The sequence below is a fragment of the Cupressus sempervirens genome, chromosome 4, assembly GCF_028749045.1.
Source record: "Cupressus sempervirens isolate cs-2001-9-10 chromosome 4, ASM2874904v1, whole genome shotgun sequence".
NCBI lineage: Eukaryota > Viridiplantae > Streptophyta > Pinopsida > Cupressales > Cupressaceae > Cupressus > Cupressus sempervirens.
In genome coordinates, this window is record NC_143121.1 from 394,405,580 (window position 1) to 394,477,668 (window position 72,089).

The window sequence follows — 72,089 nt, forward strand, 5'->3', positions numbered from 1 at the left end:
TGAAAGTTGTAGAGTTAGAAAGAAGAAAGAGTGCCACAAGTACCATGTCATCCACCTAGGTAGAACCATTAGAACTCTCTTCTTCAAAAGATGAAGTGCAGTACTAGATGAATGTGAAAAGGGAAGGAGGTGAGGATGTTTTCTCCATGATAGATTTTGATTTCATTCTCATGGGTACAGAGTTGGTTGGAGATAATATTAGAGACACCCCTACAAGTGAACTCCAATAGGAAGATTGGATACAGATGTCGCCAGATACATAGGGTCTTGATCTTGCTCCTCCATCTCCACCACAGATTACAATGGTAGATAAGGGTTCAGTAACTCCCCCACCTCTGAGTTTAGAAGAGGAACAAGTTCAAAAGGAACCATCGCCACAAGAGCAACCAGAGCTGAGGTCTATTGATGAAGCATCAAAGGAGTGACAAATGGTAGAATATGCACAAAAACCTTCCCGAGATGCTGAGGAGCAAGCTATAGGATCTACGGAGATTGAAGTTATAGAAGGAGAGTCCTCACAACAGGAGACGACTCCAAGCAAGAGTGATAAAGGGAAGAAGGTAGTTAAACACACCCCTTTGTCATCACGAGCCAAATCCATAGGAAAACATATCCTGAGATGGTTTCAAAAGGAGATAATGAGAAGTGCTGAGCCTCAGTTCCATGCTTTAGAGGATGATATCTATGATATTGCAGAGATCTTGAAGAAACTTGAGTCTCCATTACATGATGCAATGCCATTCATGTTTGTCACTACCATACCGAACTAGGATTTATTTACACAAGTGGCTCTCCCTCTTGAAGTTACAGATGCATAAGTTGTTAGCCTTAAGGATTATGAAGTGAAGGATGTTATGGTAGGAAGGCCTACATGAGATTCAGCCTAATAGATGATGACTATGGGAGTCAAGAAGGTTCTCAGGCACATGGAACAAGATGAGATTGAACTCCAAACACTTCGAAGGCAAGTTAAGATCCTAAAGGGATATCTAGTCAAAGTTTTTAGTCCTCTTGATCTTGAGTGCCCCAAGGAGAGTCTAAATACCATTCTTAGAGAAGGGGAAAGTGTATGGCTCAATGCTTTTTTGAAAGCTTGTTAGGAGTGGAGAGAAAGCCTTGAGGATAGAGGTGTTACCACAATCACAAGGAATTTGAAGTTACTACATGCTACATAGGAGAATGTGAATAAGATCATAGCAATTTTGAGGTAGGAATTCAGTATCATGGATGAGGTACAGGTATGGAGCAAGGATTTGTAGACTCTACAAGCCATAAAATGGTAAAGGTATCGCACTTTGATTGATGTATATCTTGGAGAAGAGCCAGACATGATTGATTATTAGATAGAGAAGATAGTGGATGGAAAAAAAATGATGGAAACATTACACAAGGAAATCCATCAGCTCAAGGACAAAGCTCGAGAGTGAATTTTGGAAGTAGACAAGTTGTATAGTAATGCATGCTTGGACATTTTTGAAGATGAAGAATGAGAGAAGCTATTGCCAATTGAGGTAGTAGTAGAGAATTTCAAGAAGACATTAGAGGAAGCATCTAGTGATAAAGATATCAGACAAGCCTTCAGGACAAAGGAAGCATTGTTAGAGTTGGACACTAAACTCAAAGATTTTGCAGAGACTCAAATTGAGGTGGACAACTACAAACAGAAGGTGAAGGATAAATATGAGGCTATAGATCTTCTAGATGTGGTCCAAATTACTAAGATGGTAGAGAAATTCAAGGGCAAACATTCGAACATAGCTTTGGGATGAAGAAGAACAAAACCTAGATGCCAGAATTTCAATTTTGACACTTCGTAAAATTTTGAGATTTTGACCCTATCAAGGTCCACATGTCCATAGCTCCATAGGTCTATAGCTTCCCAGGTATGCAAGTTTGCAACTCTGCAATTCAAAGGTACACCAATAGTTAACTTTCAATTCCAAAAATAATACTTTCCATGCATCAGGAGCGCATTCTGACAGTAGTTTAACCCTGACACATGCCTAGTGAAGGACCAGCTTCTATTTTTGGCACCTCCATGCACTTCCACTTTGACTGATGGATTCCTCCTACATTCTCTCTGATTCTTTCTTTGTTTTTGACATGTAAAGGGCTCATGCATCCAATTAATGAATAAAATATGGATGGAGTCCCTCTAAGCACTAGATTAATTGTTAGTCTAATATATTTAGTTTGTTTTAATGTTTTAAAAGCATTCTATTGCATGAAGATATCTCTCACTATCAACACAAATTGAGGAGACAATTTCTTATAAATACCCCATTGTAAAATGTAACAGGGGCCATCATTATTATGCAATAAAATTATGCTTTTGGTGCTCTCATTTGGAGTGTAGTCATTCTTTCCTGAATGTGTCATTGTTTTGTGAATTTTATTCATGAGATTGTGATTGAGCCCAAGGTTTATTGTGTTTTTTCTGGTTGTGCGATCTTTTAGTTCTGGTGTTTGCTACAGATTTACAAATTTTTCTAATGTAACGATCTTGAGAAGAGATCATCAAATTGTGCCTACATAGCCTTTTGTATCGCATGAGTGCACTTTTCATGGCCTTGTGGTTTGATGAAAGGTGAAATATCATACCATTGTTAAAGTTTCTCATCGATGATTGCATCAGTGGATTCTAGGAAGCGTTGCTCCTATTTTCATTGGTTTCCTACCAATTTATTCAAAGGTTTAACTCACAACGTGTTGTTTTTTGTAGCTTATGTCCATTTAGGATTTCAATTTCAAGTTATTTCAATTTTATGTTATTTTCCTTCAGTTTCGTTATTTGCTTTGCTAACCCCTTGTTAGAATAGGAACTCATTTTAGTTGCACTGTTAGAATTGCATTCATTAAAAAATATAAAATTCAAAAATATTGTTCTTTTGTGTGATTTTGAGGTAAAAAACATATTTACTTCATTCCGAGATTATAGAAAAACCAGCAAAGGTCTCCTTGTGAACAATCACATTTATCTTCAACTGAGCGGATTTTGGTACGTCGCACGACAAATACTGAACCTTGGAGTTGATCCCAAAAGGATTAGCTTTTCAAGAGAGGAATTATGCAATGGATTCCTGCAATTGACCTCATGTAAAATGATTGCCCAATAGAAGTGGTGCTAGAAGGAGGGTCCCTTTTGACTCCTAGAAAGGAATAAAATTTGTTAAAATTTTGGAATTTTGCACTTCTACAATAATTTGCGATTCATGAAAGTTCAAAAAATTTCTTGAGTTTTTTAACAAATTCAAGTCTGTAGGTATGTAGGTCCACAGGTTTGTAGCTATGCAGGTCCATAGGTTTTCAGCTTCGTAGGTGCATAAAACTCTGTGGTGTGCAAAATTCAGAATAGTGAGAAAGTGTACTTCTATAGAGGTGTGCTTTTTCAAAAATTGTTGCAAGCTGGAGGATATTGATCCAAAATCCCCATTTTAGTGAGCATTAAGGTCTATACTAAGTGCACACAAATTTTTTGAGCTTACCCACTTTCGTAAACCACGCAGTGACAAGGGAACATCCTGAGTTCAACCACTTCCATTCAAACTTTCATCATCTTCTTCAAATCCACCTCCACTCCAACCACCTAGTGGACCACCACATACTCCAATAGCTACTCCTTATCAGCCACCATTAGGTTTGCCAAACCCTCCAATGGCCTTTTTCACAAACATTATAGATTCACCAATAAACTTGAGAGGTGCACTCCATGATCTCCCTAAGAATCTCGAGAAGTTTTGCCCCAGATTCATCTATGGTGAGACTTGAATTGTTGAAGATCATGTCAAGGTATTCAAGGAAATTTGCAATCACAAACAAGTGGCTTATGAGGATGTGGTTTTTCATTTATTCCCCTACTCTTTGGGGGAAATTGCCTTCAATTGGTACATCAATTTGCCACCTGGATGCATTGGAGATTGGGATACATTCAAAAAATTGTTCTTGGAACAATTCAAAACATTCATCAATCTAGCTATGATACATCAACAATTCATATCAATCAAAAGGGACCCAGTTGAGACAGTTTCCCGCTTCAACCATTGGTTTCATATGGCCTACCGCAAGTTAGAAATGTCATAAACCATGCTCGTTGAAGCTGCTATTTAGATTTATTTGAATGCTATGGACCCTCTTACAACAATCTTTCTGAGAAGACTTCTTGCAGAAAATATTGACAGATTGGATAAAGTCTTTGCAAAAGTGATCACATTCACAAAGCAAGCCAATCCTAATGGAGGAGGAATGATGCTTCCAGCACAAGCAGTCCCTATGATACCAATATACCCTATGGGAGCACCCACTGTGCCTAGCCAATTCATACCTCTGAACCCAGTTCCATTATAGCAAGCACTCGATCCACAAACTCAAGTGATAACATATCCGGGGTATAAGCCTCTAAAAATAGCTTTCTTTGAAGAGAAAGCAACAGTTCCTATGGAAACAAATAACAATCTTATTTTGGAAGCTGGTCAAATGAAGAAGACTATGTCACAAATGAATAATGAATTGACATGTCTTAGAATGTCACAAGGACAAAATATGAACTTCCAAAGAAATAACGTTGGCCCCTATAACAACAAGTTTAGTTAGAATTACAACAAGAACTTCAATGGGAATAACAACAATAATGCAGGAAACAATGGCGGGGGAAACAACTTCAACCCTCCTAATCACAACAATGGCTTCCAAAGGCAAAATTGACAATGGAATACTCAACTAAATAATGGAAGCATTTCTACTGATAACAACAACAACAATGTTCAATATGTTGATATCAATCAGTATGATGATAGCCAAAATGTGCCTAACAATGATGGTTCATACTACAATAGTAATCAAGAGGTGAATCAAAACTCACAAGTAAATGGCGATCCTCCACATGTTCAATTCAATGCTATGCTATTGGAATCTTATGATTCTACATAAAATCCACAAGTGGAACAATCAACAAATGAGGAGTTCTCATTCCCATTTAGCCAAGAACCAGACCTTCAACATGATGAGATGTTTGCCTTTCAAAATGACAATTGGAATACATACAATCTCATAAATAGAAAGGATGAGGTATTAAAAATTGTTAGTGGTTTGAAAATGATGTCATTCTTGGATGGTTACTCAGGATATAATCAGGTGATGGTTGACGAAGAAGATAGGCTAAAGACAACTTTCACAATGAAGTGGGGGACTTTTTCCTATAGAAGGATGCCCTTTGGACTGATTAATGCAGGAGCTACATTTCAATGAGCAATGGATGAAGCCTTCAAAGGATTGATCAATAGGTGTATAGTTATCTACATGGATGACTTGACGGTCTCTTCAAAAGATTGAAGTATCCACATTGCTGATCTAAGGCAGGTATTCAATAGATGTTGTAAATACGACATATCTCTCAATCCCAAGAAATGTTCATTTGGCGTTACTAAAGAAAAGCTCCTAGGACATGTTATTTCTGAGGCTAGAATCTCCATTGATCTAGATAGAGTTGAGTCTATTTTGAAGTTAGCACCTCCACATAGTTGGAAGGAATTAAAGTCTTTCTTCAGAAAGATAAACTTTGTGCAAAAATTCATAAGTGGATTTGCAGAGATAGTTTGTCCCCTTAATGGTTTACTAAAAAAGGGGGCTAAAACGGAATGGGTTCTTGAGATAAAGAAGTCATTTGAAGATATCAAGGTTTCCATTTCAACAGCCCCAATTTTGGTAAGTTCAGATTATGAGTTGCTTTTTAAGATCTATTTCTTTCCTTCCAAACATTCTTGTGCAAGGATCCTGACACAAAAGAGGGAAAAGGAAGATGAAAGCCCCATTGCTTCTATGGGTTGTCCTTTGAAGAATGTAGAGTTGAAATATTCAAACCTTGATAAACAATCCTTTGCATTAATCAAGGCAGTAAAGAATTTTTGTCATTACATATTGAGAAGTAAGGTGTATGCAATTATATTTGATCCAGTAGTAAAAATGCTCTTGACGCAGAATGAACTTGGTGAAAGGAGAGGAAAGTGGATGGCCATACTTCAAGAATTTGATCTCAAAATCCAATCCATGAGATTAGTTAGAGGTCAAGGGTTGTCAAAAATGATAGTTGATAACTAGGATGGAAATGAAAAGAAATTCAACTTTGATGATGAAATGAGTGAGGATGATCAAAAGAAGATGGTTGTATCACAAGTTGACATTAATCAGCGAGTGGTGATAGATGTTTGGTATCAAGACATTATTTATTATCTCCTACAAGACCAATGCCCAAAGAGGATGAATAGTTCACAACGTAGGGGACTTAAAATGAAGTGTGAATCTTATATGTTGCATGACAACAAGTTGTACAAGAGAAACTATGAAGGGATTTATCCGAAGTGTTTAGGCCGTAAGGAGGCAAAAGAAGTCTTGGAACACTTTCATGATAAGTATGGTACAAGACATGGTTCGGTAGAAGCAATAGCTCACATCATTCTAAGATCGGGTTATTTTGGCCCTCGATATTCAAAGACACTTTTGAGCATGTACACTCTTGTCATATCTGTCAAACTAGTGTCAACAGAGAAAGGAATCTGGCAATGCCCTTCAACCTATGTACGAGATACACCCCTTTGCAAAGTGGGGGCTAGATTTTATTGGTCCAGTCAATCCACCATCATCAACTAGACATGCATTTATTCTTATAGCTACGGATTATTGCACCCGATGGATAGAGGCAGAAACATTCAAAAATTGCACTACTAAGGTGGTGACAGATTTTTTAGAAGAACACATTGTTACTAGGTTTGGAATGCCATTCGCCCTTATATGCGATAACGAGTCTGCTTTTGCATCCACATTCTTGACTCAATGGGCATTTGAAAACAAAGTCATTATCAAGTTCTCTTCAAATTACTACTTGCAAGGAAATGGGGTAGTGGAATCTACAAACAAGAACTTGATCACAGTAATAAAACAATTATTGAAGGAGAATCTTAGGGATTGGCATACACAACTAAAATACGCCCTATGGATGATTGAGTGAGAGTAAAAAATGCTTTGGGGACTTCTCCATATTTGCTTATCTACAGACAAGAACCAGTATTCCTGCTTAATCTTAGAATTCCAGTTTTGAAATTCATGAGTGGGTATGTTGAAGATGCTAACAAAGTACAAATTAGATTGATGAATCTCTTACAGATGGATGAGAAATAGACAGTTGCATTGGATCACATGGCTAAACATCAAGCTCTTGTAAAAAGATGGTTAGAAAAGAGAGCCACAATCAAATAATTCAAGATTTCCAACCTTGTTATGCTCTAGTATAAGACGAAAGAAAAGCCAAGTAGTCATACCAAGTTTCAATGCTTGTGGACAGACCCTTATCAAATCACAAAAATTCTAGGAGAAGACACTTTTAGGCTCAGTTCCTTACAGGGGGGATTTCTTCCCTTGCCCATAAATGGGCAATTTTTGAAGCATTATTTCAAAGCCTAAAAGACACAAAAAAAAAATTAGTTAGATTTTCTTTCTTCATTTAGCTTAAAATTTTCATTTCTGCAAGTGTGTTTGTCTTCATGTTGTGTGTTTGCTTTCATGTTGTGTGTTTTCTTTCAAAGTTGTGTTAGTCCTGGGGGGTAAGGTGTACTTGAGATTTTCTCAAAGATTTCACTAACCACTCTTTGGTTCCAATTTTAGGAAGAGGTATTTCTTTGTCAAAACATTTAGACAATTGTGTGTATTATACCAACTGAGCAATAGATATTTCTTGTGGAAATAGGAGAAATCAAAGGCCTAGACTAACAAATTCTCAACACTTTGAAAATTTAAAGATTTGATTGTTTTAGGTGTTTTTGAATTGAAGTCAAAGATGACAAGAGATAATCCAAGGTCTGACTGGTTCAAATAGGAAGGGTCTCCTCAAAAGGTTGCTAAGATCATTTTTTGGTGTGAGAGTTTTCAGAAAGTTCTAAAAGAGGAATGTAAGAGATGTTTGCAAGAGATCAAATCCGAGAAATGACACTGATGTTCTGACTACACAGTCTAAGCATAGTTGGGATACAGAATTTTATTTTATTTTAAAAGAGAGAGAAAGAGAGAGAAAATATGGTGTTAAGTCTGAAAGATTCTAAAGATCTAAAATGGCAAAAGATATGTTCTCAAAACAAAGTATCTTGTATTGTTCCATCAAAAGTAACATTTTGAACGACATGGAGCAATTATTCAAAAGCCAAAAATTAAAAGAACGTGGCATCCCACCAAGAGCCCTCGAACTAATTCTCTCATCTGGTCAAGTAATTGATTGATAAAAAGCCTTCGTGTAGATTCTGAATGAATGAGCTGGGAGGAGTGGAAGATTGTTTTAAGTTGTCAAAAAACTTTGATCAACTACATCTTGGCACATCGAAGGGAATGAATACACAATGCACACACTAAGTTTGAAGGTTTCGAGTTCTAAGATTTTGATTGAAGAGTCATCCGAAAAATTCTCAAGATGTTCAAAGTCTGGTTGGTGTTTGACACACGTTGGAGGAATGTTTGCTGAGGAAGAAATGTCTTGGTCATTTCTTCCTTTCTTCATGGCTATTTTTTGTGGTATCCACAACACACGCCCCATTCCTAGTAAGGAATGGGGACCCCCTACTTTTTTCAACTCCCAAACTCACAGGTCGAGAGTCAAGAGAATAAAATTTGGTTAAAAGTTAGAATTTTAAAGTCAAAAAGTTGAAAAAATCACAAAATAATTAGAAATTGAAAAAATCACAAAAAAAAAATAGAAAATCACAAAATCACAAAAACTTGAGAAAATTGAAATGCAAATTTCAAAATAAAAATAAAAATGTGCACACCTAGCTCTCACGCATGCACGTCATCTTGCTTGGCATGTGAAGGAGGGAGGGTTCTTCCCCCCCCCCTCTTTCCCCCAATTTTTTTTCCAAGTCTTCAAGAGGAGGAGTGCAGTGAGCACCCCTCCCCCCTTTTGCCATGTTCTTTGTGAGTCGTAGCTCGGCGATGGACGTCGCACACCTCAGCGTTGCTCGCCCTAGCACCATGTGTCTTGGCGCCACATGTGCTGCGTGCTGCGTGCCTTGGCACCGCAGGCCAGGTGTTGCCCACCCTAGCGCCACATGCATTGGGCTCTGTGTACCTTGGTGTCACGGTCCTTGGCACCGTGAGCCAGGCACTACATGCTCTAGTGCTGCACACCTTGGCACCACGTGTGCTGGGCATAATTTGTGTTGGCACCGTAAGTCAGGCGCCACGCACCTAGGAACCGCATGCTTAGCACTACACGCCCATAGATTCCAATTTGCATTTTAAAAAATTTTTTAAAAATATTTTAAAATTAATAAAAAAAAGTATAAAATGTTTTAAAATAAAAAATAGTATAAAATGTTTTAAAATTAAAAAAAAAGTATAAAATGCTTTAAAATTAAAAAAAGTATAAAATGTTTTAAAATTAAAAAAATATAAAATGTTTTAAAATAATAAAAATCAAAATAAAAATCAAAAAATCAAAAAAGGGAGATAAAAATAAAAATAAAAACATGTCCAAACGGGACTTTTTTTTTATTCATGTTTATTTGTTTTTGCTTTACATTATTTATGACTGATAAATGCTTTTCTCACAATGTGTAGGTAACGTAACCAAATGGTTTCCATGTCTGGAGTAGCACCCAAATTCGTACTTTTCAAGTTCCAAGGCATACAACTCAAAATCAAAGCTATACGATGATTATACTGAGACCAGAGATACCGATCTTGGACACATGGATTTAAGAGATTTCCTGAGAATTTGCAACAAGCAAATAGAGAGGTCAGCCTTGGTATCTACATTGATCCATTCTAGATTAGTGAGTGCAACATCACATCCCATGTCAATATAGTCAGCTGAATTAATCATGGCCCTATCATAGCATTTTGTTCCTAATGAGAGGGTGGTCAAAAGCATCATAGGGGAAGTGGTATTGGATTTATGACTCGATAACATTGAGAAGGTTTTCCACCTACCAAGAGTAGACCAGTTCATCTGAATTTCCTATGAAGTGGTTGAGAGATGGTACAGGGAGCATCAACAAGATGCCATTGACATTATATAATCCTCATACCTCATTGAGAAGCCTCCTCGGGGAAGGATAACCAACAAAGTGGATATGACTCGAGGATACATGAAGGATGACATCAGATACTCTATCATTCTCCTAAGCAAAGTCATGGGCTTACTTGGAGCGGGTCATCTCACTACATTCATGGTTAACTTCATTGAGACCATCAAACATGCAAGGATGCCACTGGATTGGGCCACCACACTAAGTAAAAACTTGTGTGAGCAGCTAAGGATAGTGAAGGACAAGAAGAAGTTTTATATGACTTCTTATATGGTGTACCTTCTTAAAGCAAGGGCAACAAACTATCCTGGTTTGTACAAAAAGGGTAGTATGCAGGACCCCAATGCTTGGCCATACATAGTCTACCCTTAGTTGGTGAAGAAGAAGCTCTCAACGCAAAGCAAGGAGTACCAAAATTGTGAATGATGCATTTATCTTTGTGATCATTCAATTCATTGAGGGAGACTATGGGAAGAGGTTATTTTATGAAGCCAAAGCACAGATCACAACTCTTGGAGCCTACTTCATTCAGTTCAAGGCATTCACATATCTTCGGGTAGGTGGTGCATCCATCAATCCTAAGAAGCTTTAGAGATACCCAAGTGACAATTTGGTACTATTGGAGATCTCTAGGAAAATTGAGTCAACCTATGAGAAGATAAAGAGGCAATAGAGACCCTTTTGGGAATGGTCGTTGGTCATTGGGTCGTATCAAGTGAAGCAGAAATAGGATGTTCTAACCTTTGAGTGGGAATGGGAGAACTATCCTCTTGAAGAATACAACTCTCCTTGGCCATACTTTGACAATGTTGGTAAAGTGGAAAGCCTGACAGGAAAGGAATTCCATCATGAGGATGCCATTGAAGATCATTGGATGAATGCCACAAATGACTATTATGTTTGCATCACGGACTATTGTAGGATGACTTTGTATCTAGCAGAAAAGGCTCTCCATTTGAATATCCATGATGAGATAAGGCTACAAGACTCTAAAGAATTACTAGATCCCCTATTCAATGCAACTAAAGTTGGTGAAAGGCCCATTCTGAATGTAGAGGTTGACAAAGAGGAAGGAGATGACATCAATCATTGAGCAAGACATGTCATTAGAATGACAAAGGATTGGATCAAGAAACCTTTTCCACTTGATCCAATTCTTGATACGGTAATCTTCCATGCACATGCTTGCCCAAAAAGGGGTAAAGGAAGGAAAGTCATAGTTTCTATCTTTACGCTCTAGTCTCCTACCAGGCTAGAGACAGTCTACCAACTTGATCACCTAGTTGGATATTATCACCGTCTAGAAAGGAAGGGAAAGAGGAAGAGAACCTCTCCTCAGAGGATTCAGAAAAAATAGGGTGCAGAACATGTGTCTCCTCAGCAGCATGAACAAAGCTCACAAGAGCCCCAAGGTACTGAAGCTACTCAAATCTAGGATGAACCTAAGTTGCCTCCTATTGTGTCAAGCGAACCAAAAGAGGGAGAAATTCAAGAAGCCTCCATTCCTCCTGTATAAGAAGAGCCCCCTTCTCCTTCCATCCCCAAGAAACATAAGAGGATCAAGATTAAGATGAAGAAAAGGAAAAGGATCAGTAGAAGACTAGTACCTAATCCATCTGTTCAAGAAACTATTTTGGAGGAGAAAGAAGATGAGGAAGAAATAGAATTAGAAGAGGAGGAGGAACAAGTACCCCTAAAAAGAAGAACTTGGTTAGCGAAATCTGCAGAGTTAGAAAGAAGAAAGAGTGCCACGAGTACCCCACCATCCACCCAGGTAGAACCATTAGAACCCTCTTCTTCAGAAGATGAAGTGCAACACTATGTGAATGAGCAAAGGGAAGGAGGTGAGGATGTTTTCTCCATGAAAAATTTTGATTTCATGCCTATGGGTACAGAGTTGGTTGGAGATAAGATTAGAGACACCCCTACAGGTGAACTCCAATAGGAAGACTAGATGCAGATGTTGCCAGATACACAAGGTCCTGATCTTACTCCTCCATATCCACCATAGATTACAGTGGTAGATAAGGGTTTAGTAACTACCCCACCTCCAAGTTCAGAAGAGGAACAAGTTCAAAAGGAACCATCACCACAAGAGCAACCAAAGACGAGGGCTACTGATGAAGCATCAAAGGAGGGACAAATGGTAGAATATGCACAACAACCTTCCCAAGATGTTGAGGAGCAAGCTACAAGATCTATGGAGATTGAAGTTATAGAAGGAGAGTCCTCACAATAGGAGACAACTCCAAGCAAGAGCAATAAAGGGAGGAGATAGTTGAACATACCCCTTCATCATCAAGAGCCAGATCCGCAAGAAAACATATCCCAAGATGGCTCCAAAAGGAGATAATGACAAGTGCTAAGCCTCAGTTCCATGCTTCAGAGGATGATATTTGTGATATTGCAGAGATCTTGAACAAACCTGAGTCTCCATTACATGATGCAACACCATTCGCATTTGTCACTACCATACGGAACTAGGATTTATTTGCACAAGTGGCTCTCCCTCTTGAAGTTATAGGAGTAGAAGCCATTAGCCTTGAGGATTATGAAGTAAAGGATTTTATATTAGGAAGGCCTACATGGGATTCAGCCCAACAGATGATGACTATGGGAGTCAAGGAGGTTCTTAGGTACATGGAACAAGATGAGATTGAACTCCAAATGCTTTGAAGGCAAGTTGAGATCCTAAAGGGATATCTAGCCGAAGTTGTTGGTCCTCTTGATCCTCAACACCCCAAGGAGACTCTAAATACCATTCTTAGAGAAGGGGAAGGTGTATGACTCAATCCATTTTTGAAAGCTTGTTAGGAGTGGTGAGAAAGCCTTAAGGATAGAGGTGTTACCACAATCATAGGGAATTTGAAGTTATTGCATGCCCTGCAAGAGAACTTGAACAAGATCATAGCAATTTTGAGGTAGGACTTCAATATCATGGTTGAGGTACGGGTATGGAGCAAGGATTTGTAGACTCCACAAGCCATAAAAGGGAAAAGGTACCACACTTTGATCGATGTATATACTAGAGAAGAGCTAGACATGATTGATGATTGGATAGAGAAGATAGCAGATGGCAATAAAGTGATGGAAACATTACATGAGGAGATCCATCAGCTCAAGGACCAAGCCCAAGAGCAAATTTTGGAAGCAGAAAAGTTGTATAGTGATGCATGCTTGGACATTTCTGAAAATGAAGAACAAGAGAAGCTATTGCCTATTGAGGTAGTAGTAGATAATTTCAAGAATACATTAGAGGAAGCATCTAGTGATGAAGATATCAGAAAAGCCTTCAGGACAGAGGAAGCATTGTTAGAGTTGGACACCAAACTCAAAGATTTTGCAAAGACTCAAATTGAGGTGGACAACTACAAACAAAAGGTGAAGGATAAATATGAGGCTTTAGATCTTCCAGATGTGGTCAAAATTAATAAGATGGTAGAGAAATTCAAGGGAAAACATTCAAACATAGCTTTGGGATGAAGAAGAACAAAACCTAGATGCCAGAATTTCAATTTTGACACTTAGTAAAATTTTGAGATTTTGACCTTGTCGAGGTCCATAGGTCCATAGCTCTACATTTTCATGTAGGTCTGCAAGTCCGTAGGTTTGTAGCTGTGCAATTTAGAGGTGCACCAATAGTTAATTGTTAGTTCTAAAAATAGCACTTTCCATGCATCGGGAGCGCATTCTGACGGCAGTTTAACTCTGACACACACCTAGTGAAGGACCAGCTTCTATTTTTGGTGCCTCCATGCACTTCCACTTTGATTGATGGCTTCCTCCTACTTTCTCTCTCATGCTTTCTTTGTTTTTGACATGTAAAGGGCTCATGCATCCAATTAATGAATAAAATATGGATGGAGTCCCTCTAAGCACCAAATTAATTGTAAGTCTATATATATTTAGTTTGTTTTAATGTTTTAAAAGTATTTTATTGCATAAAAATATCTCTCACTCTCAACAAAAATTAAGGAGATGAATTATTATAAATACCCCATTGTAAAATGTAACAGGGGCCATCATTATTATGTGATAAAATTATGCTTTTCATGCTCGCATTTGGAGTGTAGTCGTTCTTGCCTAAATGTGTCATTATTTTGTGAATTTTATTCATGAGATTGTGATTGAGCCAAAGGTTTATTTCGTTGTTTTTGTTTGTGCAATCTTTTAGTTTTGGTGTTTACTACAGATTTACGAATTTTGCTAATGTAACGAGCTTGAGAAGAGATGATCAAATTGTGCCTACATAGCCTTTTGTCTTGCATGAGTGCACTTTTTGTGGCCTTGCAATTTGATGAAAGGTGAAATATCATACGATTGTTAAAGTTTCTCACCGACAATTTGCATCAATGGATTCTAAGAAGTGCTGCTCCTATTTTCATTGGTTTCCTACCGATTTATTCGAAGGCTTAATTTACAGCATGTTGTTTTCTATAGCTTATGTCCATTTAGGATTTCAATTTCATGTTATTTTCTTTCAGTTTCATTATTTTCTTTGCTAACCCCTTGTTAAAATATGAACTCATTTTAGTTGCACTGTTAGAATTGCATTCATTAAAAAAATAGAAAATACGAAAATATTGTTCTTTTGTGTGTGATTTTGAGATAGAAAATAGATTCACTTCATTCTGAGATCATAGTAGAACCTGCAAAGGCCTACTCATGAACAATCACATTTATCTTCAATTGAGCATATTTTGGTACGTCACAAGACAAATACTTAACCTTGGAGTTGATCCCAAAAGGATTAGCTTTTCAAGAGAGGAATTGTGCAATGAATTCATGTCGTTGACCTCATGTAAAATGACCACCCGACATGATGTTTTTGTTCGCATTTTGTCCATAAAAGGGATTTTGATCTAATATTAAGTTTTTCTTTCAAAAAAGAGCAACAGATGTAATAGTTGTCTTCAAGAGTAGCTGCTATTGTCCTCCACAAGAATCCATTAGAGTTAGAAGTCCATATTGATCATATGTAAAGGAAATGAGGAGAAATCAATATAACAATTAAGATTTACTATTTGATTTTTATGATTTTTTGTAATTTAACCATTGTAGAATTTACTTTTGTTATTTCAATCTATTTCATTTTGGTGAGGAAAAAAAAAGATATGTAAGCATTGTGGAAAATGTTTATATTAAGTAGTGTTAGCAGATTAACCATGAGAATGGTCATTTTCTTTTTGTATTTCATTATAATATTTTTAAAAAAAATCTTATTGGTCTTCTTCTACATCATAAAATTGTTAACATACTTCACACCAATTTAAATTTTGTTTCAATTTATTGATCTTTGTAGTGAATCATAGATTTTCAATGTTTTTGCTCGAAAGCATAATTTTTTCCACTATATATGATTTCTGAATTTTAGTTGGCTTTTCCTAGTTATAGTTGGGATTAATAAATTTTTGGTACAGCCTAGTTATATCATATCTCATTTAATATGATATTTTCAAAGATCATTGTCATGAGATGTGGCTTGTGCAAGACATGTTATCCATCCAAGAAATGTTCATGAATTGATGGAAAGAGTGTTAGTTTGAGTTGTTACGGATGAAGATATGCACTTTGGATGGAGATATGATACATCTAGTGTTTTAGCATTTACAAATTTTAGTATGCTTGAAGAATATTTTAAGTCTATGTTCTGCAGGTAATCCTCTCCATTGCTAAAATTATAGAGATCTTTTTATTTTTATTTTTAATCAAAGATATAGTTATTGTCAGGAATAAGAGTTATGGAGGGGTAAGATGCATTTACACGAATGTTTCAAATGGTTTCATTCAATCAATTTTTAAATTAAAAACTTCTATAAATTTCAGGCGCAACTAGCATTCTAAGGGAGACTCATTTTGAATTGAATTAGCTATTGAAGGCTCATAGTTTTCCATTCCCATTTTAGGATCATAAGAATTTCTTATGGGAGAAAACCCAAATTATTTTTTTGGAGGATTTAAAGATTAGGTTTCATTGTGGTAATGCTCTAGCATTAGTTTTGTCATAACTAAAAAAATTTGAAAATATAGCAACCTAGAAAATGGAAAAACACTCATGTGTGTATATCTAGTTCCAATGTCCTTCTGAGACCTGATTTGTCATTTTACTTCCATGATGATGGCTTTGTTAGAGATACCAAAAATATGGCAATCTAATTAAAATATGTATTTGATCAATGATGATCTTATAGGATGGCTTATTTAGGTATATTGTTTGGTGGCTAAAAATTGACTCTAGCATTTCTAGGGGAAGAAACCATTTCTTCTTTCCAATAATACTACACATTATAGGGTGATTCCATGGCCTCCTTCATGCTTGTAATCTTGGCTTTACAAAAATTGTAGCATGGGGTCATTTGAACCTCATTAATGCCTAGGCCCAGGCACAATCTTTCTTCAACTTTAACAAAATTTAATTGTAATTCATGCTCCATTTACAAGATCAAATAGTGTCCCTAAACTTTTGTATACTAGTAATACCCCTGAAAATCCTTTCATTATCTATCCATCCTATCAACTTGTGTTCAATGCAATATTATGACATATAAATATGTGTGAAATGACTATTTTATGAATTAATACAATATATGAAAGTTAAATGTGTAGGATCATGTGATACGTTTTATAAACAAATTGTGGGTGTAAATGATTACTGGTGAAAAGATGAAATATGATATTTTCAAGGGCCTAAAAAATCTGTTGGGGCTCAATAAAAATTTGTATCTACTTGGCTCCACTACCATTTCATTATAAGGTGCTCCTCATGTTGCTTTCCATGTGTTGAAGAAGGCCTACAAAGCCAAAGAGAGATTTATTAGTAAAGATTTACTTAGTGATAAAGTAAGACATCTCTAGAGCTTTGTGATGAATACTTTCCACAACACAAATAGTTTCCATAACCTGAATCCTCCTTTAAAAGAAACATCAAATTTATTTAGTAGAATAACTTTTTGGACAAAGATCACATAAAATTTTCAAAAATAGACAACTAGAACATGAATGAAAATGAATGAGTTTAAGGACTTTGAAGACTTCAAGCTTCCAACCAATAATTGCAAAAAATGCATGATAGATAATTGCAAAAAAATGCCTTTTTGGATAAAGATTGCATAAATTTTTCAAAAATAGACAACCAAAATATGAATAAAAATGAATAAGTTTAAGGACTCTGAAGACCTCAAGTTTCCATTCAATAATTGCAAAAAAATGCATGATAGAAATGGGTTAGAAACCCTTGAAATGTTTTTTGAGGAAAACATTTTCCTGCCAAGAATAAGTACACTAAAGACTTAAAATCTTTGACAAAATTGCTAAAAGATTTTTTTGGATAAGCATTGTATAAAGAGATAGGAGACACAACAAACAAGATATAGTGGGGGTGTACAGAAGACATGCATGAAAATTTTCAGCTGAGGTCTTGGGCTTCTTAGTTTGTAGCAATTGATTCCATCATGTTCATAGTAAAAGAAATTTTAATTATGGAGGTGGAGACCCAATCTAATTTTTTGGGGATTTCTATTATCAACTATGACATTCATGATAGTAAAAAGAATGGACATGGAAGGGACAATATATTTCAAGGGAAGGATCATATCATTCAAACTATTGGAAACAATTGCATCTTTGAGATCTTGAATACCCAATTCATCAGCCAATTTATATACTTCATCTGTAATGGACACCCTTGGATGTCCCAAAAAACTAAACCAAATTGCTGAAAGGAATTATGTCAAACAGTTTGCATTCAACTTCTTATTTCTCCATTTAATGTTTTAAACCCCTTATAACTCAGGAAATCAAACATTTATTGTTTGTTGTGTTTCGTGCATGGAATTGGTATCATACAACATAAACAAGAAAGAAACTACAATGATATGCAAAGTGGAAATGAACTGCTGCTAATAAAATGTTATTTTCAGAATTCATAAAACCAAATACATGGCAGATTTATCAACTCACTAATTACTTCAGCAGTATTGACATAATACTCCAGCCCATGCTTACGAACTTGCTGCTACAATACTTTGTCCTTCAATCAGTCCACTACCTTCATAATACCATTCCCTCCAAGCGGCATAAGCGTCGGACAAGTAGTGAAGAAGATATGAGCAAAATACCAAATCTGCCTGTAGCCAGAAATGCAACTAAACTACCTGATAATGAAGCCGATAACAAAGAATTCCAAATGCCAAACCCCAAGGGAATGACGTTTAGAATGTTACAAGAGAGGATAAACATCCTCAAATGCCAAGAACAGAGCTGCAACTCACACACCAATTTCTTCTCATATTCAACCTGCCTAATGAAGCCACAAATGCTTCCTTTTATTCTATTTCCAAGGGTCCGCTCAACTCATATGGGCAATGTGGGATAAAAGATGTGTAATATATAAAACATATATTAAAATACCCCTTATGTCTCCCTTAGGTACACATCACCATAAAATAAATATTAAAGTAACACTTTAATATTTTACAATTAAATTAGACGTTACTTTAATAAAACTTCAAGCATTAAAATGTATTAGCAATCGGACTCCGAATAATGTGAGTGATAGCTCATCGGAAAGCTCTCACCGAGGAGTATCGAATCCAATCACCAAAATTGACCTACACTATGTCCTGCCAACTTACTAAAAATAGTAAGTATGCCTAAAACTAAGTAAATCAACTTCGTTTTGGCCCAAACTGGAAATGACTAGGCCAAAACACTCCAGGATCCCATTAAACCCTTCATTAGCCCTTGGGATCATGTAGAACAAGGCTAACACAAACACACTTGGTCAACTGCTAAAATGGGGACATTACAGTCCGCCCCCCTTGAAATTGCTTGTCCTCAAGCAATCTCAGTCTAGCCTGCTGAATAACCTGCTCACTCTCCCATGTAGAATCTTCCTCCGGCAGGTCTTTCCATATGACCAAATACTCCTTCACTATCCTGTTTCTAAGCTTCCTCTCTCTGGTGTCTAGAATAGCCTCATGTACTAACACAAGCTTCCCCTCCTCATCCAAAGGGGGTAAATCTACAGAAGGCACTACACTTTGACCAATGGCTTTCTTAAGCCTAGACACATGAAACACATTGTGCACTCGATTGTCCTCTGGAAGCTCAAGCTCATAGGTGACTTTGCCCACTTTGTGAATCACCCTGTAGGGACCATAAAATCTAGGTTTCAACTTTTCAGCTCTGCTCTTCTTGAGCAATGACTGTCTATATGGTTGTAGCCTCAAGTAAACCATATCCCCTACCTCAAAGCTACAATCTATTCGGTGTTGATCAGCATACAATTTTTGTTGATTCTGGGCCTGTTGTATATTCTCTTTGAGCACTTTCAGGAAATCCTGACTATCCTGTAATAAGTTTTTGGCTTTGGGCACTCTACTGTCCCCCAAAACTAAATCCATGAAGCTAGGTGCTTCATAACCATAGAGTGCCATAAAAGGAGTCATCTTGATGGACATATGATAAGTGGTGTTATAACAATACTCTCCCATATGCAACCATCTGATCCAAGCCTTTTGTTGTGTAGTTACATAGTTCCTCAAATATCCTTCTGCCCATTTATTCACAATCTCTATTTGCCCATCTGTTTGCGGATGATAACTAGTGCTAGGTGTAAGATCTGTACCACACAACCTAAACAACTCTTGCCAAAAATCACTCATAAACTTACTATCCCGGTCACTGACAATGAATCTGGGCAACCCATGTAACTTGAATATCTCTCTAAAGAAAAGATCTGCCACCTGTGCTGCTGTGTAAGTGGACGGAATAGCAAAGAAGTGAGAAAACTTCGTCAAGTGGTCCACCACCACATAGATGCAATCCCTTCCCTGCACTCATGGTAAACCAGTGATGAAGTCCATCGAAATACTTTCCCATTTCCTATCAGGAATGGGCAAGGGCTGTAATAAACCTGTAGGAAATGTGTGCTCTCCTTTATTCTGTTGACAAACCACACACTCCCTGACATACCTCTGAACATCATCCTTGAGCCCTTTCCATGAAAATCACTCTCGGATCTGCCTGTAGGTCTTGAAGACCCTTGAATGTCCAACTGTGGGTGCATCATGAAATGCCTTCAGTATTGCCTCTCTCAAATGTGATGATGGAATCAAATTAACCCTGTCCTGAACTCTGATCAATCCATTTATCACCTCATAGCGATCATCCTGTATGGTACTTGAAATCAATCCAGAAGCCCAAGCATCTCCGACATACTCTGCTATAATTCGATCTCTCCAATCTCCTGAAATCTCTGCCAGAGCACATAAGTGAGGTCTCCGAGATAAGGCATCAGCCACCACATTTTTCTTACCTTTGAAAAACTCTATGTCAAAGTCATAAGCCTGCAAGTTAGTCATCCATTTTTGTTGCCGGTCATTAAGATCATGCTGGCTCATGAAGTATTTAATACTGTTGTGATCAATCTTGATCACAAAACGTCCACCTACCAAATATAATCAAAATTTGGCCAATGCATGCATCATGGCCAACATCTCCCGGTCATAGATAGAATAACTTTTCTCAACTCCCTGGAGCTTCCTACTCTCGAATGCAATGGGATGCTTCTCCTGCATCAATACTGCTCCAATCCCATCACCTGATACATCACAATGAAGCTCAAAAGGCTTCATGAAATTCGGTAGAGCTAGAACTGGACATGAAGACATTACTTGCTTGAAATGCTCAAAACACCTCTATGTTGCCCCTGTCCACATGAAGGCTCCTTTCCTGGTAAGATTTGTCAAGGGTGTAGCAATCTGTGAGAATCCCTTAACAAACCTCCTATAAAAACCACATAAACCAAAGAATCCCTTAAGTTGTGTAAGGTTTGTGGGAGTAGGCCACTCTACAATAGCTCTAATCTTTTCGGGATCAACCCGAACACCATCTGCACTAATGATATGCCCAAGGTAAAGGAGCTCAGTCATTCCAAACTCACATTTAGATTCCTTGGCATACAATGACTCTCTCTCCAGAATAGATAACACCTCCTCTAGATGATGTAAGTGCTCCTCCCAGGTCTTACTGAAGACCAAGATGTCATCAAAGAAGATCAAGACAAATCTCCTCAGCTGCTTCCTGAATACCTGGTTCATACAACTTTGAAATGTAGCAGGTGCATTAGTTAGACCAAATGGCATAACCATGAACTCAAAGTGGCCATAGTGACATCAGAAGGCTATTTTCTCAATGTCCTTTGCTCTCATCTTGATCTGATGGTATTCGGATCACAAATCAATTTTGGTGAAGAAGCATGCCCCATGCAACTCATCAATCAACTCATCAATCCTAGGAATAGGATAACTGTTTTTAATTGTTTTCTTATTCAGTGCCTTGTAATCAATGCACATGCGCATCGTCCCATCCTTCTTCTTTACCAATACTACTGCTAAAGCAAAGGGGCTCTTACTGGGCCTGATATGCCCTATCTCCAACAAATCCTTAATCGCCTTCTCTATCTCATCCTTGTGTTTCTTAGGATGATGATAGGGAGTAATCATAACTGGTTTGGATCCCTCCTCGAGCTCAATAACATGTTCCATCCCTCTGTCAGGAGGAACCCCATGAGGAATATCGCTAAATACTTTAGTGTGTCTATCAAGTATCTTCTGGATATCTGGTGGATGACTCTTTTCTTGTGGCTCTGGTGAAGTTGGCATAATGTAGCATTTTTTCGCCCACTCTATGTCATCATGATGAAAAAGTCTCTGCATTCTCCTCAAGGACACTACTCTGCAACCTCCATCTAAAAGTCCTCTAAGTGCCATAGTTCTGCCCTCATGCTAGAATCTCATCTCCAATTTTGCTAGATTGAGTGTGAACTCAACTAGTGAAGCCATCCATGTCATGCCGAGGATGACATCATAATCTCCCATGTCCACAACATAGAACTCATCCTCCAACTCGTAGCCATCTCCAAACTTGATGCGAAGATTAGATATCTTCCGAGTGCATAATAACTTATCACCATTAGCCACCATGACTCTAAACCCATCATGCTCCTCTGTCTGTAACCCTCTCCTGGCTACCAACTGTGCATCTATGAAGTTATGTGTAGCCCCAGTGTCAATAAGAGATATCACTTTCTGCCCCTGGATAGTGCCCTAACCTTAAATGCGATTGCCTTTTGGGCCCCTGTCAAGCGTGCCAACGATCTATCATCCTTAGGAATGTTTCTCTCCTTTATAGTGTTACCCTCATCTGAATCAGAGTGCTAATCCTCCCCTTTTGACTCTGACTCTTCTGCTAAAAAATACTCCATTTGATTTGCCTTAGCCTTGAGAGAACATTTATGAGATAAGTCCCAAGGCTCTCTACAATGGAAGCACAACTTCTTCTTTCGAAGTTCATTCAAGGTTTCATTGTCTAGTCCTTTTGATCCTTCTTTGGGTTTGCTATACTCTTTCTGAAATAGTTTTTTGTCTTTGTCCTTGCGGTAGGAAGAATCTGTTGAATGGTTTTTTCCTTTGTATACCGAAGGGGCTAAATCTCGTGCCTTTTTAGTTGTTTCAGCTAAGGTGAGTGGATCATGTCCCTTCACCCAACCTCGTAATGGATCAGCAAGACCATCATAAAATAACACCACCAATCTCCTAGGAGAGATATCAGTAACAAGTACAGACAAGCGCTGAAACTTAGCAATGTAAGCATCCACAGAACCTGACTATTTTAACTGTGCTAGCTCCTTCAAATGTAACTCGGGATCCTTATTGTCAAATCTCCCAATCAATGTTTCGGTGAATTCCTCATAGGATGTAATCTGATTATGCCCCAAAGTCACCATGCCATGATGCCACCATTCACATGAAATGCCATCCAAGTGCATAGCCGCATACTTGATAGCCTCCTCCTCAGGCATAAGATTTAGCTGCAAGTATGTATCTACCTTCTGCACCCAAGCTCATGCAGTCATCTTCCCTGAAGCATCATAATAAGGTAAATAAAGTTTTCCAACTTTCTTCCTCAGCTCAAAGTTTTGATTCCTCCCTCCTGCTTTAAGCATGTGTCTCATCCTCAAGTCCATATAATCTCTAAGAGAAATATCCGCCTGAAACTCCAGTCCACTAGCCTCCCAGTCCCTCCTGAACTAATCCTGTAACTTGGTAATCTGCGGTTCGTTTACTAGTTGAACCGGATCTTTGGGTGGGAAAGTGGGTAGAAGAGGTCTCGAGCTCATAGTCTGCATTGGGCGTGCAACGTGTCTAAAGTTATCAGCCTCATTCCCATTGTTGCCGTGTCCATTATTACCATTAATGTTATTCTCAGGACCATTGTTGTTGCCTTGGCCTCCATGGTTATTGTTTCCCTCATTGTTATTGTTTCTGTTGTTGGCATCATGGATTAATATTGACACCCATCTGTCTAGCCATGAGCTACAACATCATGTCCATTTGCCTATTCTTCTCCTACTGCATACGCTGCCCCTGCTCTAATGAATCCAGTAACTATCTGAACAGTACCTCCCCCTGATCTGGACCAGCATTTCCACCTTCACCTAATCCTGTATTCTTGTCATCTCGATCACCCATATTATTGCCCTGATCAAAGAATATCTCCTTTGTGTCTGTATGGTTGGATTCAATGTCCACCTGCACGGATGTACTAGATTGTTTGCTTTGCAAGTCTGAAATCCTATTTTGTCTTGCTCTGGTATCGCGAAAATTATAAGACCCCTGTCTCATGCTCAAACATAAATGCTTAGCCTGTGTTTTTTATTTATTTCTGATTTTAGTGTTTTGACATTTTGTCAAACACTTTTTCCCTCTATCCGGCTGTTCCAAATTCCCTATAAGACCTCCACAGGATGGCAAGACTTATAGCTCTGATACCACTGTAATGGACACCCCTGGATGTCCCAAAAAACTAAACCAAATTACTGAAAGGAATTATGTCAAACAGTGTGCATTCAACTTCTTATTTCTCCGTTTAATGTTTTAAACCCCTTATAACTCCAGAAATCAAATGTTTATTGTTTGTTGTGTTTCATGCATGGAATTGGTATCATACAACATAAACAAGAAAGAAACTAAAATGATATGCAAAGTGGAAATGAACTGCTACTAATAAAATGTTATTTTCAGAATTCATAAAACCAAATACATGGCAGATTTATCAACTCACTAATTACTTCAGCAGTATTGACATAATACTCCAGCCCACGCTTACAAACTTGCTGCTACAATACTTTGTCCTTCAATCAGTCCACTACCTTCATAATACCATTCCCTCCAAGCGACATAAGCGTCGGACAAGTAGTAAAGAAGATATGAGCAAAATACCAAATCTGCCTGTAGCCAAAAATGCAACTAAACTACCTGATAATGAAGCTGATAACAAAGAATTCCAAAGGCCAAACCCCAAGGGAATGATGTCTAGAATGTTACAAGAGAGGATAAATGTCCTCAAATGCCAAGAATAGAGCTGCAACTCACACACCAATTTCTTCTCATATTCAACCTGCCTAATGAAGCCACAAATGCTTCCTTTTATTCTATTTCCAAGGGTCCGCTCAACTCATATGGGCAATGTGGGATAAAAGATGTGTAATATATAAAACATATATTAAAATACCCCTTATGTCTCCCTTGGGTACACATCACCATAAAATAAATATTAAAGTAACACTTTAATATTTTACAATTAAATTAGACGTTACTTTAATAAAACTTCAGGCATTAAAATGTATTAGCAATCAGACTCCAAATAATGCGAGTGATAGCTCATTGGAAAGCTCTCACCGAGGAGTATCGAATCCAATCACCAAAATTGACCTGCACTGTGTCCTGCCAACTTACTAAAAATAGTAAGTATGCCTAAAACTAAGTAAATCAACTTCGTTTTGGCCCAAACTGGAAATGACTAGGCCAAAACACTCCAGGATCCCATTAAACCCTTCGTTAGCCCTCGAGACCATGTAGAACAAGGCTAACGCACACACACTTGGTCAACTACTAAAATGGGGACATTACATCATCAACATCATTTGAGCTATGAAAACAACATCTTCTACAATACAACTAGCTCAAAACTTCTTTGCCAATACTTGGATTGTACTGATGCAAGGCATCTAAAATGGATGAAATGGGTTTGGACTCTTCTTTTTGTAAGCTTTGTTTGCTTTTCATCTTCTCCCTGGTTATTATAGTATCTTTTGAGAGCCTCAAAATGGAACTTGATTTCAACTCCACTTAATTTGAGATTTCCCATTCCTTCATTTGAGAAATGATGAAAATTGAAAATTGTGATTGATGATATACCAAGGAATGAGAAAATCACTCCAAATATTTATATTGACTTCATTTTGGCCCTCTATTGAGTGAAATAACCTCAGTTGCCCATTTTTTATCGATGTCCAAGCTTGGGGATTTCCTTGGGATGCCATTTTGAAAATCTTTCTGATTCATTTTCTATTTGATAATTATAATAATCTTTATCCAATATTACGAATTAAATATAATTGAACACAATAAATAGATATTTGTACAAGGACACACCTCCTAGCATGTATCTATTCATCCAACTCTTGTCTTTAACTAGTCATTAAGTTTTATAATCTAGTAAAGAGACAAAAGATTTATATTGTGTGCATAGAGAATCAAAATCTTCTTCTAATTTAATCTACACGAGCATTAATAGGCAAAAGCCTACAATGCAATGGTAACTTGTGAGGCTCTCACGTGGGAGGTCTTGGGTTCGAATTTACATTCGCTTAAAATATAATAATAATTAATTCCAACAAATAATAATAATTAATCTAGCCTTTGGCTATCTACCGATAAAAAATTTTTTTTAAAAATTGCACTCATTAAATAAATGCAAGCCACTGACATATATATAAAAGAGATATTCTTATCAGACATTTGCCGATATATATATATTTACATATTTGAAGTTAAATTTTTTTATTGGTAAACATCTGAAGTCTAGATTAAATATTGTTATTTGTTTTAATTAATTTTTTGATGTGTTAAGGGAATTCAAACCCAAGACCTCCCACATGAGAGGCTCACAAGTTACCATTCTGTTATAGGCTCTTGCCTAATTTAAAGTTAAAATTAATTTTTAGTTTGAGCATGAATATTTTCTATAAGAAAAATTAATTATTTTCACAATATCTAATATTCTTACAATATCTAACTAAATTGAAATTCTATTTACAATGGCAGCAAAAGTATTGGTACACTATTCCAATTTGAAAATTGGCCTTTGAAAAACTATTAGATATTGTAGAATATTACTTTTAAAAATATATTATATTAATATGATAGTCATAACAAGAGGTGGGTATATGAAGAACCTAACATCACAATTGTTGCCAAATCATCCCACCAACTATTGTAATTGGTACATTTAATCACTTTATTAATAGAAAAATAATCGTTCATCATTCAATATGAATGGTTAAAGAGTAGTTTTTTTTGTAATAGATTTAGTTTTTTGTTATTGAATTATTTTTCCCACTTATTGACTTCATGGATTAGTCTCTAGTGCAAGATTGCAACAATTTTTGGATTTTTAGAATGATTCCATTACCAAAAGTGGTATCAATTATTGAGAAAGAATAAAAAACTACAAATAGTTTGCATTGTGGACAACAAAGCAAATTGATTCTTGAAGATGTTATTTAAAATGTTTAATTTATAAATAGATAACTTACCTTTCTTTTAGGTAGCTTGAGTTGGGAAAGTATATTGGAGAATCTATGTGTAGAATGATAATTTTTGGAACTCTTGTGGCATCTTTCTCAAAATCTTTGTAAGAAATGTAATAGGAGGCGTTGAACTATTAAAGCAAGCACCTGCTTAATTATTTTACCAGTTCTTTTAATAGATACCAAATTCAAAACTATATTGTGTAGAGACAAATATATTCTTATTTTTTCATGGGAAATGCATACTTGTTGTTTCATGGCCCCTAACTATGAAATATTAAAGATTATCAACATATTACTGTGATAAGACCAGTTTCAATAGATCACTCAACAAAAGCTACCGTGCAAACTTAAAAATCAATTTTACGCACCTGCAACATGCATTTAAACTATGGTCTTAGGAATTTCCTTTATTAAAATGACGTTTAAATTTTTTGTTTCTATATTTTAGGGGGTTTGATGACTATTTTTTTCAAAAAGTCATATGGGCCTGTCTTCTTGTATTTTTATTCGTAGCATTGTATTGAGCATTTTATGTGTGTCTAACAAGGAATCAATTATATGGATGCAAGAAAGTGTGGAAACTTGAGATTAATACATATGAGATTTGGGCTATGTTCTTCAATGGGGCTAAAACTCATACCAGTAATGGAGGACTGACTTTTGCTAGTCCCACTTTGCATGTTGAGAAAAACTAATTTTATAGCTAGATTTGAACTTGTTTGTGCAAAGGATATTGTAAAATATGATATACATATGGATCTTAAATTGTAATTTTTAGCATGCATAGTAGATGTTGATATTGTTCGTTGTAGTTGCCAGAGTTTTGTAAATATTGTATCCCTAGAGAAATCTCAATTGAGAAGACATAATAGCAGTAAAATGGTCACTGTTATAAAAGGGAACTAGTGCTAGAGTTCCAAAACATCAATACAATATAGGCTATTATAATAGTAAAATATTTTTATTGAAATACATTAACCAGTACTTCATATTAGTACCATGTGAATGATAAAGTGGTGGAATATACTTTAGGAACTAGTCACATACATTGAGTTCTTGTTGTGTTAAATAATTTGCTCTAAAACAAAAATGCTCTATTGAACTAAATCAAAACCCAATTGAAATCCTCCAATTTTTCTGGGTAGGCTTTCTTTCTCTAAATTTCATTACTGTTTTGTGCAATGCTATGCCAAATAACAACGCCATGCTACTCCACTAACCAAGGCAAGGACTCCAGCTACTCATGCAGGTCTTGTTTAATATAAATATTTGTTTTTCAAATATTATTTAATACATTAAATCTAATCTAATTCAAATATTCTCTTAATAAATAAGCATCACCTAGTGGTATGTGCTTGTTGTTATAGTTAATTGCATTTGAATTGACCTTACACTTATATACTATTAAATCTTCAAAGGAATGTATATTATAAGGATGCTTTCACAAACAAAAAATTATTATTTTTGCATAATAGCCATTATAAAGTTGAAAATAAACTAAAGTAGGGAGATATTTAAAGCACTCACTAACCTCATAAAAGATCCAATGTAGTGATGCCTTTTAATTTATAATAAAAATTATATTATCAAAAAAAATGTAGTTGATTTTTAATGTTTAACTTTTATTTTAATTTCATATAAGAATGTAATAAATAGTAAGTGTAATGAATATATTAAATTTTATTTAGCATGGAAAAAATTGTAGTTGGTTTTTAGGGTTCAATTGTCATTTTAATTATTAATTTTTAATAAGCAAAAATATGATATGGGTATGCATGCATTGAAAGTATATATGGAAATATTGTGACAATCTTATTACAATTAATCATGTAAAACCTACTATTTAATGTGCACTAATTTTTTTTGTGTACTTTTCATAATATTATTTGAATTATATTTTACTATTGACTTGCACCTCCTTTTAATATAAGTACTAGTTTTATAAGTAGGGGAGATGAACCAATAATTGAGGCAAGTCCAATAGTCGACCACCCTCTTGTGAATATATCATCCAATCTTCCAACATATTTTTACTATATATTGTAATCAATTGATCTATTTGTAAATATATAAAAATTCAAATGTTGATAAAAATAGACCAATACTTGAAGATGTGAAAATTTATAAATGTTATAGCCAAAATACATAAATGAATTCATTAAAAAGTCAAATAATTTTTTTTGCCTCAAACAAAATATCATAGCTATCTATTATATGTGTGTCACTTAAAAATAATATGTTCGCTTGATAGAAAAAGATGCTCACTTAAATAAATATTGATATCTTAGTGTACAAATATTGTTCTTATGTGTACAACTATTGGGGTAGCAATGTATATACATAAAGTAGATCATATTAATAATATGTCTCATCACAAATATAAAAGGTGAATAGAAATAAATGCCTTGTATTTTCTCATGAAATGTGTGAGATTGTGTGTTCAACTATTCATCCCTTTGTGTTGGATATAGGTTGTATTTTATATAATAATGTGTTATTTTTATTACAACAAATATATTTTTCACATTGAAGTATTTGTCCTTTTGTGTGTAATATTAAAGTTATATATAGCAAATATTTATGACTAGTAATAAATATAATGGTACCCTGCCTTGGATCTAGTGAAGGAGTTGAATAGGTTGGCTACAGTTTGGGTCAGACCCCCCCACCACCCATAGTATTGGGATGAAAGGGTCCTCAAGTTGATTGGGAACTCCTTTGGGCATTTCATTGTTGCGGATTTGGTTATTTTTCAGAAGTCTTGGCTAGTTTTGACGAGATTCAACATGAATGTGATTATTGGTGTTACACTTCTTGAGTCCATAGTGTTGAGTTTGAAGTGGGGGAAGAAGATTCAACCTATAGTTTATGAGAATGTGGGGTTGTTCTGCCAAAATTGCTTAATGTTTGGACATGTAATTGTGGATTATAAAAAGATGAGTAAGCATTTTGGAATCAAAGGCGAGAAGTTGAGGGAGAAAGAAGTAGTGGTCCCACCTAATGAGAAGGTGGAAGAGCAAGTTGGAGGTAGGGTAGAAAAGGACTCTGCTACTCCGAAAATTCTTGAGATGGGTATTGAGGAGATGAATAAGTTGCTCACTAGTTCTCATGGGGATGGGCTTTGGGTTGAGGAGTCCCATGGGCTCATTGAGAGGCCTTTGTAGGTGGGAGGGTCTTTAGGTGTGGTGGAGGAAGGAGAGATTGTTGACACTGATGGGGGTGATCATTTCCCCTTCTTGTAAGGAATATAGGATCTTCTAAAAAAACCAAGCAAAATAAGGTGATTGAGGAGGTGTGTAGGGAATTGGAGGGAATGTGCAAGGACATTAAGGAAGTCAAGGGGATTGCATTGGTTGATAAAGAGGGGGCCCATATGCTTAGTTGGAGTGAGAAATCCCCTTGAAAGCCAAGCCAGTGGAATCAACGATTGCTTCTTCTTCGGCCTCTGTCGCCTCTTTGGGAATAGATGAAGGAATATGGAAAACCTAGAGAAGACAAACCAGAGTGTCAAAGAAACTAGGGAAGGAGACAAAACTGGATGTGGGGAAGATGACAAAGCAAAAAAAAGGACCAAGCAAATGGCAAGGGAGGTGGTTAGTGGTAGACAACCAACCCTAGAGGCTATGACCAAGGGTAGAAAATGGTTGTCCTATCTTGGAATATGAGGGGGTTGAATAGCCTTGAGAAGCCATTTGTGCTTAAACATTAGTTGAATAATACTAGGATAAATATCCTATTGATTTAGGAAGTTAAAATATCCTTGGAAAATCTGGATAATTTTGCGGGTTATATTTGGTCGGGGGCTATTTATTGTCATAGTGAAGCGAAGGGAGCTTCGGGAGGAGTGACCACCTTTTTGAATCCTGGTGCAGGGAAAGGGAGATTTATTCACAATTATAAGTACTACCTTATTATTGAGCATAAGAAGGATGAGGAGATTTGGAATGTCATTAATGTGTATGCCCCAAACTCAAGACAAGGAAGATGTCAACTCTAGGAGGAGTTGTCCAACTTCCTATCTCATTCTAGGAACTCCTTTTGTATGGGTGATTTCAACTCTCCATTGTACCTCTCAGAGAAGGCTGGAGGAGTGATTGATTTTATTGATATTATGAAGGATTTGGTTGAATTTATAAAAGTAAATGACTTGATAGATTTGGATTTGAGAGTTGTGAAGCTCACATGGTCGAATAATAGGAAGGGGGAAGACCTCATTCAAGTCAAACTTGATAGACTCCTTGATTTAGCTGGTTGGAATGGGTTGACTTCTTCCACCCTAATGGGACTTGCTATGATGGTCTTGGATCATGCCCCTATCCTTTTCAATTGGAGGGAGGAGGTGCAGGGGGGTCCAAGGCCTTTTAGATATGAAATAATGTGGCAGTCCCACCCATACTTTAGAAAATGTGTTGAGGAGTGGTGGGACATAAATATTGAGGGTACTGCAATGTTTGGGCTATCAATTAAATTGGATAATGTGAGAAGGAATGTTGAGCCTTAGAATAAGAGATACTTTGGTGATATATTTAAGATAAAAAAGGAGATGGAAGGAAAGCTAGAGAATCTCCAAAAGGCGATGGGGGATGGTTCATCCTCAGAAGATATGATTATTGAAGAGGAAAATTGTAGGAGGTTGTGGAAAGACATTATGAATAGGAAGGAAATGTTCTGGAAACAAAGATCGATAATTTTGTGGTTGAAGTTGGGGGATAGGAATACAATGTTCTACAATAAACTAACTAAGATGGAGGAAATTGGTAACTAGGCAAGTAGTTACTTCCAAAATGCTTATAAGGAGAAGCAAAGGGTATATGATAGGGAGGCCAAGAAATGGCTGATTGACATCATGCCTAATGTGTTATCAACAGAGGAGAATGCTGATCTTTCTCATTAGGTCATGAAGAAGGAGGTGCCTAGTGCTATTTTCTCCATGAAGGCCTATAAATCTGTAGGTCTTGATGGTTTCCCCCAAACCTTCTTCCAACATTTATGGGATGTAATAAAAGTTGATGTGGTTAGAGTTGCGAGAGATTTCTTCAAGACTAAGAAGATGCTCAAAAGAATTAATAGAATGTTTTTAGTTTTGGCCCCAAAAATTAAGGACATGGTTGCTCTCACTAAATATAGACCTATTAGCTTATGCAGTACAATCTATAAGATCTTCTCTAAGATCTTGGTGAACCACTTGAAGTTGTTTCTTCATAAATTCATTGGTAAATCTCAGAATGGGTTTGTCTCGGGTCACCAAATCTTGGATGCTGCTATTACTACCCATGAGGTGCTTTACTTGATGGATAAGAGTGGTAATCTAGGTATGATTTTGAAGCTAGATATTTCAAAAGCATATGATAGGATCAGCTAGTCCTTCTTGTATGAAGTCATGGAGAAGTTAGGCTTCAGCCAAAAAGTTATAAAAATCATCAAGACTATGATTGAGACTGTGAACTACTCGGTGCTGGTGAATGGTTCACCATGGGGGAACTTTAATGGGGAAAGGGGCCTTAGGCAGGGGGACCCTATTTCACCTTATTTGTTTATCATGGTTGCTGAAGTGTTGGGAAGAGCATTCTTGAAGATGGTGGAAATGGGAGAGGTTAAAGATATTAAACTAGCCACCTCCCTCCTGACGGAGATTATACAACAATTTATGGATGATACTTTCCTAAGTGGAGTTTCTTTGGTTATTGAAGCTAGATCCTAGAAACATGTCTTGGAGATCTATGTAGTGAATGCTGACCAAAAAATTAATCTAGATAAAAGCAAGGTGTTATTCTTCAATACAGAGCATGATATTCAGAGGAGGGTGCTTAATATTTTGGGGTGCAATACAACCTTGGTACCTGATACTTATTTGGGGCTCCCAATAATTGTTAAGGATGTAAGTAATCAATTTTGGAATACTATTCTTAAAAAGATGTTGAAGAAGTTGATTGGGTGGAAGGGTAAACTCTCGAGTAGAGTGGGGAAGCTCCAACTTCTGACATCCTCCCTATAGGGTATACTTGTTTACTTCCTTTCCCTATTCAAAATCACTAAGGCTATGGCTGAGAAACTAGAGAGAATCCAAAAAACTTCTTATGGTTGGGTAGGGGGAAGAAAAGAATCGTCTGAACCTAGGGGAACCTGGTGGAGGAACTACTTAAAGGATACATAATTCTAGGGGTGGCTTAGGAGGATACTTTCATTTGGAAGGCAACTTTGTCAGGGGAATTCTCAGTTGATTCAACTTATAGGATGATATTTGAGAAGGATATGGTGCCTAATTGTTGGCAGAAGATATGGCTTAGTCGTCTGATCTCAAAAGTCAACATCTTATGGTGGGTCACTATGCATGGAAAGATTCTAACGATTGACAACCTTAGAAAAAGGGGCTTCCAAATACCTAATATATGCTATCTCTATAAAGAGGAGGAATAAAGTATCCCCCACATTTTCTTGGATTGTAGCTTTTTGAAAAATATTTGGGGAAGGATTCTCCAAGAGTTGGAGGTGGAGTGGGTTTTCAATATGAGGATAGAACAATTTGTTGTGAATTGGTAGAGCCTGTTCCACCATGCCCTTCTCATTGAAATGTGGAATGTGATCCCCCCCATTTTTTTTGGGGCATTTGGAAGGAGATAAATAATAGGGTCTTTAGAAATGAAGAAAGAAATGAAGAGATTGTATCTAGATTGATTGTCAAGATGATAGTGGATAACATGCAAAATTACAAGTGGCAGAGACTGTCATCTCTCCCTACACTGGGTGAACAAATGATTGCAGGGAAATGGAATCTTGAGGACGGATTCATGGAGGTAGATAATTCAAAGTAGCAAGCAAGAGCAAGGACAAGAGGATGCCCTCCAAAGGATAGTTGGGTAAAACTAAACTTTGATGGAGCTGTGAGAAGGGATGGGTCGGCTAGAGGGGGTATAATAAAAGATAGCATAGGCAGAATGTTGTTGGCTTATGTGGGTAATTTAGGAAAGGCTACAAATAATGTCACAGAGGATATGACTTTCCTTTAGGGCTTGAACTTGACAATTAGACTAGGATGGGAGAACGTGATGATTGAAGGAGACTCGAAGGTTATCATAAACACGGTGAAGGGTAATATGAAAGTGGTTTGGGTGATTAGAAGGATGATTGGAGAAGTGTAGCATTTATTAATGATCCTTAAGCATTATGACCTACAACATATTTATCAGGAGGGGAATGCAATGGTAGATGCAATGGCAATGACAGGCCTGAGGATGCATGGCTTATGTTGTTAGAGAGAGATGGGGGTGTTACCAATTTTGGTAATACCTTTAATGAATAAAGACAACCACCCATGATTGGGTCTACATGGAATGGTTATATTGACAATGGTGACAACTTAGTGCTAAGTCGATTGATGGGGTTGGGTCACTGTAGATAGATGGTGAGAAGTTATGGAAAGGGTACTCCCCATTATAAAGATGCAAAGTTCAAGAGGAAAAGAAAATCAAAGTATGATTTGAGTGTATTTTTTAATGATTTTCCTTATTATGAATTTGTATTGGACGGTAAGTAATAATTCAAATTTCAAATGGCATCTGTTTCTTGTTGATGATGAGATAGAGTGGAAAAGGGGTAGTGGCAACTGGCATGTGGTAACTAGATCGAGAAAAGACATGGGTATTCATGAGATTAAAGGCATATATGGGATTTATTTTGTGCAACTTCTTTTTTGCATAAATGTGACTGTGATTTCAAAATTCATTCTTGGCCTAGACTTCTGAAGGGTGCGAGTAGTGTTGAGAAGAGTACTGAAATGGGGGAGACCTATTGCATATTGAACCATCGATGATTGAGGATAGTGCTTGAAAATCCCTTACCTAGTACATGTTATGGAGGGGGGGGTCTAGTCCCATTCATGGAGGTGATGAATGGTTATGACGAGAGTTGTTCACTTCAATTTGTGAATTCTTGGGAGGACAGAAGGGTAATGGTAAATGGTATCACATTCCAGGTGTTTGAGGAAGTCATTGCTTTTGCGACAGGCCTTGCATTGAAGGGTAGGAAATTGTAGAAAGTGACAAGGGCCGCGAATGAGGCTAGCCTGAGTCACTTCTTTTAGGAGGGAGAGGAACCCATATGCCACTGCAGTGGGTTTCTAAGGGAAAAGCTTCTAGAGCCCTGGTATGAGGTGTGTCTGTTGCTGATGAAGTATCCCACTCTAGAAGGGAGGTATGGAGTGTGCTATTATTATCATTTTCCCCTCCTAAACCATTTCAAACATCGTGATAGCCTTTCCATTCCTTTCTTTTTGTTGCATGAGTTGGTTGATACTGTTTCGAATGTGAAGGAAAAAATGAAAAAGGGTGCTAATTACACTATCCTTCACTAGGGTTTGATGTTCCACCTATAACATTTTCATTTGGCCCAATTACTACATAGAATTGTTGAGGTTAACCCTTGCCCCCATCAGATCCCACCGTGAATTATTGGACCTAGGGCCCCTACCCCCAACCCTCCCCTAGTGGGTACCCTAAAGAGAGAAAGAAGACCTCACTTGGAAAAAGGGTGAATTTGAAGAAAGGGAAGGAGAAGAACCTGGTGGATTCAAAAGATGAGGTCAGAGAGGGTAGAAGAAGGTTTGGGAGACTAGCAAAGATGAATGCTAAATAGAAAATGAGAACCACTATCTTGTAGGAGGAGGATGAGTCATATTCTGATGAAACAAACCCCACCCCCCCCCCCCCCCCCCCCCCCCCACCCCCCCCCCCCCCCAAAGAAATGAATGAAACATAAGATGTTGAATTATAGAGGGGTAAAGGAGAACGATTTGGATATGGAGGTGGAAGTTTCAGATTCCTTTGCATTGGGTTTGAGAGGGGAGGAAAAAGAGAGTAAGGAGGTGACCCACGTCTCTTATGATGAATATAGTGGACCTTATGCAGGATCAGTTCTCAGAGATGGTGGATGAGGCCCCCTCTCCTATGATGGTGTCCTCCCCGACTTGGGTGATTCCTATAGGAAAAAATATTTCTGACTCTCCGATTTTGCAAGTTGACAGCGTAGACATGAAAAAGGGGCAAGTTAGGAGGCAATCTCGAGGAAATAGTGGAGTCCCTAAATTTGGGGGTAAAGGAGCTGAGGGAGAAAATGCATTCTGGAGGATAGGTTTGGCCTATTGTCAAAGTTCACTATCAAGGTGAGCCATGTGGTGGCTCCTGCCCTGCATTTGCTGAAGGACAACCATGATGAGGATATGAACTAGGAGGACTCCAAGTTGTTGTTTGGGTTCTTGGAGGAAGATTGGGCGAATATCCTCCTCAAAGGGACAACTGATGGAAAGCCTAATTAGTGCCTTGCTCCTTTCTAGTTATGTATTTCTAGTTTTTTTGGTGGATTTTGGACTTGTTTAGCTTTAAGGCAATGTTGCCTTTGTTTAAAAAAACTCTTTACTTTTTAGTAGTGCTGTTACATGTTATCTTAGTAGGATGCTTGATAGTTTTTGTGCTCTTTTGTATGTTGTTTTTGATGTGTTAAGCTATGTTAGGGGGTGATCCTTTCTATGGTTGGTAATCTGCTAGTAGTCTGCCAACTAGTTTTGTAAGGGCCAGCCCCCTTGTTTTGGCTGCTTAATATTTCAAAAACTATTTGGTCCATTTAAGTTGCATAAACATTACATTTCATATAGTTTTACAATATTCTATTAACACCAAATGATATTTTTTAATTCAATTATTAGAGATTTTTAGATTAAGCTTTGGTCGAATGTAATTAAAGTCATTTTTTCAACACATTTCATTAGGTGCACTATTTTAACAGTTCTGTGATGCGTCACACCTACAAACCTTAGTTCTAGGTAGTTCAATGTCCATTTTTCATTTCTAAAAAAATGGTCTTATGATATCGCATGTAGCGGCTCCATGTTGACCCAAGTTAGCTCTCACGACTACTAGTCCCCCTCCCCTACTAGTTTTATAAAAAGTTAGGGGAAGAGACCTACTAGTCATCTAGGCTAACTTCATGCATCTAGATCTTCTAAATTGTAAGACAAATTATGCCAAATTTTTTAGTGTACTTCTGTAGGTGACTCGAGAGCTTAAAGCTAAGGTTTTGGTATTTGGGCATTTACGGATCTCTCTATGGAGGCAGTGGACTGTGAAGTGGTCGAAAGGTGTCATTCTAAAAAACTGGCCCAATACTCGTTATGTTCACCCCCAATAGTCACTCCCCAAACACACTAAAAATACCATTACTTGTAATATGTTCCAGTAGTCATTATGAAATGTCGTAATAGTGGTACACAAATGAGTCAATCACCAACTAAAAAAAGTACAAGATGATCGACTATTAATACACATGTGATTGGTTATTAGGAGGTATCTATAACATCTAGTATATGAGGATCATTGAATCCCTTAACGACTACTATGTCTCTTCCTCTAAGCTCTCAATTCATACGATTGAATAAAATTTTCAAATATGAAAACGGCCAAGACGGGCATCAAATTCAATATTCGGGTCCCACTTCTATTCGAAATAGATTAGAAAGTTTGGAAACATGAACCCTATGCGATTTTATAAACCAACGAATTAAATTTTTTATGCGCGGTACGATGTTCTACTCTGCCGAGAAGGGATAGCCAAGGTTTGGGTTTCGATATTCTTCCTTATTCAGTTTGATGCAATGAGTCAAATATGCTATTGTCAGCTATCCACCTCTGTAAACTACAATATTCTCTTCCCCTTCATCTGAGAAATGCCCTCATGTACAGTCGCAAAGTAACTATATCTACTGCATTGCCAATAGAAAGGGAAGAAGACTGGAATCCCGACGAAAAGTTAGTACAGACAGTATGCGAGTCTCTGCTCAAGCAAAAAAGTTCCAGTCTGAATCTGCCTCCATTGAAAACCGAACATGTTGATCAGATTCTCATGAAAATACATTCAAACACACAGCTGGCTCTAGAATTCTTCGAAAGGGCAGGTAGACAAAGGGCATTTCGACATTCCCTCTTCTCAGTTTTGATGATTTTTCACATTCTTGTTCGTGACAGACGGTATACCGAGCTTTGCAGAATGATGGAAAATCTTCTCCTAGACCAGGGTGCAAATTCTTGCCCTCAAACATCTCAAATTTGCTACATAAGTTGTTTTGATTATAACGTTTCTTTTTATTTAATGAACTTACGGTTTTTGGAATCAATGAATATGAGGGGAAGAATGCTTCTGACGGCTATGTGACGAAACAGACGGTGGAAACTTATAAACACTAGTTGGTACAATGTTTCGGCCCTAATCCTCTACTAATGGGACTGGTTTTCAATGTTGAGGAAAACAAAAACAATCCATGCCCTGGACTATAAAGCGACGAGTATCTCAGTGGCACAACGGCCCAACAAAAATTGTGAGATCTTATGCGAGCCTTAGATTTTCTATGGAAATTTGACATGCTGGATTTTTGAACACCTGAAAACAGAAACAAGCTATTCGCATCATCATGTTTTTGTAACTACGTTGAACTAGTAGACATTTTAAATTCTATGCGGAATTTTCAGTTTCAAACAATGTACTAGGAAGCCACAGCTGGAAAATATAAGCAGAGCACATTAATCCAGTTGGTATTTAAAAAAAAGAAAAGGTTGAGCAGTATCTTATCATGAGAGCCCGTAGATCGAAGGAATTCTATGCCCATCTTCTTAGAGATGTTAATTCGTGTATGTTAGGGAAAAAGTTATTCAATTCCATGGGTGGTTGTGGTAATATGATTTGTTGTTGTCACCTCTGTTTTTGACCATTGGTTGTAACAGTGTTATTTGTTATTGTGCGTATTTTGTCTCACCATTTGTTTTCTCTTTGATTATTCTTGCAAGAGTACTAACTCAATTTTTTTTTTTTGGTAGGATGCTACGCCCTCTATTCAATCTGTAATTTGCTGAGCAGTGAATTCACAGGTTGGAAAGAGAGATCTTTGGTGTTCGTTTTCATGGTCAGTACTTATTCTGAAGCTGGATTAATCAGGGACGCTCTTTTTGTTCTTCGTTTTATGAAATATCTTGGATTGAAAGCTCCAGTTCGGTCATATAATGGGATACTTAGCAAGGTGGACTGCACGGATACAATCAGTGACATTATTGAAGAGATGCGTCAGTGCCAAGTTTCTTCGGATATTTATACTTATAATATAATTATTTCTCATTTCTGTAAGCAACATAATTTGAAAGAAGCTCTCGAGGTACTTTTTCAGTTGCAAAAAAGTGACCTTAACCCTAATATTATGTCTTACAATATAGTCATTAGTGCCCTTTGCAAGAATAGTCACATAGAAGCTGCAAAGAGTTTATTTCAAGGGATTTATCAAGTAGGATTGCTTCCTGACACCTTTAGCTATAATGCTATAATCGATGGGCATTCTAGAACAGGTAATCTGTCTGAAGCTTTTAGATTTCTCAATGAAATGATGGAAAAATCTATTGAACCTGATATAGTTACTTACAACACACTTATTAATGGGTGTTGTCTACAAGGTAGAATGCAGGAAGCAACAAATATGATCAAACAAATGGTGGCCAAGAACATCCATCCTAATCTTATTACTTATGCTACGGTTATTAGAAGCTACTGCAGCATTGGCAATGTACAGGAGGCTCTTCAGTTGCGTTTGGAAATTATTGATAGGGGTATTAAACTAAATTTAATTACTTACAGCACAATCATGAACAGCCTGTGCAAAGAAGGCAGGCTAAATGAAGCAGAGGAATTGCTCTGCAAAATGCAAGAATTAGGCTTGGTTCCTGATGTATTTATTTACACTATTTTGATCAGTGGACATTGCAATGAGGGAAACATGTTTAAGGTTAAGCAATTATACAATGAAATGCTAGGAAGAGGCATTGTCCCTAATCGTGTTGTTTATACAGCAATGAGTAACGGTTTCTGTAAGGGCGGACAAATTATGGGAGCAAGACAGATTTTGAATCATTTTATTAAACGAGGTTACACTCTGGACTGTATCATGTTCAACGGACTCATTGATGGATACATAAAAAGAGGCAGTTTAGATGAGGCCTTTTGGTTGTGTGGTAATATGGAGCAAAGTGGCATCACACCCAGTATTGTCACATATAATTCTCTTGTCAATGGCCTTTGCAAGCTTAACAGGTTGCAAGAAGCAAGAGAACTATTGAATGAAATTTCATGCAAAAATTTGGTGCTTAATGAAGTCACTTATAGCACTCTGATAGATGCACATTGCAATGCAGGTGATATCAATTATGCGCTCAATGTATGTAATGAAATGATTGGAAAAGGTGTTCAGCCCAATGTTGTTACTTATACCATTCTCATGAAAGGATTTTGCAAAATTGGCAAGGTGCAAAAGGCTTTGCATCTCTTGCATGAAATGCTTAAACAGGGTGTGGATCCTGATTGTGTGACATACAACACTCTTATTCATGGATTTTGTCAACAGGGCAATATGGAGATGGCTTTTGAACTGCATGATGAGATGTCACAGATCCATTTGAAACCTACAATTGTCACATATAACTCACTCATATATGGACTTTGCAGAAAAGCTAAATTCAAACATGCCAAGGAACTAATGACCTACATTTCAGAGAAAGGTATTGAATTGAATGAAATAACATATGACACAATCGTTAGTGCTCATTGCAATTGGGGTGATCTAGACGAGGTTCGTTATTTCATTGATGAGATGGGTAAAAAGGGAATTCTTCCTACTGTCTATACTTACACTGCTCTTATGAGTAAATTCTGCAAAGTAGGGCAGTTAGAGCAAGCAAAAGAGATCTGGAATGAAATGTTAGAAAATGGTGTATCACCTGATCGGAGAGCTTATGACATCCTGCACCAAAAAGGTGAGAATAATGCAGCTTTCAATTGCATGCTAAGATGGTTGAAAATTGTTTAATGGTCATAGCCAATTCACTGCATTGAAAAATGATACGTCACAGGAAGCAGATGGTACTCCTGAACAAAGTTACACAAGGATTGGTCTTTGAGTTGCTTTTGAAACCCAAATGGTGCCACTTTCAGATATGCTTTTGAGCATATAAACACCAGCATCTCTTATTAGTGAGTGAGTACCTTCTGTTGTTGGTGTTACACTGTTAGGTGTTCGATTGTGTTCCTCTACCTTTCTAATGTTCATGTTTTAAAACTGGTGTCTATATATATATTGCAAGTGTCAGTCTACTATAGCCATTGAAAGCATTTATAATACTACTAAATACTAATAGTTTATTGAGAAATATAGATACGGTTGGCATTGGACACTTTTAACGAAAGAGTAATGTCTAGATTTAGCTAGCATAGTTGCCAAGTTCTATGTTTTTACAAATCCAATTATATTGTTGTAAATAAATTTGTATTTTTATTGTAGTAAATACGAATGAGGGAATAAACATAAATAAACCCTGGTTGAAAAATGGAGTACCTCTGCATGTTGTTGTAAATTTTTTGAGGAACTGATGAAAAGACATCTAATAAGCAGTAAATTTCCTTGTCTTCCAGGATATTTGACTGCCTACTATGGCATTGGCTTTTCTAGGTAGTGCGCCCTTTGCCTACCTGGGCTGAGAGATATTGGATGAAATTTGTATCCTTGGTAAAGCTCTAAATGGTATGACTCCACTTCATTTGTAATTTTTTAAATTGTTTTTACTTTGTAATTTCTGTTTAACAAAATAAGTTTGTAGTTTGGAAATCATTTCAATAATAACAGAGGAAGAAAAAGATGGGTTCTGTTTTCTGTTGGTAATTTTTATGTTTGGGATAAGGAGGGTTTGTAGTCTTTAGTTTGATTATAGTTACTTCCAGTTAGGTTTAGTAAAATAAGGGAATGAATTTGTTGACTGCTTTCATTTGAGGGACTAATTTTTCAGGTAACTGTTCAGTTTGTGGAGCTGATGTTGGAGGAGTGATTTGACAGTGGACTGCCTGTGAATGTTTATTGAGGATGCCGTGCCTTTGACTAAGGTGTTATGGGAAAGGAGAGCTTGAGCTATATAATTTGCTAGGCTGAGGAAAAGGGACACTACTAATATATTTGAAAGAAAAAATCATTTCTTTTCCTGGACTGGATGGGGTGTTTCAGCAGCTGTGGAGGCAAAACGCTTCAGGTTCAGAGATCGAGCTTCTTGAGGACAGGAACACTTGAGGAGGAGATCTGCTTTCAGACTCATATTGAGAACACCAGTTGCAAGCAGCTGTGAGTTGGAGACAAAACCCTTCAGGCACAGCGATCAGGTTCTTGAGGACAGAAACACTTGAGAGGCAGATCTGCATTCAGACTGATATTGAGAACACCAGTAGCATGCAGTTCTGCATGCGAGCGTGTTCATTAAACTGTATCTGATTGATGAACTTCAATCTGCTTGTGCAATGTTTTGAAGAAATATCAATAAAATACAAAAATATCTGTTGATTAGAATTATTCTGGGTCTATTGTCTTGTTGCAGTTGTTTTTCTGGGTTATTTTGTGTATGTTATTAGCAGAGATGATCACAACTATTAACATTGCCATTAGATCCTATTCTCCCAGCTTGAAAATTTGGGAGAAAACCATCTAGTATTAATAATCATAAATAAAATACTTAAGAAAAATAAGATATATTTCCAGGAGGTGGTACACTAGGGTGACTAGCTCCCTTGTCTGACAGCAATAGACCAGCCATTTGTATGCGATACTTGATACCATTGTTTCCTCTCTTAGCCCTGTGACTGCCCTAAAGCTACCGGGTTCGCACCTTGGACCCTTGAACTGGGTCCAGGTGCGAATCTGGTACGGGTACATGCGGAGGTTCGTGCTGGGTTCGGACAAGGTCTGCACACAACCCTGTGGCTCTGCCCAGGTTGGCGGAGCCATGGACTCGTGCGGACCCATAGGGATGGGCGTGGACCCTGCCTGAACCCAGCACGAACCCTGGTAGACCCTGCCTGAACCCAGCAAAATATATTTGAAATTTGTAAAATTTATGTATGGTTATGAATGGCTCCCAGTTTTTCAGCATAACTTCCTTCAATTAGTCGTATGTAGTTCACTGCTCTAATATCGAGAAATGATATGGATTTGTTCTTCATCTCTATCTTATGTAAATTTTCTGATCAATTTGTTGAGCTGACATTCTTAGTTTGTAAGCGATTTATAGTTTGTAATATTGATTTATCAGTAATAACTATCAACTGTAAATTCCTCCAAGTCTTAGCATCATATCAAAAGTGGGTTGCTACATATGGAGGACATGGGTAGGCCTTTGTTTGTCTCAATCGAAGAAGCTGAAAATGCCATTTACTCGTGATTGATCATGAACCAGATAGATGACAATTTGGTCCAAATTGGATCACAGTTCTAGAAAAGAATGTCAGACCCCTTTTCAAGGAGTGATTATTCCCAATTTATTCATGATTAAATCGCGGTCTAATTAAAATTCACAATCAAACTGTCTATTAATGTTTAACTTTTGCATTTGGCATTGATCAATGATCAAACATCATACTATGAAATGATTTAGTTTTACAATTATGTATATTTCTCTGGTTTTTCTGTATATATATATTTTTATACACACACACACAAACCCAGACAAACCATTATATAAAAAAATCTCACGAACCCATGTACTGGGTTCTCGTATCGGAACCTGTCAATGAACCTGAACCGATAAAAGTTGTGGTGATATTTGAGAGGAGCTTTTGACTTTGCCAAGTGGATTTCAGGGGAGTAATTTCCTTTGCCTTTGACCATGTGATGTTGCATCCTTTCAACTTAATCATCTAGTTGTGTGAAACATGCCTTCAGCTCCCTGAAGGAGCCCATGGATGTGAGGATCTGGATTTCACTCCCAGACATTGGAAGCTAATGCCCTGGGAAGAAGGCTGCAACATCAGGGGCTTTGTTGAGACCACTTGGTGAGGAGATCTTTCCAACTGAGTCCCAGGCTCCTAAGGACTCTCAAAGGTCTCTTCTTGACCTCACTAGGGAATTCTATAAGTCCCTAGTTAGGAGATTTCCACTCATATTTCCCCTTTCCTCTAAAGGTCTCTCCACCAAGTTTGTTCCCTACACTTACTCTGCTTACCTTTTGTGACTTAACCCATTGAGTCTTCTTTCCAACATGTCAAATCATTCCCGATCATTCTTAAGGATGGAAGGGTTCCAATTAGATTTCTTTCAATTTGTTTTGGGTCTATCTATACTCACCTTGCATATGTTCCTTATCGATCTCTTGATTATAGGGCTAGTAGCCTTTGAGCCCCAATTAGGCCTCCTAGTTAGATTTTTGACCTATAACTTGAAAAGTCACCAAACAAGGCCCAAATCTATCCACTTATCCAGATACCCTTTTCAGAGTCCTTGAAGATTTCCTAGATTTTAGGTCACGTAGCTATACATTCCTATAAACAGGCCTAAAAACAAGGGTTTCTAGCCCTTCATGCTGACATAACTTTCTTGGCTCCAAAACAAACACAAATGGCCTCTTGATGACAATTCCTTGTACGCTTTGCATCTTCACACATCCATCTACACCTTCAAGAACTGGGACCGACTATTTAATCCATGAAACCCTCCATTCATGCTCTACAACTGTCAAGCTACCTAGCCGGGTACACCAGGTCTCTCCTAGGGCTTGATCTTAAAAATAGCAAATCTGTTTACCAGGACTCCAAAATGCATATTTACAGTGTATATACAATGCCTTCGCATGTCCCAAGTGGCCATTACAATTCCAACCATGGGATTTTATTCTAGAGCCATTTTTCTTACTTCAACTTTGTATTGACCAGTGAACCAGTCACAGAGGAAATAATTTGAAATAGCCAACCGAATCAAACTTTCCTACTCTACTCTTGCACATAAATGAAGTAAAAACAACAACTTAACTAATCATACAGTTGGATTCATCAAAATAATCCTTTAACACATAGTTGCCCGAGTTGCAAAGCCTACTGTGGTAAAAACATCAGTTTTCGCTATTGCTCAGCACTGGAAAACTTTACAAAACTTCATCCAACCCCCAGTCTCTGGTCGTGGTTGACTCTAAATACCTTCAAATACCATGCTCCAACTTTGGAAATGTTGGAAATGAAATCCAACAAATTCTTGGCGATTAACTACATTAGTTGCAATGTTGTCATGAACAATATTGACAACTTTTCACCAAGACTCCTAAAGCCATCCCTATGATGCCAACTTGTGTAGTTTGGATAAAAATGACTCCTAGAATTCTTTTATCACAAATTTGACAAGTTTTATCCACCTTTTAGCTATTTCCCAAATTTGCCTTTAGGATTGCAACTTTGCATTTACAAGGTCAACTTGAGCTATTTTACTACAACTAACTACAAACTTCTATCTAGACATTGTAATCTTCCTAGAACACTTGGGACTCTATCCTAGTCCTTATTCTTTAGTGGTTTGGCCAAGACCACCTACAAGCCAAAATTGCATTAGGGTTTTGGGCTAAAACCCTAGGTGCTTCTGCACCACCACTCTTATATTTCTTCCATAGGAATAGCATGGAAAATGTGTAGATTAAACTTTAATCCTTCATGAAATCCAACAGATTCAAAGCAAACAACAAGTATACATTTGTATTTACCCTGTTTGTAATGTCTGGAAATCTGACACAAGGTACAATAACTGCCTTTAATACATTATGTAATATTCCCAAAGGTTGTAATGCTAAGAATTTTCTCAAACAGCTGAAAGACTAATTTGGTGACTTGCTTTGTTAAATTGCAATTATGAAAACCTCTGGGTGGCTCAGAAGTTTTGGAATGCACAAGGACTGATTCAATTCACTTGTAGATAGGAGTTTTATGATTTGCTGAGATGGTTGAAATAACATGCATAATATATGTAAAACTGAGATAGAAATCTCTAACATTAGAAATAATCAAATTGGAAAGTCAAAAAGGATGAGTCATTACGTTCAGCAAGCACATTAAACTGTAGATAATGGTTCAAGAAGTCACATGAAATGTAAACTTTCAGCCAAACATCGAACCGGACAACTTAATTGGGATCCTTCAATTGTGAAAGTAATGCCAAATGATAATGCTAGTAGATATTAAGACGTGTGCCAGAATGGTGGCACCTGCAGCAGTTTTTTGCCCATGCAAGGATGAATTTCCGGCCCCAAATGGTTGCAGAACAACATATAGAAGATTGTTGTCACTTCACAATGTCATTGGCTCTGAAACTACCATGAACCAACGCCTAAATCAGTGAAGACTTCGAAAACGTAGCCAAACAGAAAAAGTCCTGCTCAGAATGGTCACGTAAGCTAAACCATCAACCCACACTTCATGCTCGCAACCAACATTTGACTTGTTCCACAACATTAATGCAAAATGCAGGATTAACAGACTTTATTGATATCTCTCTCCATGCTATAATTGTCCATCAATGTCGCAAGCACCAATACTAACAACCACGATATAACCATGTACAGACACTGTTTGGAAGGAATAAATAACGGCTTATGTTGAACCACAGAAATAATCCAGTTTGTTTAAAAACACTTCAAAAGCCATCTCATTCACCATATCTATTGCAGTTTAGCACAAATTTTAAGTTTTGTTAGAACCTACGACAAAGTAGTCTTCTGGGTTTGTATCCAGACAAGGGAGCTTGAAGGTTGATGCCTCCAAACTCGGATAGCCTCAGAATGACCAGAAGAACTAGTTTTCTCAGAAAAATCTCATTGTATACCCTTAGCAGCAATACCCATCCAAAATATGCTTTGCAGGAGAGTTCTTGGGCATTACACATTCCCACACATGCAAGGGGAGGAATATTTTGATGTTAAGGAATAACATTGACACATATGCAGTCGTGTTACCAACGTAGGATGGTAATGTTCTATTAAATGACTTGCCAACATTAATTTAAACATATATTTTCTTGGTCAACGTGAAGCTCTACTTGATTACCCAACATCCCTTAAGTATCTATATTAACCGATTAGGATGCATAATAGGCCAATCGCACAACCTTGGGGTCTACTTTGAGGAAGGGGACATGATGGTCTTCCCTTCCCATGATTGCTTGTGCTCAAGCAATCCCAAGGCTGGATGCTGGAGTATATTCTCACCTTCCCAAGTTGCATCCACAATAGGTAAGTCTTTTCATTGAACCAAATATTCCTTGGCTGTCTTGTTTCTCAATTGCTTCTCGCTTACCTAAAGCACCTATATTGGAACCAAGTTCAATTTTCCCTCCTCAGCCAATGGGGGCAATCCAAGAGTAGGCACAACATGCTGTCCAATAGCCTTTTGGAGGTAGGAGACATGAAAAACATTGTGTATCTTTCTATCAGCTAGTAGCTCCACTTCATAGGCCACTTCTCTGACAATCCTCAATATCTTGAAGGGACCATAAAGTCGGGGTCTAAGCTTTTCTGAGCCGCACCACACCTTTTTAAAGATCTTTGCCTATATGGTTGGAGGCATAGAGACACCATGTCTCCAACCTCAAAAGATCTCTCGGTTCTATGGTGATCGACATATATCTTTTGCCACTTCTTAGCATGTTGAATATTATCCTTGAGAACATGGAGGATGTCCTGCTGATCCTTTGACCAATCTTTTTTCCCTTTAAGCCCTGTTGCCCTCTAAAGCTAACTCAAGGAAATATAATGGTCCATTTCCATAGAGAGCTCTGAAATGTGACATGTCAATAGACATATGGTATGTGGAATTATAGCAATATTCTCCCAAATACAACCATTTAACCCACATTCTTTGCTGCCTTGCCACATGATTGCGTAGATAACCCTCTAACCATTTATTCACCACCTCCGATTATCCATTCGTCTGAGGATGGTAGGTAGTGCTATGAGTCAACTTTGTCCCTACCAATTTGAATAGCTCTTGCTAGAACACATTGAGAAACTTGCTATCCATGTCACTGACAATGGTCTTAGGTAGACCATGCAATCAAAAGACTTCTCTAGAAAATAATTCCGCTACTTGAGAGGCTGTCCCATGAGTTGAAATAGCATAAAAATGTGCATACTTATTCACAATCTCAACCACAATAAAATTTCCATCCTTATCCTACACTCTTAGTAGTCTGGTAATGAAATCCATGGACAAACTTTCCCATTTCTGCTTGGGAATAGGTAAGGGATGTAACAAACCAACATGAAACATGTGTTCAGGCTTGTTCTGCTGATACGTCAAACACTCCCTGATATGCTTAAGGATGTCATCCCTGAGGCTCTTCCAAGAGAACCTCTCTCTAATTTGTTTGTAAGTCTTAAAATATCTTAGATGACTTGTTAAAGGTATATCAAGAAGCACTTGCATAGTCTTGTCCCTAAGTTTGGATCTAGGTACTAGATAAATCGTGTTTTTATAATAGATTACATCATCAATAACTCTATACTTGTCATCCTGAATCTGCCCATCTATAAGCTCACAAGCAAAGGCATTTTTGGAATATTCTACCAAAAATTGAGATTTTAATTTAGTTGAAATCTCTAATATAGCACAACATGTAGCGTTAGGTGGCCTCTTGGAAAGTGCATCAGGTACAATGTTTTTCTTCCCTTTTAGATACTTGATGTTAAAATCGTAAGCCTAAACCTTGCTGATCCACTTATGCTGTCTCTCATTTAGTTCCTTCTACTCCAAAAAATAATGGAAGCTAGAAGGATCTGTCCTCACAACAACCTCCCACCTACCAGGTACTGTTTGAATTTTGCCAAAGCATGCATAGTAGCCAACATCTATTTGTTGTAGGTGAAGTACAACCTCTCATCGTGCTTCAGTTTCCTAGTCTCATAAGCAATAGGTTGCCTATCATGCATGAACACTACGCCTATACCCTCACATGAAGCATCGCACTCAAACACAAATGGTCGAAAGAAATCTGGAAGTTCTAACACTAGGCAAGTACTCATAAGCCTCTTAAATTTATCAAAAATCACCTTTGCTTTATTTAATTGCCTGAATGCATCCTTCTGAGTAAGGTTTGTGAGTGGAGTTGCGAGATGTTCACGAATCTCCTGTAGTAAGAACAAAGCCCAAGGAATCCTCTCTAATCATAAACATTCCTATGAGGTGGCCAATCTAGAATTGTTTGTATTTTCTCCAGATGGATGTTGACTCCATTAGCCCCTATCACATGCCCAAGATATAAGATCTCTATCAAACCAAACTCACATTTAGATTCCTTAGCAAATAAAGGATGCTCCTCCATAATGCTCAAAACCTCATCCAAATGCTGTAAGTGCTCTTCCCAAGTTTTACTAATATCAGGTTATCACTGAAGAACACCAAAGCAAATATGCAGTTGCTTATTAAATAAATGGTTCATACATGACTAAAATGTAGCAGGTGTGTTTGTGAGACCAAATGGCATCACCAAGAACTCATAGTGGCCACTGGCCATAATGACATCTGAATGCTGTCTTATGTACAACCTCCTCATGAACCTGTATTTGATAGTATCCCGAACAAAGACCAATCTTCAAGAAGTAAATAACCCCATGCAACTCATCCAACAACTCATCAATGCATGGGACAGGATACTTGTTTTTGATGGTCCTTTTATTTAAGGCAAGGTAATCAATACACATTCGTAGAGTTCCATCTTTCTTCTTAACCAGGACATCTAATAATAGGCTCAGTGCCCTCCTCAAGCTCTATCACATGTTCAAACCACGATCAGGCGGTCTACCTGGAGGGATGTCCCCCAAAAACTGCCTTGTTCTTATCAAGCACAACCTGTATATCTGTATGACATTGCTGCCCCAATTCAGAAACGGATTTTGAGGATATAAAGCACTGTGCTTCTGACTCAACATCATCATACCTCATAATAGTCTCCATCTGATGAGCTGATACAGTTTTAGGACCACTATTTGTCATAGCCTTAAGGACTATCTGCTTATCATCTCTCATGAATTCCAACTAATCAAATTATGATCAACTGTGTACTTACCAATGATTTGAAGCCACTGTAAACCCAAGATAGCATCTAACCCATCCAACTTGATGACATAAAAATTAGCCACTAACGTATAATTACCAAACTGGATTTTAAGCTATGGAATCTTCTCGGAACAATTAAGAACCCCACCTGCAACCTTAACATCAAATCTAGGAACCACCTCTACCTGTAACCTCCTTTTTGAAACTATGTGTGGCTCATGTATCTTAAAGACAAAACAATTGCTGCCCTCTAACAACTCCTTTCAAGTAGAAAGGATGTCCTGTAGGCACTGCAGAAAGTGAAGTAGTAGTGTGGGACTGATCTGAAGTATGTGTTTCACCTTTCTCTATCCTAGGCTGCTCAATGATTCCTTATTCATTGCTGGTCTCAGATCTGTTATCATTATTCTGCTCACCTTCCCCATTGGAAACAATCTCAATATAATGATTCTTGTATTTTCCAAGACACCTATGATTAGGAGTCCAAGGTTCCTTACAGGAGAAGCATAATTTTCTCTTCAACTCATTTATGGTTTCTAAATCCATTCTAGGAGGTGTGTTTTTATTCTGATTTGTGGATTTCAGATTTTATTTTGACCCCTAAAAGTCATGAGCCATCTTGATAGCATCTTGTAGAGTGTTTGATTCCAGCACTTTTACAATTCCCTCGAATTCTTCATTCAATCCTTCAACAAACAACACCACCTTCCTATTTTCTGTCATATCAGGAACCATGATGTAAATTCTCTGAAATTCATCAATGTAAGGATCTAATGCACCACTCTATTTCAGCTAGGCCAACTCCCTATAATAAACTTCTCTGTCCTTTTTTTCAAACTGTGTGATCAATTAATTGCCAAATTCCCATAAGAGTTAATCATCCCATGATCCTTTATAGCAAGCCCATGATGCTACCAGTCATATGCCGCCCCATCTAAATGCATGGTAGTAAATTTTATAGCTTCTGTTTCCGACATGGGTTTAAGTGTTAGGAAAGTATGCAACTTGTGTATCCAAGTATGAGCTGATGTGTTCCAGTTGCCATCAAATGTGGGAAGGTACAATTTATTCATAACATGTTTCAAATCTTTGTTTTGTGTCCTAGGCCTTCTATCTTGCCTTGCTCTTGTCATTTCTCTTCACTGCCCCATGTATTGAACAAAACTCAAATCCGCTTTGACATGATCTGGTAGCATATCCTACTCCACATGTATTTCCATAAATACTATCTGGAATAGCTACCACTACCTCAGCATTTCCCACTTCTTCATCATTATTCTTAGCAAAAATAGGCATTAATGGTCTGTCCGATGCATGTGTAGGTGCTCTCGCACGCTAAGGGGATCTACCCATGCTTGACAGCTTTTAGGTCTTATTGTACCTGCATACAACTGCTAAATGACCACTGTAAGTTGTTGCAATACATCAGTTACCTATTGCTGCCCTGTTTGAATTCCTCTTAAAGTTTCTCTCACTTCTCTATCCCCATCATCCGCCATTTATGCAACCTGTGAAACCTGTTCTGAACTTGAAGAAGCCCCAACAAATTCTGAAACTTTCCTTCCTTCTGGCACTAGGGGTGGTCTCCAAAATCTACGTGGTTCTTTGTTTTACTGTTGCATTCAATTCCAAATTACTCAAGCTAGCATGCTTGATGTTCTGATACCACTATAATATTCCTGAGGGTTTTAATGCTAAAAAAATTCTCAAACAGCTGAAAGATTAATTCAGTGACCTGCTCTATTAAATTGCAATTATGAAAACCTCTGTGTGCCTCGTAAGTTTTGGAATGTTGGAGGACTGATTTGGTTCACTTATAGATAGCAGTTTTATGATTTGCAGAGATGGCTGAAAGGATATGTGTTGAATCTTTGGATCGCTGCAAATGTAGTTGCATTGCCTTATTGGTATATGCTTTCCAAATGGAAACCATCCCTCTAATATAGGATGAAGTATGGATAGACATGTCCCTTAACAGGACATGTCTATTCATCAGTATTTAATTAATGTAATGACAAATAAATATCTCATATATTTAATATATTAATATATATATTATATCTGATACACATATATATATAATATATGTATTTGCACTAGAGTTAATCCAACTAAAGCTATCAAACATTAACAATATGCATAATATATGTAAAAATTAGATAGAAATCTCTTAAGTTGAGAATAATCAAATTTGAAAGTCCTAGAGAATGAGCCATTACATTTTGCAAGCTTATTAAACTGTAGATAATGGTTCAAGAAGTTACATGAAATGTAAACATTCACTCAAACATCGAACCAGACAAACTTTACTGTGTTCCTTCAATTATGAAAGATTTGCCAGATGATAACACTAGGAGATAATAAGACGTGCAAGAATGGCGGCACTTGTAGCAGTTAAACACCCATACAAGGAGGAATTTCAGGCCCCAAATGGTTGCAACACGACATCAGTGAGGATTGTTGTTGCTTCACAATGTCATGGGCTTCCAAACTGCCATGAACCAATGCCTAAATCACTGAAGACTCCTAAAATGTAGCCAAACACAAGGTCCTCAGAATGGTCATGTAAGCTAACCATCAATCCGACTTCATGCTTGCGACCAACATTTGACTTGTTCCACAATGTTAATGCAAAATGCAGAAGTAACAGACTTTGTCAACATCCATCTCCATACTATAAGCAACCATAATGTTGTAGGCACCAATACTAACAGCCACAATATAACTATGCACAGACACCATTTGGAAGGAATAAATAATGCCTTATGTCAACCCATGGTAATATTCCAATTTGTTTTGAAACACCTGAAAATCCGTCTCATTCACCATATCTATTACAGTTCAGCACAAATGGTAAGTTCTGTTTGAACCTATGCCAAAGTAGTTGCTTGCACTTGTGTCTAGATGAGGGAGCTTGAAGGTTGACATCTCCAAACTTGGATGGTCACAAAATGACCAGAAGAAATCGTTTTCTCTGAAAAATCTCGTCGTATCCCCTCTCAGCAGCGATGCCCATCTAAAATATGCTCCACAGAAGAGTTATTGGGCTTTACACATTCCCACACATCAAGGGGGATAATATATTGACGTTAAGGAATAATGTTGACACATGTGCAGCCGCTTTACCATAGTAGGAAGGTAATGTTTTATTAAATGACTTGTCAACATTAATTTAAACATATATTTCCTTGCCCAACATTAAGCTCTAAGTGACTGCCTGACATCCCTTGAGTGCCTATATTAGCCTATTAGGATGCATATTAGGCTGATCACACAATCTTGAGGTCAACTCCGAGGAGGGGGACATGACACATAATCAGCAAAACCCAAAATAGTACAATCATAACTATTGAAATAAATACTTTTAACAATTACTGAACATTGTAGCAGACTGGAACAAACTGAAAATAAAAATTAGTTGTGATATATAAAAAGTGCACTCCGTGGATAAAATCACTTCATGTTAAATTTATAACAGAGATATTCATAGTGGTCTGAGAGTGCAGACTGCACTTTAATCTTCTCCCTTTTTATACCATTCGAAAGCATTATATACTTTACACTTCGCAAATAAGAATGGGCAGTGATCCTTGACAATAACATTGTTATACACTAACCATAACTAATAGTTATGTTAGTTAATATATGTGTTATCTCCTTCTTGGGCGCCGATTTCTATAAGTGAGGTATGGGCCGACCTTCATGGTATAATAGGTGGGTGTTATTGTAGTTTAAGAACACACACAATACATTGAAGTCTGCTCCTTAAAACAATACTGCCCTATGCAAGTTATTGCAGAGATAAACAAGTTTCAGAATAGCATTAAATATTTTGAAAATTACCTTCTACATTTAGAAGAGGAAGAAGATCCGAACTGCAACAAAGACTAAAGGTATTATCTCAGATCCGAACCTATAGAATTTTCAAAAACTTTACATGTTATTAGAGCTCTGGTAGTCGAACCTAGGCTCTGCAAATTAAATAATCAGACTTGATATATATCTAGCATCATTCTCCTATCTTCAATGGCATACACAATCAGACCCGAGGACAGGTTTGATGGGAAAGAACACTTTGATGCTTGGAAATTCAGAATCATGACAAATTTTTAAGAAAATGATGTAAAACAATTTGTTGATTCAGAATCTAGACAACCTACTATTGAACCTCATAAATCTATCTAGAGTAAAGGAAATAGGAAAGCCATACAGATCATATCAGATGAAGTGAAAAATGATATAGTTCCCATGCTAACAAAACATCAAACAACATTTAATATGATGAATGCATTACTAAATGCATATGAGCTTAACAATGCAACTAGAGTTCTCGCACTCCAAAGACAACTAAATCACATACAAATAAAGAAAGGAGAATCGATGAATTCTTACTTCCTAAGGGTTGCCAGCCTAAGAGATGAACTTTCAAGTATAGGAACCATCATCAATGATACAAAACTAACACTAATGGCTATAGATGGATTACCAGATTCATGGGAAACATTCGCACAAGGAGTAAGTGTTAGAGATAATCTTCCTGACTTCAATTGACTTAAGGGAGATTGTCTTCAGGAAGAATCCAAAAAACTTAAGAAAGGAGGAAAATTGAAAATAGAAAATGAAGAACTTCATGTTTTTAATACAAATTCCTATAAAGGAAAAAAGAAGCATTTCAAGAAGAAAAGGGGTAATCAAAGGAATGATGAACTTAAGAAAGATCTATCCAAAATAAAATGTTTCAGATGTGAAAAGTTTGGACGCTATAGATCTAATTGCCTTGAGAATTCTAAACAACAAGTGAACTATACAAACATCACTAGGGAAGAAGATAACTATGATCCTGAAAATCACGTATTGTGTTCGACACTATCAAATGAAGTCTTAATTAAAGCATGAGTAATTGATAGTGGATCTTCTCGACATATTATAGGAAACAAAGAAGCACTAGACTCCATGTCAGAAAAGGTTAATGGCGAAGTCACCATCAGTGATAATTCAACACATTCTCTCAAAGGAATTGGAAATTGCACCTTGAAACTAAAGTCAGGTAGTTCTCTACTTCTCAAAGGAGTACTCTATGTACCAAGAATAAAAAGGAATCTAATATCGGTTACAACACTTGAAGATGATGGACATAATGTTGCATTCATGGATGGTAAAGTCATAACCTGGGCTAAGAATTCTTCAATTAAGAAAGCAAAATTGATTGATCAAAGAAAAGGGTATTTGTATGAATTAAATTCAGAACCTAGTCGACCTATTCAACCCTTAATTCATGAAACTATGGACATAAATGAAATATGACATAGAAGATTAGGACATCTAAATTTCAAAACTTTATCAACCATGGAGAAGATGGTTACTGGTTTACCGAAACTGAATAAAGATCACTCAAGCATATGCAAAGGATGTGCTCTGGGTAAGAACACCAAAAGTCCATTTCATGATAGCACTAGAAAAACTAACAATATTTTGGAATTAATCCACTTAGATTTATGTGGACCTATGTCTATTCTTTTTTTTGGAGGATTCTTGTACTATATTCTATTCATAGATGACTTCTCTAGGAAAACTTGGATTTACTTCCTAAAATGCAAAGAATCAGAAGAAATGGTAAAGAGATTTAAAGAATTTAAAACCTTAACTGAAAACTTATCAAGACATATAATTAAAACTCTTACAACTGATAATGGAGGGGAATACACCTCAAATTTGTTTAAAAGGTTTTGTAAAGAAACATGAATTAAGAGGGAGTATACTGTTCCTTATAACCCACAATAAAACGGGGTAGTAGAAAGGAAGAATAGAACAATTATAGAAGCTGCTAGAGCTATGATATTTGATCAAAATCTAGAATATTATCTTTGGGCAAAAGCCTCTTGTACTGTTGTCTATATTCAAAACAAAAGCCTTCACTCCTACCTTAGAGATAAAACTCCCGAAGAAGTTTTTACTAAGGTTAAACCCAATATAAGTCATTTTAGAATTTTTGGGTTCCCTATATATATCCATGTTTCAAAAGAAAAGAGAACTAAGTTAGAACCCTCTGGGAGGAAAGGTATCTTTTTAGGGTATAGTGAAAAATTTAAAGCATATAGGATTTTCATACTTGGACAGAAAAATATTGAATTTAGTAAGGATGTAATTTTTGAAGAAGATTTAGCATTTAAAAGAGCCCTAAGTTTTGAAGAACCCTCTCCTTTACCTAGTTCTGAAAGAAATACTGAATCTGAGTCTTAGAGGGAGAACATAGAAGAAATTGAAGATGAAATTCAAAACCTTAATCTTGAAGAAACTCAAAATTTAACGAAAAGACCACTTTGGGCCATTAAAATAGTAGAGGAAGCATAAGACATTGCTGCACCTTCTGGAATAGTCAGAGAAAGAAAAAGATGCAAACGATTTTCTAGTTATATATTAAACATGAATGATTTATCTAAATTAGAACCAACCAATATTTCAGATGCTATTAAACACACAAGTTGGAAAGAAGCTATGACAAAAGAATACCAATCTATTATGAAGAATGATGTTTGAGAAATTGTTCCAAGACTTGAAGGAAAATCTATTGTTTCTTCCAAGTGGATATTTAAAATAAAGCATGCCGTTGACGGTAGTATTCAAAATTATAAAGCTAGATTTGTAGCCAGGGGATTCTCTTAGAAAAAAGAGATTGATTATGAAGAAACCTTTACTCCTGTTGCCATATACACCTCTGTAAGAGTAGTCCTAGCTATTGTGGTGTCAGAGGGATGGAAAGTACATCAAATGGATGTAAAAAATACTTTCTTGAATGGAAAGATTACAGAAGAAGTATATTTGGAGCAACTTGAAGGATTTGAAACTCATGATCCGAACGTTTTTGTTTGCAGGCTCAAGAAAGCTCTCTATAGGCTTAAACAGGCTCCAAGGGCTTGGTATGAAAGAATTGATAAGTATCTCATCGGCTTAAGATTCTCCAAAAAATGAAGCTGATCCAAATCTATATTATGAAAGGGATAAAGATGATATGGTAATTCTAATACTGTATGTTGATGATTTACTAATAATAGGTGATGATCATCTAATAGATCAATGCAAGAAAGATCTAATTAGAGAATTCGAGGTGAAAGACTTGGGACTCCTTAATTACTTCTTAGGACTGAAAGTACGAGAAAATTTTGACAACATTATGCTTAATCAAGGGAAGTATACATTAGATATTTTGAAGAGATTTGTAATGTGGAATTGCAAGTCTATGTCTTCTCCAATGGAGACTAATCCACATAAACTTAAAGAAGCAACAACATAATCACCTTCCATAGATTCTACTCTCTACAGATAGATGATTGGGTCCCTTATGTACTTGGTAAATACAAGACCTGATATTTGTTATGCTATTAATGCCTTAAGTCAGTTTATGTATGAGTCAAAGGAGATTCACCTAGTTGTAGTCAAACACATTATGAGATACTTACAAGACACTCATAATGTTGGGCTCAAATATAAGAAATTTGAATTAGATTTACATGGATTCACTGATTTAGATTGGGGTGGAAGTGTTAAAGACAAAAAAAGTACTTCAGGATGCTGTTTCAGTTTAGGATCAGCAATGATATCTTGGATATGCAGAAAACAGTCTTCAGTAGCACAAAGTTCCACACAAGCTAAATACATTGCGGCAGCGATGAACTCTCGGGAAGCAGTTTGGCTTAGAAAGTTACTTGTGGGATTATTTGGTCAAGCCATGAATCCTACGATTATTCATTGTGATAATCAAAGTTCCATCAAGCTTTCGGTAAATCCTATTTTTCATGACATGTCTAAGCATATCAGAATTCCTTACCTTTATGTAAGAGATATGGTAGACAGGAACGCTATAAAATTAGAATACATTTGCACTGCAAATCAGACATCAGATATTTTCACCAAACCTCTCTCTAGAGTGAAGATAGATCACTTTAGGAAAGGACTTGGTATGATTGAATTGTAATTCATTTGTATTTTTTAAATTATTAATAAAATAATTTTATTGTCAGGCTATTGACTGTTATGGGCTCCACCATTTGTATTCATTATTTTAGAGGTGACGATCTCTAAAGTAATGAATAGTTGTATAAAAGACATTATGAGAGATGGCGATCTCTCAGATAATGTGTTGAACAATATAGAACTACTGTTGGATCTAGGTGAGTTCAAGATCATTTGTGACAAGCATTTCTATGTTTATGATTCACAACTTGGATAAAGGAAGAATTTATTCTTCAAACTTTATCCTATGTTTTGGTAGATCTTAACTCAAGATCAAGTTGTGATATAGGATTGCTTGTTCCTATGAGTCACAACCTAGATAAATGAAGAATTTAATCATTCTTCAGATTTTATCTTGTGTGTATTGCATTACATGCAATACTGATATCACTAGTATAAGTCATAAGTCATATCACAAGATGGTTATATGCCTCAGTATCGTGTGTTCCATGATACCATTTGCTCAGAAGATTCAGATAGATATAGAGGATCAACCTATGCTTATTCATTGTAATTGATGATGCTAGATATGTTATCTCTCAGTATGATTATCAAGTTAAGAGGGAGTGTTAAATTTATAACAGTGATATTCATACTATTCTGAGAGTGCAGACCACACTTTAATCTTCTCCCCTTTAATACCATTCGAAAGCATTATATACTTTACACTTAACAAATAAGAATGGGCTGCGATCCTTGACAATAACATTGTTATACACTAACCATAACTAATAGTTATATTAGTTAATATATGTGTTATCTCCTTCTTGGGCACCAATTTCTATACGTGAGGTATGGGCCAATCTAGAGAGGGGCATGTCCCTTTAAGGGACATGCTATTTGGTCATGGTATAATAGGTGGGTGTTATTGTAGTTTAAGAACACACACAATACATTGAAGTCCGCTCCTTAAAACAATACTGCCCTATACGAGTTATTGCAGAGACAAACAAGTTTTATAATATCATTAAATATTTTGAAAATTACCTTATACATTTAGAAGAGGAAGAAGATCAGAAAAACAACAAAGACTAAAGGTATTATCTTAGATCTAAACCTATAGAATTTGCAGAAACTTTACACTTCAAATAGACAATAGGCTTTTCATCCTTCACTGGACAAAAGGGTTTCATCCTCAAATAGACAAGAGGTCTTTTATCCTCCAAATTTATGCACATCAAGGGTTTTCATCCTGGGCTTAGAAGAGGAATAACGAGCATTGGAAAAAGGATTTGATTCCCAAGACAAAATGTTTGTTTCCTTTAATCAATTACCCTCCTTTTATTAATTGCTTTGGGCCTCTTCATTATCAAATATTTTTGTCCTAAAATCCCCTTGAAAGTTCTTAAAAACACTTTTAAACTCAAATATTTCGTACAGCCTTTCCCTATTTAGATAGTCACTTTGTTAGTATAATAATATTTATGTTGTGATATTGCTATCAGGATTTAACTATGTGATTTTGAGTCAAAATCATTGACCCATATTTCATGAGTAGTGATTCAACATGAATCCATCTCTCATGAGAATAAATGGAACACTTAGCACTCATTGGATCTAGGTGATGTTCACAGGGGTGAAGCACCGAGACTTTCCAGGAGGTCACCCATCCCAGTACTACTCTAGCCTGAGCCCGCTTAACCACGGAGTTTCCTCCATGGTTAAACCCAAAGCTTGCAACCCCATTTGCAAAACCTTCACCAAGTGTTGTGCCTTACGAACCATTCATTAGAAAGCCCCTTAAGCTCATCAATTGATAAGTAGGAGATAATTTCCATAGCAAGTCAAATTGTGATATTGCTATCAGGATTTAACTGTGTGATTTTGAGTCCAACTCATTGACCCATATTTCATGAGTAGTGATTCAACATGAATCCATCTCTCATGAGAATAAATGGAACACTTAGCACTCATTGGATCTAGGTGATGCTCATAGGGGTGAAGCACCGAGACTTCCTGGGAGGTCACCCACCTCAGTACTACTCCATCCTGAGTGCGCTTAACCACAGAGTTTCCTCCATGGTTAAACCCAAAACTTGCAACCCCATTTGCAAAACCTTCACCAAGTGTTGTGCCTTATGAACCATTCATTAGAAAGCCCCTTAAGCTCATCAATTGATAAGTAGGAGATAATTTCCACATCAAGTCAAATTGTGATATTTCTATCAGGATTTAACTGTGTGATTTTGAGTCAAACTCATTGACCCATATTTCATGAGTAGTGATTCAACATGAATCCATCTCTCGTGAGAATAAATGGAACACTTAGCACTCATTGGATCTAGGTGATGCTCACAGGGGTGAAGCACCGAGACTTCCCGAGAGGTCATCCATCTCAGTACTACTCCAGCCTGAGCATGCTTAACCATGGAGTTTCCTCCATGGTTAAACCCAAAGCTTTCAACCCCATTTGCAAAACCTTCACCAAGTGTTGTGCCGTATGAGCCATTCATTAGAAAGCCCCTTAAGCTCATCAATTGATAAGTAGGAGATAATTTTCACAACAAATCAAATTGTGATATTGCTATTAGGATTTAACGGTGTGATTTTGAGTCAAACACATTGACCCATATTTCATGAGTCATTGGATCTAGGTGATGCTCACAAGGGTGAAGCACCGGGACTTCCCGGGAGGTCACCCATCCCAGTACTACTCCAGCCTGAGTGAGCTTAACCACGGAGTTTCCTCCATGGTTAAACCCAAAGCTTGCAACCCCATTTGCAAAACCTTCACCAAGTGTTGTCGTTGTGTAATAAATTTATTGGGTCCGTCTTAAATTTAACCATTTCCTGAATTTATATCTCAACCTTCAGGAAATAAAGAAATAACTTCCCTATTTATTAGATTTAGAAAGACAACTTGACATTGAGGCTTCAACTTCTTAAAAGTTCCATTGCTGATTTTTTGGCTGCTTTTATCATTTCTTGAGATCTATTCCGTAGCACAAACTTGCTCTTCACCTCTCAGGTTTGCCTTGTTATGCCCCACCAAAGTTGAGGTTTTGCAGACTAGATCGAGGGGTACTCCATGTACTTGCCCACACTTCAACTACAAGGAATTTTTCCCAAAGGCCCTTGAATAGGGGAATCTTGATAATTTTAATAAGATATAACACATCTTATTAATATTTTCAGTCCAAGAAGATATAGGAAATTACCTAAGTTACCAGTTTGGATTTTGGTTCTATGTGGGTTTGACATTCGCTCAAAATTTTTTTGGGCTAGGTTTGGGTTTGTTGGTACAAGATTAATTTGATATATATATATATATATGTGGTGCCCTTGTTCTTTCTTTTTCCTGCCGTCCTATAGCTTGTGTTTTCCCTTACCTGTTCTTTGTTTGTGTTTTTTCCTATCTATGCTTATCTTTTCCCTCTTGCATTTTTTTGCCATTGTCATTGTTTTCCTATGAGCTCATGTTTTCTGCTTTAGATGATATGCAGGTGACTTTAGTTGTTATACGATTTGTAGATGACTTTAGGTAAACAAGGAAAAGACGATATGTGGGTGACTTTAGGTAAACTAAAGACAAAATAACAACCACGACACCTTCAAACAAAGAATCCATGTCAATTTCAGTTGTTGTAAACGAGCTCCACGTCACCAAAAATTCGATCAAACAAAAAAGTTCAGCCAAATGCAAACAAATTCGTCTCCAAATCTCCCGACAATTTTAACATTTGGTCAAATTCGTTGGACAATCTACCAAGGTCCTGCCCAATATTTTTGCAGCGAATATGACAGGGAAATACTGAATTTGAGTCGAGTTCAAATTACCACCGAATAGACTTTCAAATGTGGGTCTAGACCACCAAATTTGGTTACTTAGGAAATTACCAAAAAAATTATTTTTCTTTTTTTAAAGGGGAATAATTGCAGCTAACGTTTTGATAATATTTTTAGTACCTTATTAGTTCTTAATTTTAATATTCTATGTCTATGAAAATTTTGCTTGTGTCTTTCACTTGGAACATAAGAGTTGTTGTCTAGAGCTGTTGGTTTTGGCATTTCCAAAGATTACTAAAATTCTAAGTTACACGGGTACCCCTCCCCCCCCTCCGGACCTCGAATTGGTTTGAACCAGTTCGAGATTCGGGTCTGGTTCGACCAAGGTTCGCCCAGGGTTCGATTTTTGAATCCTAGTTCGAACCCAGGCAGACCAGGCAGGGAAAATCGAACTAGGTTTGAACCCAACCAAGAACCTGCCCACGGACGCAAAATTAAAGTTATTTATTTGCATTTTAAAATAATTTTTGGGGTCCACGTACCCTAAAAAGGTGTTATGAATTGGTTTTTTGCTCTCTCATAGTCATTTGTTGTTTCTAAATAGGTTGTTTTGCCTTGAAGGAGAGCACATAAGTTTTTGAGCAAGCATCCGGTTGTGCAAGGAGGAGTTTGAAGATTGACTTGTTGGTGTTCTTGAAGTGTTTGTGCATCATTTATACACATTTGCAAACTTGCAATGGCTGGAAAAGGACCAAGAGGTAAGATCTTATTCCATTTACTATTGTTTTGTTCTAGTTTTTCCATTTTTTTTTCATTTCTCTTTCAATCTTCATATGTTCTAAGTTCTTGAACTTTTCCATTATTTCAAAATTCGTCATTTTCTTGCATATAGATTATGAGCATATATCTAATTAGTAATTTATTTCCATAGGGAAAGGTTCGAAAGTAATGTCATCTACCTCTTCATCAATAGGCAACACCGAACAAAGAATGGAAACCAACTCTGATTCTCCTCTATGGAAGTATGTAGACATTATAAAACCCATTCCAGGAGGTGGTGCATTCCGTTGGAGATGTCGAGGATGTGATGTAGAAAGAAATAGTTCTTATTATCGTGTGGTAGGCCATCTATGTGGTTATACTGGAAGAGGAGTCAAGAAATGCCCTGGCAAAAATGGTGTCCCTATACCAAATCACACCGTGTTAAAATATATTGAAGAGCATGAGGCAGCAGAAGAGAGAGAAGGACACAGGGCAATAGAACTTGGTAGTAGTAGCAATAAAAGTAAAAAAGCTAAGGGAATGCAGCCCCCCTCAGATGTTATTGTACAAGACCATCCCTTCTTCAATACTACAATGGACACTGACATTGAATCTGTCCCCATTGTACACAAAAGAAAGGGGCCAATAGAAACTTCTTTTCAAAACAAGGCTCGGGATATTGCTGACATTAAGGTGGGAAGATGCCTCTATGCAAATGGGTTGTCTTTTAATGTTGTCCACTCTCCGTTTTGGAAGGACATGTTGAGGGGTGCCAATGAAGCTCCAAAAGGGTATTGTGGCCCCAGTTATGAGAAAGTGCGCACCACCTTGTTGGATGATGAGGTCCAACGGGTTGAAAATCAATTGAAGCCCATAAGGGACTCATGGGTTGAGACAGGGGTGACAATTGTTTCAGATGGCTGGAAGGATTCTAGGAACCGTCCCTTGATCAATGTCCTTGCGGTGTCCCCTAAAGGGGCAATGTTTTTGAAAGCGGTGGATTGTGAGGGCAAAGTAAAAGATGGGCCATTTATTGCTGATATCTTAATTGAGGCCATTGAACAAGTGGGTGCAAGAAATGTTGTCCAAGTCATAACAGACAACGCAAATAATTGTAGAGCAGTAGGTTTGTTGGTTGAATCACGATATCCACATATCTTTTGGACACCTTGTGCAGTCCATTCACTCAATCTTATGCTACAAAAGATTGGGAACCAAATTGAGTGGATCAAAACAGTGTATGAAGAGGCTGAGGACATACAAATGTTTGTCACAAACCACCACATGACTCAATCTCTTTTCAGGAACTACTCAAAATTGGAGCTATTGAAGGTAAATGAACTTGAACTCAAATTAGTAATTTAATTTTTAATATTTGACAATTTCTAATTTTTCATATTTTACTTGTGCAATTGCCAATGTGTATACTTTTCTTAGTTTTCTAAAATATGTATCTAATAGTTGTTTTTTGCTCTAATTTATGTCACAGGTTGCTGAGACCCATTTTGCATCACATATTATCATCTTACGACGACTTGTGCAAGTGAAAGATGCACTTCAAGGTATGGTAATCAGCAACAATTGGGGTGTATGGAAGCAAAAGAACACTGAAAGGGCAAACAAAATAAAGGATAGGCTATTGGCTGACTCATGGTGGGAACGTGTGGAATATCTCCTTAAGATCACCGAGCCCATTATGAGCATGCTTAGGTACACTGACATGGATAGGCCTTGCCTTGGAGAGATCTATGATGGCATAGACTCAATGATTGAGAAGATTAGGCAAGTTATAAATGAGTAGGAGCAAGATCCGCAAGAGACCTTTTTCAAACAAGTGCAAAAAATTATTGATGAAAGATGGAACAAAATGACCACTCCATTACATTTGCTTGCCTATGCCTTGACCCCCAAATACTATAGCTCACAATATTGTGATCTACCAGGAAGGTTGCCACCATACAGAGATATGGAAGTGTCTGACGGGTACCAGGCAACATTTAGAAGAATATTTCCTAATGATGATATAAGAGATGTAATCATGGATGAGTTCATAGCATTTGTCAATGCTACAGGTCTAAGTAATGATGCTCTTCGTCATCAGTTCAAGAAGCATGCTCATGGTTGGTGGTACCTCCATGGCCAAAAATTCCGAACATTGCAGCCCCTTGCAATCAAAGTTATATCACAAGTAAGTTTTATTTTTTTTAAAATTAGCTCACTTTATCTTCAAAAGAATTTTTTAATAAGATTGAATTAATTCCTTTTTAATTGCCTACCCTATGTTGTCTTTATACGTTGCTAGTTCTTCTGCATCAGAAAGAAATTGGAGCACCTATTCTTTCATCCACTCGGTGAAGCGCAATAGGTTGCAATAAAAAAAATCCGAGAACTTGGTATTTGTGCATAACAACTTGCGCCTTCTTTCACACAAGAGTCAAGAATACAAAGAAGGGGAGACAAAGAAGTGGGATGTAGATGCAGATATTGCGGACTTGGATGCTTCCACTGCTGCGCTTACAATTGATGATTTTGATAACTTTGATGCCAATACCATTGTTGATTCTGCTGCTGATCCCATTGGCCTTGGTGCAAGTAATAGCATAGGCGAAGAACGAGGAGATGAAGAAGAAGATGAAGAAGAAGAAGATGAATATGAAGAAGATGAAGATGAAGAATGAAGAACTTATAACTAGAAATTTAGAATTTTATTAGATTTTCATTCTATTAGTTACTGTTAAACATTGAACGTGAAACAATGACACTTGAACTTGATATTTTAAATGTTTTGAATCTTTCATCTTTGATGTTGAAGTTGATTGAATTATGTTACTATATGATGGTATGCTCACCATGATACATTGATATGTTATTGTTTATGCTATTTTAAAGTTTTAAATGTGTTTATGGTACTATGCTACATTCTAATTTTAACTCATGCTTCATAAAAATGTATATATATATATATTTATAATTTTTACATGTTTTTGTACTAACAAACCCAAACGAACCCAAACCCCTTTCCAAAATTTCGTCGAACCAGCGAACCGGTTCTCGAACCCGAACCCGAAACCGAACCACGAACCGGCAACTTAGCTAAAATTGAATAGAGTCATCTCATGTGTTAATATTTTTATTCGCTTCAAACATCTGCTAAGATTATTATAGAACTCCTAGAAGTGGTAATCAACTTTTGGACTCCCAAAAAATCAAATAGCCTTTAAATCGCAGAAAAATGGAAGATCACAGCTCTATAAGTAATTTTTAGTCAAATACCTTTAAATTGAGCATAGCAATATTTGTTGTAGGTCTCATGCAACATGATTAGCTACAGGTCTTCTGTACTAAAGGTGCAGGGCACAACATATGTAGAATACACTTAAGATAAACCTTCCAAGCAGTAAACAAACCTTCATTTGGGTGCCAAACACCACAGGCACACTCAACTCCACTAAACTATCATGTAGGCTTGAAGAATAGCGTGCATCAGATGTGAAAGATCAATATTTACTGGTCAAATGCATGCACACTAATCCTGAATAGCACATTCCCAAGAGCCCTTGGCAACTCCACACATTACTGATACGCACCAAATATTTCCAGATAGCCAAAAATAATAACCCAACAGTATGATAATGTATTTTTCAGTCATGTACCATTGAATATGACACTGATATAGCAAGGCTGGTTAGCTCAAAATGCTCACAACCCTTAATATTTTCTTTTTCTCTAAGGAAACAACGTTTGAATATATTGCCCAAGACCAAGGTGCCTTCAACAATGATTTAAAACCTCCAAAATGTTCGGAGCTTCAATCCAGAAAGTCCTCACACGATGCTTCAAGTATTAAAGGCACATGTTATGGTCCTTCAGAAAAAAAAAATAGCTATGAACAGTCCTGAAAACTCCTCAAAAGGGGTCTCAACCAACTATAAAAAACCTGTACACAGTTTCATGTGATTTTCAAGCCATTTAATACCTTTTCCCAACAAGAAAATTTATGAAAAGTGGAACTTTGCAACATTTAGGATGAATTGATTTTAGAGTTTTCATTGATTTACAAACTTGAATTGTTGGGTGCATGTTCAATTTTGAAGTGCAAGTTTGACCCACTATGTTAAACCCATATAATGATTTTGACCCATAGGGTTGATGTAACTGGTAGATTTGAGCTCAAATTTGCTTGCATCACTTGTCGATTTGACGAAAAAATATTTGTACTTTGAATTATATACGTAATTTGCAAGGTTGCATGGGGGGTTTGGATACTTGGTACTTAGAGTACCACAATAGATAGGACTCTTTTTCAAAATAGGGGTACTTGGGTACATCAAACTTTTATTTAAATATAAATAATATTTATAGAAAATTTGAAATTATGAGTCATGCCAATGGTTTTTCAAAACAAGAAAATGATAAAGTTTGCAAATGTAATGTATTGTACTATTGTTTTTAGTTTTATATTTGCAATATGTTTGTAATAATGATTATTAATATATGATAAATGTTTAGCTGCATAACAGAGAAGACAGACTTTAAACATGAAGAAGAAGATCATAAATACTATAATAATGCCATATTGCAAATGATAAACTGCTGACTTGAACAATGATAAAGTTCATTGTTAATCAACATTGTATCAAAGTTTCAAATTGATTACGTATTGAATTAAGCTTGATAAACAGCAAGCTAATACACAAACTATAAACCAAAACCAGAAACAAAAATCTTAATCAAGGTCTTAGCTATGATGCTCTCCATTGAGAATCTAGTACATGGGATACTTGTACTTGGTACCAGGGGTGTGGGTACACATACCCATGCAACCTAAGTAATTTGTTATTTAGAGTTGTTTCTTTATATGCGCACGTGTACTAATAACTTTATTCTTTCAAGTTTACCTCTATAGAGACTCCTATACAAACTATACATTAACATGCAATTAAAAAAAAATCTAAATAGAAACACTTTTTTTTGTAGTTTTTTATTTCAATTGATAAGATAAGATAATGTAACAAATGAATTTTCCTAACAATTTAAAACACCTAATTAACAAATAACTAATTCCATTTCACATGCCAATGAATTCCATTAACTAAATCTAACTAGAAAGAAGTAACTGTTTTCTATTCTATTTGTAATTTATATTCAATTGATATAACGAAATAAATAATTGAATACATTGCTAACATATTAACCTTTTCTACTGATAACATGTTCAACTGAAAGTAAAGCAACAACTATCTTCTTTATCAACTAATGTAATCATTCAATTTATGCTTTTAGAAATCTAAGCTATCTATTTATTCTTCTATGTATCTAAAGGTAAAAGTGCAAAAGAAACATACACAAATAATTGAGGAATCCCTTTGTCATATTGTTCAAACTTTGACATTGGTGAGAGGAGAAGCATTGACATAGGCTTAACCTCCCAACCTCGGACCATACTAATCCCCACACATCCTAACTTAATAGAATAACCCTCCCTACCTCGGGATCAGGCTTGGGATGTTCTTAAGTATAACCATCTAAGCTACTCGGTGGTTTGAGTGCCCCATCACTAGCAATTATTCCTAAATAAATGAAGCTTATGAACAAACAAAAATATCTCATGATTGGCACATATGCCCATAACTACCTTGGCCAAGGATTTCAATTTGAGTTCGTAAACTCGATCTCCACCACTTGACATGACAACAGATTTCATTATCAGGATATGCATGAGCTAGTATGTGTTTTTATTAAATATTTATCTGATTTCTTTCTTGGTTCTTGCAGGTTATCTTCACCTCTTCACCATTCATGGCTTCTTTGCCGGTGAATACTAGGTGCTTGAGATATTATATCCATTCTATTTTATTTACAGCTCTTCACCATTCATGGCTTCTTTGTCAGTGAATTTCTCGATGTTTGAGCATTATGACATTATTTACACCTTTGCAAAATGTTGGAGAAATAGTGATAACATAGACATGCTTGTTGATTCATGGAATTCATTATAGTTTCCATCTTCTAAATTCATAAGTGAAACAATCTCATGGTTACTTGGTAGAAATTCAGGAGGCAAAATATTAGTCCCTATGAAGTTTCAACTAAGGGTGGAAGTTACATTTTTAAAATACACATTCCATTCATACCAGTGTTTAAATTCTACAACAGCAATCATCAAATAATGGTAGACGTTCCAAATAGAGTACTGACTTTTTGGTATAACATTGAGAAAAAAAAGGAAAGAAAAAATTGATTAGCATTGGATTGGATTTAGTAAGAATCACATGACCTACAACAAGATTATTTCTTCCACCTGCACCCAAAATTAATGATCATCCACGGTATATCCTTTTCTCTATACTCCTTTCATTGTTGGATGAAAGGAAAGAAGGAACAAATCAAGATTGGAAATTCTGAACCAATATCGTTTTGAGAACATTATCACTTGGCTTGTTGAGAGGTCGTAATAGATAGAAGAAAAGGTAGAGCAATGTAGAAAGAAAGGAAGTTGTGTCTAACATGATTCATGATATTCTTTTTAATGGTCGGCCTTGACTTCTCAGCTACACTTGATTATCAAGAAGGCCATTCAAATGCATCACAAATTCAAATTATAAAAGAGAGAAATAAAGGGGGAAAAAAGAATAAGGAGTCGAAGAGTTTTAAATTTTATTTTATTATTATATGCTCTTATATAGGTTCATGTGTATATATTGATGAGTTGACATCATTAGATTATAAAATTATAATTTATTGGTGACACTTTATATATATATATATGCGTGTGTGTGTGTGTTCATATTTAAGGGTTTATAGTAATGATTAAATAAGAAAATTCAATAATAAATCTTCAAAGGTATGAATTATATTTAATTTAGATTATTTTAATTTTTTTATTATATTATTTTCCTAATAGCTCATGCAGTCTCATAATGTAACATGTGGTCAAATCTTTGTATCCTTTCCAAGGTAGTCTTAGGTTATACCTGCCGATCTTGATGATTGAATCAATCAACCATCCTCTTTTGATGATCCCGTTTAGCAATGCTTCCCCCCTCTTCAGTCATCTGCCTGCAATCACTCAAGCAAAACATTCTTACCAAGACATTAATTCAAAAATATATTGATCGTTAATTCCAATCAAACAACTATCAATCATTTAATGACAGTTATAGTTTACTTGACTATTTTCATCAACACCTATAATAACCAACTCATTTCACATGATCATGAAATAAATAATTCATTTTTAATTGGTACAACGTATATAATTAACTAACTCACTTCACATGGTCAGCAAAAGAAATAATTTTTTAACAATTGATACAATGTATATAATTAACTAACTTGTTTCACATGATTAGGAAAATAAATAATTTGTTAAACCAACGGTTATGATCAAATTTAAAAATTAGGGCAAAATTTGGGATGTAACATACCCACCCCCTTAAATTTTTCATCATCCTCGATGAACATAATAACAAACTTAAGTAATACTTAGTCGTTTATACATGAAGAAAAGAAATATTCAATTTTCAGTTTTCAGAGAAAAGATAGGGGTATCTTTGAAAAATGTCATGATAATCCTCCCAAGTGACATTATCCTTAGCATACTAGTCCCATTGGACCTTGCATTGAGTCACTTCTCGATTTCATAAGCGTAGCTTACACACCTCGAGTATTCTGAGTGGTCTTACCTCTACCACCCTTGGTTTTCACACTTGCAATAATTTCCAATCAATCATATGTTCATGGTGGGTAATATACTTTTTAAGATATGATACATGGAAGACGTCATGAACCTTGGCAAGGGCTGGTGGTAAATCAATCCTGTAAGCTAATGGGTTCACAACTTTGAGGACTTTAAAGGGTCCCACATATCTTGGGGCTAATTTAACATTTTTGCCAAACTTGATAGTACTCTTCTGAGGTTTTACCCTTAGTAATACCTTGTCTCCTACTAAGAATTCTCTAGGTGTTCTTTTGGCATCAGCATAACTTTTTTGTCTATTGTTAGCTTCCTTTAACCTTTGATGAATCTAGATTACCTGCTCTTCCATCTATTGAAGCATTTCAGGCCCAATAATGATTTGATCTTCCAATCGATTTTGACTCACTGGAGTTCTACATTTACAACTATACAAGGCCTCAAAGGGAGCCATTCTAATGGTGGAATGATAGGAGTTGTTATATGCAAATTCTACCAAGGGTAAGTATGTTTCCCATTGATACTGTCGGTCCATACAGTATACTCTTAGGAGATCTTCTAATACCTGATTTACCCATTCAATTTGACCACCTGTCTCAGGATGATAAGCTAAACTAATGTTTAATTTAGTACCCAAGGCTGTAAATAATGTTTGCTAGAATCTGGAAGTTATCCTAGCATCCATATTTGAAATGATTTTCTCTGGAATTCCATGCAATCTGAAAATATCTTTCATGAACTTATGGGAAATCTCAGGTGCTCCATTAGTTAAATACCCTAGTATAAAATAAGAAACCTTTTTCAATCTATCAACCACGACCAGAAATATGTGTCGATTTCATGTCATAGGTAATCCCTGTATGAAATCCATGGATATTACTTGCCATTTCCATTCGGGTACCTCATTAGAGTGTAACAAACCTATTGGGTATCAATGTTCTGCTTTTACTCTTTGACACTCCAAATAACTTGTGAAAAACTCTGTTATCTCTCTTTTCATCCCTTTTTAGAAATATAGGGGTTTTATATCAAACAACATTTTTGTCACTCTCGGTAAAAATTCTCCTAAAATTAGTCTTTGGAGTTCAAGGTTGTCGGGTACGTAGATCCTATGGTGATATCTTAGTAATCCATCCTCTTCTAAGCTAAATTCTGAGTAGTTGGGATCTTGTGGGTCCCTGATAAGAGCTAGGTTGATTTTTGCATAAAACTCATCACACTCTAAGTGTCATAAAATCTGATCCCTTAACCTGAAGTTTATAGTAGTTATTGCCAAGATGTGTCTTCTCTAGCTTAGAGCATCTGCCACCTTGTTTTCCTTGCATTTAATGTAACTTATATTGAACTCATAACCTACTAAGAATTCTAGCCACCTCCTCTGTCTAGCATTAAGATTTGGTTGGGTGACAATATACTTCAAACCATGATGATCAGATCTAAGTTCAAAAGGATTTTCGATTAGGTAATGTCTCCACATTTGCAAGGCATGCACACTAGCTACTAATTCAAGATCATGGGGTGCATAATTCCGTTCATAGTTTTTCAGTTTCCTAGATTCATAAGCAACAACCTATTCATTTTGCATTAGCACTCCTCCTAATCCTTCTCCAGATCCAATTGTTATAACTACGAACTATTTTTGTGGGTTAGGTACCCTTAGTATAGCTGCTGTAGTCAAATTTTCTTTCAAAAACTCGAAGGCTGATTGACACTTCTCTGTCTAGACAAATTTCTTCCCCTTCCTTTGAAGTGAGGTGATTAGATAGGCTATCCTTGAGAAATTTCTGACAAAATTTCTATAGAACCTTGCTAGCCCCATAAAGCTCCTAACTTTGGATACATTTCTAGGTATGGGTCATTCCTTAATTTCTTTTATCTTTGATGGATCCACTGCTATACCCTGAGTTGATATAATGTGCCATAGATACTGAATTTCCTTTTGTAGAAAGTGCACTTAGATAATTTCCCATATAGTTTATGTTCTCTTAATCTTTGCAGAACTATTTCTACATGCCTTTCATACTCTTCCTCGTTCTAAGAATATATTAAGATGTCATCTATAAAGATAATACAAACTTATCCAGACAATTCTGAAATATGTTGTTCATTAAATTCATAAAAGTTGCTAGGGCATCAGTTAACCCGAATGGCAATACTATAAACTCGTAATGCCCATAACTGATTTTGAATGCAATTTTATGTATATCCTCATCCTTTATTCAAAGCTGATGGTATCCTGACCTCAAGTCAA

General features: G+C 36.7%; 1 protein-coding gene across 8 annotated transcripts; it reads left to right on the forward strand.

Moving 5' to 3' along the window:
• Positions 1–37,271: 37,271 nt before the first annotated feature.
• On the forward strand, positions 37,272–42,136 carry LOC149561710 (uncharacterized). Of its 8 annotated transcripts, none has more exons than XM_089825258.1 (5): positions 37,272–37,786; positions 38,583–40,559; positions 40,656–40,780; positions 41,215–41,323; positions 41,598–42,136. In XM_089825258.1, the coding sequence occupies exons 1-3, from the start codon at positions 37,378–37,380 to the stop codon at positions 40,673–40,675; spliced, it is 2,406 nt and encodes an 801-aa protein (XP_089681384.1). In that variant the 5' UTR covers positions 37,272–37,377; the 3' UTR covers positions 40,676–40,780; positions 41,215–41,323; positions 41,598–42,136. The 8 variants fall into 8 exon arrangements, with proteins under 8 accessions (XP_089681384.1, XP_089681385.1, XP_089681386.1 ...); XM_089825259.1 differs by having other exon boundaries at positions 40,656–40,776; XM_089825260.1 differs by having other exon boundaries at positions 38,583–39,101; positions 39,207–40,780.
• The last annotated feature ends 29,953 nt before the right edge of the window (positions 42,137–72,089 follow it).

Excerpts from the sequence above, each read along its gene's own strand:
- LOC149561710 (XM_089825257.1), top strand. The coding sequence starts at position 37,378 with ATGCTATTGTCAGCTATCCACCTCTGTAAACTACAATATTCTCTTCCC. Across the intron at positions 37,787-38,582 it reads AAATCTTCTCCTAGACCAGG|GATGCTACGCCCTCTATTCA; the intron begins GTGCAAATTCTT and ends TTTTTTTGGTAG.